The sequence below is a fragment of the Cryptomeria japonica genome, chromosome 2 (genome assembly GCF_030272615.1).
Source record: "Cryptomeria japonica chromosome 2, Sugi_1.0, whole genome shotgun sequence".
Classification (NCBI taxonomy): domain Eukaryota; kingdom Viridiplantae; phylum Streptophyta; class Pinopsida; order Cupressales; family Cupressaceae; genus Cryptomeria; species Cryptomeria japonica.
The window spans coordinates 74119065-74191153 of NC_081406.1; positions in this window are offsets into that span (position 1 = coordinate 74119065).

Below are 72089 nucleotides of genomic sequence, written 5' to 3' on the forward strand. Positions count from 1 at the left end.
TTTATTTTAAATAAAATCCTATTTTCCCTCACCCACCAAATCCACTTGCAAATCTAATCCCCTTCTAGATTCTTCTAACCCCTTCCTAATTAGCTTAATCCATCCCCTAATTATTGTCACATTCCTAAGCAAAATGGAGTCACTTCTCAAATGGCCCAAAGTCTTGGATAACCATTGAAGGTTTTCAACCTTCAACCACCAAAAACCCCAAAGTCTTTGAAAACTATTAAAGGCTTCCAACTTTCAACCACTTAATCCCCAAAGTCTCCAATAACCATTAATGGTTAACTCAAACCCTTCCACATGGTTAAAACATTTGTTTTGACTCAACCTCTACTCAACCCAAGGGTCTCATCAGGTCATTAATGCTTTGACCATGATTATCTCTTAATCATTTGCACAAAGGTTTATCCTTGGATTAACTCCTAATCCAGTGGGTAATCCTAACTTAGACTTGACCCTTAGCCTTTAGATAACCATGAGGTCTTCTCAGGCCTTTAATGCCTCCAACCTCTTCTCTCAACCCAATCCTGTTTTGACACTTGTCACTATTTTATTGTTGCCAATTGTGCACATGGATCCCCAACTTTCAAGCTTGACCCTTGATTAAACCTTTCAATCCTGGCCATCCATTGCTCCATTTTTCCTATAAATAGAGCTCATTCCTTCATAATCCAGATCCTGAAACTTATGTGCATCTAAGCTATAGACATTTTAGAGAGCATTTTAGCATAAACAATCTAATCTTTTGTCTTTTGGTTAAAATATATCATTTTAGCATTAGCATTAGCTTTTTATTTCACATTTAGAGCTATATTACAATCTCAATCCTCCATAAGCATCCATAGTGCAAAAAGCTACTGAGAGCTACACTATTTTGGAACTTCGAGAGGAGAGGAACAAGGGAGAAGGAGCTAATCTCATGCTAAGAGATAGTTGGAGATGTCTCATTGTCTTTACTTCTTTAGTTAGATTCATTAGCATGTTTTTAGTGTCTCTCTTGGAATGCCTTCATATGTTTGGTTTTTGATTGACTAACTCTAACGTCTTATGTGTTTTGTGTTGTTTGATCATAAACTAACATTGTGCCATTTAGGAGGGCATCAGAACTGATAGCCCAAACTGATGAAAGAAATGTTAGTAAGAAGAAATTAGACAGAGGATAGTTAGAGATGAAGAAAAACTTGCTTTCACCAATGCACTTTGTAGGTGAGAACCTTTATTTAATGTAGCAAAGCGGATGCGGAGCATCATGGCATTGAAGGCTAGAGCTGAAATGCAACCCTTTTTGCAAAAGATAGACACATCGCACACAAGGAATGAGTGAAGAATCCTAGGGTGCATACATCAAGGGTCGAGGTATCTGCGGCATTCACAAAGTGAACATACTTATCACAGACACCCAATGATATAGTTGCCCCAGTTTGTGACAAACATTCCACAAACAACAAACACAACAAAAAAAGGAAAGGGACCATGAACCATCCTGATCACTCTAAATCACTCAGTGACATCATCGAGCAACATAGGAACATGATAAATCAGTAAAAGATAAGACTCACAAATTTGACCAAGTCAAACAAACAGTCTGATTGTCATTGTCAAAATTGGAAAATAGGAATGATCATGTTGTCTGGTTTCAGGGAATGCGGTACACCGTCTAAGACAAGACACAGTCTGGTTTTGAGTATACCACACCTTGTATAAGACTCATGATAATGTTGACAAGGACCAATGATATTGATGTTAATTGATTGCTATGACAATTTTAATCAGTTTGAATGTCTGGTTTGATCGAAAAGTGCATCTCTGAATGCATGATTTCAGTAAAGCACAGTGTTGTAACATGTTATCTGTTTATTGTCTACACAAATGTTTGATTGATTTGTCATTGGATGTATGCTCAGTGATCTATGTATGCACAGGGGGGACCATTTATTGACAAAATGCAAAATGCCAAAGGAATTGCTTTTGGATTTTGATGTTTTTGAAATTTTTTTGTTCGTTTTTCACGACTTTTTTTCACTTTTTAGGGATTATTTTCAAGACATTATTTGATTTTTTTTATAGGATATTTTTCAATTTTTTTGGATTATTTCAGGACATTTTTCAATTTTTTTGGATTATTTCAGGACATTTTTCAATTTTTTTGATTTTGCCCCCAATGTCTAGCAAGGCAAGGAATATGACAGGTGAATAAATAGGCTTTCTAAAATGATGGTGGATAGAGGGAAGACAAAGGCCTTTTATCATGGAGACAATACGGATGTAATTTTCAAGGGCTATTGCGTGATGGGACAAGAGATTGGATATGACAATGTAAAGCAGTGACATGGCATGAGGGACATGTCAAGAGGTTTTTTTTTTTTGAAACCATGTTTAAATTTTGCGTCCTTATGTCAGATCAAGATCAAGGAATGAAAAAGAGTGTATGGATAGTGATAAGATATGGATAGGATAAGCAAGACCAAGAATGGATAAGGGATATGGACTGAAGGTCAAGATTGGCTAAGGGATAGTGGCAGAAAGTTGCAATAAGCTAGGGAATATGGATGAAAGGTTATAATAAGAAAATGGATAAAGACCAAAAGCTATGATGGACTAAAAGCTGCAAACAAGATGCATGATGCTCATGAAGATCCTCAGCCTTGTCAAGATAAAAGGTGGAAAAAGGAAATGGACATGAGGGACAATAGGATAATGGAGGAGTAATGACAAGGGTTTGGTAGGATAATGAAGGGCAATAGGATATGAAGAAGGAAACCTACCCCCAAGTGTGGTGTGCAAGAAGTTCATAGATTATGCATGACACTTGTTTGCCAGGTTTTCATCACGGTACTTGCCCAAGGTGCCTATTTGCTAGGTTTTCACCAGTGGACGAATTATTTTTTGCTTTTCTTTTTTTCTTTTTCTTTGTCTTTTTTTTTCTCACTTTTTTTTTTTTTTTGTATTTTGACTTTTTCAATAGAAGATGAACACATGATAGGGGATGGAAGAAGGACTCAAACATCTTTTTGTTTGGATAGTAGCCTTGAAAAAAAAAATGGACCATGACCTTTAAAAGTATGCTTAAAGGCATTGGTAGGATAAGGACATGGAAAATGAGATGAAACTAAGGCAAGGATTTATGCAAAGGATTGGATCAAAGGATGGAAAATATGCATTGGATAATGGATAGGGTATTGGAAGAATTGGGCTTGAGTGGATAGAAATGTTGGCAAGATTGACATTGACACACACCTTGAGGGGTGATGGACTGATGGAGGAAAGATGTATTTTGGATATTGAGATTTTGAGGAAGGAAAGGCTATGGATTTTGGGACATAAGGACCCAAAACGGATGAAGAAGGTGGTGGAGGAACAAATTTGAGAGGTTTGGATGGAGGAATAGAAATTTTGGATGCCAAGTTGGATGTTTCTTTAGGCTTTTGTGCTTCAAGGAGCCACTTAGGGATCCACATGGTTTTTGATTTTTCATGCTTTTGTGGTTCCTTGGAGTGCATTGCTTGCACAAGGGATTTAGGAACCCATATAGATTTTGAATTTTGTTTTTGAGCAATGGGCCTTTGTGACCTTTTGGATTTTTCCTTTTCTTTATAGATCAAATTTTTCTTTGTTTTGACATGTTGATTATATTGGACATGTTGATCCTTGAATACATGTGGATTTCTAGACTTATGACTTTTATACTTGGCATCCAAATTGCTTGGAGGGGGAAAGGAATGCATGGATGGATATGAACGAAATGGAGTTCTTTTGGATGGATGAAATTTACTCAAGGATGTGTACCTTTGCTGACCTTGCATAGAGGATGAAGGGATATAAGGACCTAAGATGGATGGAAAGTATGATGGGGAAGGTGTATGTTTTGATTTTGATGGAGGGATACCAACATCTTGAGAGTGAGTTGTGTAGACATAAGCCTTAAGATCTTCTTTGATATGGAGGGATTCTTGCTTATGGAGATCTACTCCTTTGCCTTTATGAATACCTTGACTTGTAGGATACTCTATTCTTTGGGAAGAAGACACAAGTCCATTATGAGGTGGATATGATATGAGAGGGATAATGAGATCTTGAAGTGGATCAGATTGGACCAAAGAGGAAGAACCCATTGTTAATGCCAAGGGTTCATGAACATCTTGCACTGACATGTAAGAATCATGAGGGGGACTAGGATTGTGTAGTGGACATGGTTCAATGACAGGCTCTTCAAGAGATGGAATGGGAGAAATAATGGGATCATTAAAAGAAATGAGATCTTGGAGTGTATATGGAACCTTAAGACAAGGAGATGGAGGAACAAAAGGATCTTGTGGGGGATCTAAAGGAATGATAGGGTCTTGTGTTGGAAATGAATTTGGAAGGATGCTTTGATCTTGACAAGGAGGAAGATCATTGGATTCCTCTTTAAAGGTGCTTTGCTCTTGACTTTTAATGGGATCATTAGAAAGGATGGAAGGGATATCTGGAATGTCAATGGGATTTGAAAGGACATTGTTTTCATGAAATGGAAGGGTATCATTTGGGATTGGATGGACTGGGGTATCTTGATCTTGCTTGGAGAATGGAGTGTCAATAGGACTTTGGATAGGATGGACAAGAATAGGGGAATCATCGTGAGTGTTTGGGAAGATGGGGTCCTGGTCAACAATTGGATGGGATGATAAGGTTTCAAGATCTTGATCTTGATCTTCTTTAGGACTCATTTATTCATTCTCTAAATTATCCTCTTGACATGGGGTTGGACTTTGGATATGCATGCAGGATTTTGGCAAGGGATCAATGCTTTGGCACAAAGGAAATGCACTTTGAACATTTGTGATGTAATCTGGCAAGGAATCAATGCTTGAACATGAGGAAGAGGGACTTCAAATGGGGTCCTCTAAAATAGGTAATGGCAATAAAGTGCATGGTGGCATTGGGTCTTGTATTTCTAAAACATGACAAGGATGTGCATCATGAATTGGATTATCTTGGCAATCAATTATGGATAGATCTTGGATAATTTCATCCCTGGGTGTATTGTTTGATGAGGACAATATGGAAGGTTCTTGTGAAACTTCTAAAGGTGTAAGGATAGATGCCACTGGAGAGTCAATTTTTTTGTGGGGGGATGAGGCATTGCTAGACATAAGTGTATTATTTTGATCTTCCTCAAAGAAATCACTTGGTAATTTCCTTAAGATCCTTTCAATAAAACCACCTTTCTTTCGAGGTTTTGACATAATTGTATCTAGAATTTGAACTTGTTTTTGGTTTGATGTCATGTTTTGATATTGGACTTCGTTCAATTGTTCTGAAATGTTTGAAACTTGACTTGGTGTGGGCTGCAACCTTTGTTTTTGAATGTTTGGTTGTGGTTGTTGACATTGATATGTTGGTTGAACTTGTTGATATTCCACCATTGGTTGAACCATTTGTTGACATTGTATAGTTGGTTGGACATATTATTGAAATTGGACCATTGGTTGTATTGGTTGTATATGTTGGACCATTGGTTGTGTCTATTGGAAATGTTGAACAATTGGTTGTGATGGTTAAAAATCTGATTGATAGTAAACACCTTCTTGTTCTTGATGTGGAGGCACATAATGTTGTTGTCTCTTTTCTTGAAATTGTTTCATCATCTCTATTTGTGAGAGGAGACCTAGTATGTATGATCATTCAATAAGAGATCTTACATCAATTGGCTCAATCTTTGGATTTCGACTTGGAAATTTTTGAAACATTTTGGACATTTGTGATCTATTCTTCTCAATGTTTTTCACTTTTTGTTCCAAAATCTCTTTTTCTCGAACTAGTTTTTCCTCTAGTTTTTGTATTTGGGCATTTACATCATCATGATAAGTTTGACCGATATTGCCTTGTTGTTGGGTTGGATATAATTGTGATTGCCTTGGATTAAAATTTGATTGCATTGTCGGTTGATATGTCAAACTTTGTTGCATCATTGGTCGTTGGAACCTTGTTTCAATAGACATGTCACTATGCAATGTTTTTGGGATTTTTTAATTTTAAAAGTATGATGTATGATATGCAACCTAAATAGATGGAAATGCAATCTATAGCAAGAATGCAACCTATGTTTTTGTTGTTTTTCAAGATTTTGACAAACTTTTTGGAATGCAAACCTAAAGACTCAACCTTGGGAAGTTGAAATGAAGCGAAGACCTTAAAGGACAAAAGACCAAATGACAATAGGATAAATTGACAATGTCTCACCTATATGCTTGGATACTAAGCTAGGTTTGACAAAAATGATATTAATGAAAGGACAAATTTTAGACAAGGTCAAGACTCCCCAACAACAACTTAGGGTATCATCCAAAGTTTTGATTTTTCAAGTTTGACAAACCAAATGTTTGAGACTAAATACAAGAAGGCAATGATTATGACAATGACTTAGGATATGACAATGAAATGCAAACTTAAGGAAACTATTTTGAACCTAAGTGCAAAATGAGGACACTTGCAATGACAAGGACTAAAATGAAGGGAGATAACAATATGTCCTAGGACCTAAGTTGGACTATGCAAAACCTAGGCTAAAGTGGGACTATGCAAAACCTAGGCTAAAGTGACATGAACTTTGAAACAAAGGTATTCAATATTTTGACAAACCATGTTTTGAACTCTGTTGGATGAATGTTCTCTTTTTAAAACCTTGTTTGGACAATGTTTGGACTTGTTTGACAAATGATGTTTTGTGACAATTGTATAATTCAACTTTTGACAATCACAAAAGACAAGATATTTTAACTTAGACTCAAGACAATCATGCTCATTCACACATTTCTTATGGTAGGTAAGGACAGTAGGTACTTGAGAGGTAGACTCATTATGAGATTCAATGAGAATACATAGATGCTCGACCCCATGGGCTCCCCTCCATGGCACTCACTTCTCAAGGTAGCCAAGCATCAGTCCCCATGGAAATATCCCCATGGTGAACTTAGTATCTCTTCCAAGTATCCGAACTCCTCCTTCTCAAGCAACTAGAAGGATTTTGGCCTCTAAATACAAGGTGTTTAATATGGATTTTTGTTAAGCGCTACTCCTTGGTGTCACACAAGCATGATTGAGACACGGGCCCACCAAGTTACCGAACAAATGTAGTCGCACAAGCATGATTTAGACTGTGAGGCCCTACTTAGATGTTGATATGAGAAAGAGTCAAAGCTTTCATCCATCAGGTATTTATTTATAGTGAGTTAGAATGCCAAGGTACTCTAGTTGTGCTCACCTTGGGTCATTCCCCTCTCATGATTGTCACTTGCTTGCAAAAGAAAGAAAATGGTCAGGAAGGTAGGCCCTCTAAAGGTAACAAACAATCCAAAACATGAGAATGGTATCGAAGGTCTAGATTTCTGATCACCCTAAGAAGGATGAAAGCATACTCTCCTACTCCAATGTCAAACTCGACAAGAAAAGTGAACACATGTTCATTCCATCCTACTTAGCAAACATACTAGGTGCCTAATTAAAAATCACAAACACAAAGTTTGGTTGGAATATATGGCAACCTGCAAAATCAGTAAGTTAGGAGTTTGATTTGTTTGGTCTTTGAGTAGCGAACCTACATAAGATTTGTTAGTAGTTTCATTCTTTTTTGTCTTCGTCACACGTAACGCCAAGGTGTTGCACAGAGAATCAGTACCAAAAAAGAGCAGAATATAAGAACAGAATGAAAACAAAGTAATTTGCAAATAAAAACACTGATTTTCACCTCTGTTTCTAGCCTTACACAAGCACAGGATGCCTTGACACAAGTGCAGAATGCCTTGACATAGGTGCAAAATGCCTTGACACAGGTGCAGGTCTCCTTAACACAGGCACAGATCCCTCCTACATAGGCATAGAAGTGTCCTGAAAGCTCTGGGTCGCCCTGTTTCTTGAGTTTTCCACTTGCAAATTAGCTCAAAAGCACTCAAAAACATAGTTAAGGGGTTAGGTTCACATCGGGTTCACCAATTAATGTAGGTAGGAATTTGGAAACCATCAAAGCAAGTAGCAAATAAGAGTAGCTCAATCACAAAAACTATATTGCAATCACAAATCCTAAAAACATTCAATAGAGACATGAAAACATGACATTCAAATCAAATGCAAACCATCGCAAACATGAATGTCTCCTCTAGAATTCTCCATTGTCCTTATTTCTCCTTCAAATTGCTTTGTTTGTGGATCTCACCTACAAGTGCAAAGGCATAGCATGAAAGCAAGATTGAAATGGCAGCGTAAAGATACTAGAAGTGTGATTGATTTATCAGATTTTTGATTGAAGAAATTCATCCAATTTATAGACAAATTGGAGAGATGACAATATTAGCATGAAGATTTGAAAGGAAATTTCAAATCAAGAATGACAAATATGACAAATTATGACAAAATTGACATTTTCTATGCAAGATTGATTGATTTGACAAATTATGACAAAATTGACAACATTGCTATGCAAAACTGATTGATTGACAAATTATGACAAATTATGACAAAATTGCTATGCCATTCCCATGAAATTAGGAGAAATATTAGAAAAATAGGAGAAAATAGAAAATTAGATGAATTGGAAATTAGGAAATTAGAAATTAGTAAATTAGGTAAATTAATTAATAACTTTTCATGCATTAATTAATTCACAAAAAGAGGAAAGAATTAATTAGCCAATTAAATAAATATTTAATTATGACAAGAAGACTTAGGATAAATAAATAAATTATTTAACCTAAAGAGAAAATGACAAACAAGATTAAATGAATAAATTATAAAACCTTAGAAGATGAATTAGAAATGCAAGGATGACAATTAGGTCTTGACAAAAGATAATTGATGTCGTTTCGATCATGATTCTGATTAAAAAAGGACCAATGCTGATAAATGATTGAGATTGATAAAGAGATCAAATTGATAGGCACCAATTGACATGATTGAAGAGGACAAGGATCGATGACGAATCAATCGCAAAATGACAAGATTGACAAGTTGATAAGGATCGATGATGAATCAATCGCAAGATGACAAGATTGATAAGGACAAGGATCAATGACAAATCGATCACCAAATGACAAGATTGATAAGGACGAAGATCGATGATGAATCGATCGCAAGATGACAAGATTGACAAGAGTACAAAACCCTAATTCCATCATCGATTAGGATTGATGATGTCCAAAATGATAATAAATGAGCATGCCACATGATGTGACAAGATAAGATCGACCAAAATCATGACTGAAGATTGTTATCGACAAGACCAAATTCGAAAGCGAGAAAAATGAGGAATGCAGAAGAAGGACTCGATGTTTGCAAATGATAAAGACCAAGTGTACAACATAGAAGAAATGTTAATGCGACGCAAAAACCCTAAAATAAGGCAATGCGCAAATGTTAAAGTATGACTCCGCAAGCGTTGACCATTTTTAGACGTCTATAGATAAACAAGTACATGACTATTTCTTGTTGATCCATAAAACCAACTTCTTTCCAAGAAAGAAATCTCCACCAAAAGTACTTTTCTAGTCATCAACATCTTCAGCCCAATCCGCATCTGTATATGCACATAAAGTAAATTCATCATCCTTAGGGTACCACAAACCATATTTTGATGTACCTTGCAAGTATCTAAAAATCCTTTTCACCGCACTCTCATGATTTCCTCTAGGATCACTTTGATATCTAGATGCAATACAAACAACATTCATTATGTTAGGCCTAGTCTGAGTCAAATAAAGCAGACCTCCAATCATAGATTTGTATCTTGTAGGATTCACCAATGCAGAAACATCTTTCCTTGTCAATTTCTCACTAGTAACCATAGGAGTAATTACTGATTTAGAATCTCCCATACCAAATTTATTCAGCAATTCCCTAGCATACTTAGTTTTTTAGATGAAAACACCTTTATTAGTTTGATTAATTTGCAAACCTAAGAAGAATTTCATTTCCCCAATCATAGACATTTCAAATTCCTTCTCCATATTTTTAGAAAATTTCATGCATAACTTATCTTCACCTCAAAAAATAATGTCATCATCAAATACTTCAATAATTAGTATATCATCATCAATGATCTTATAATATAAATTACTATCAGCATTACCCTTAGTAAAACCAAGCTTCAAAAGATATTTATCCAACCTTGCATACCAAGCTCTAGGTGCCTATTTCAATCCATATAAAGCTTTCCTTAACCTGCAAACCATGTTTTATCTTCTGAAAGTAAACAACCATTAGGTTGCTCAATATAAACTTCCTCATCAAGATCCCTTAAAAAATGCACACTTGACATCCATCTGATAAACCCTATAATTTTTATAGGCAACATAGGCAAGAAATAATCTTACAGCTTCAATCCTAGCTACAGGTGCAAAAGTTTCTCCATAATCAATTCCTTCCTTCTGAGAATATCCTATACAAACCAATCTAGTCTTATTCCTTACAAATTGACCATCCTCATTCAATTTATTCTTAAAAAACCATTTAGTTCCAATTACATTCTTATTTTTAGGCTAGGGAACTAAAGTCCACGTGTTATTCTTCTCAATCTGATATAATTCTTCTTCCATAGCCTTCAAACAACATGCTTCAATTATTGATACCAGTTCAACTTGATAAATTAAACATACCTAATTAGTTGTTAGTATTCTTCTTGTAATCACTCCATTGTTCTTATCCCTAATGATATGATCTTCTGAATGATTCAATCTTGCATATCTAGGAGTCTTCTAACTCTCTGTTACTCTTCCCGGTTCTTCAGTTATTGTTGAATTTAATGATATTGCTGAAGTAACTGGTTCAACACTTTGTTTCAATAAAGGTGCTACCGGTTCAGATATAATCATTTCCACCATTGTTTCTTGCTTATAAACTCTGATTTGATCTCTATTCAACTCATCCACCTTGACATTAGCACTCTCCACAATTCTCTGCAATCTCTTGTTATAACATCTATATTCCTTTCTTTCATTATAATAACCAAGAAATATGACTTCGTCACATCTAGGATCAAATTTTCTAATGATATCTTCTCTCTTGATATAACATTTAGTACCAAAGATTCTTAAATACTTAACTGTAGGTGTATTGCCATACCATAATTCATAAGGTGTCTTATCGGTTTCTCCTTTGATATGTACTCTCTTGAATGTATAAACCACTATGCTCACTGATTCTTTGTACTAGATATGAGGTAGATTAGCTTCCATCATCCAAGATAGCTATGTTATTCCTTTCTACAACTCCATTATGTTGAGGTGTCCAGGGAGCAAAAAATTATCTCTTTATACCATGCTTCTCACAAAAGTTATTAAACTCATTGAATGTGAATTCTCCACCATGATCTGACCTCAAACATTTAATATTCAATCCCATCTCAGTTTCCACTTTATCCTTAAATATTTTAAAATTTTCAAAAGCCTCAAATTTATCCCTTAGAAAAGTAACCCACATCATTCTAGAATAATCATCAATGATTAGCATAAAATATCTATCACCTTGAAAACTTTTAACTCTAGCAAGGCCACACAAATCAGTATGAATAAGATCAAGAGCATCATTAGATTTATCTTGTATACTCCTAAAATAGGTTCTGACCTGTTTTCCCATTTGACATTCTTTAAATACCAGATTATAGGGATTCACAATCTTAGGTATATCTCTAACTACCTTAGTTGAACTAATATTTACAATGCAATGAAAATTCATGACACGGCCTCTCCTAAAAGAGGTTCTGACCTATTTTACCATTTGACATTCTTTACATACTGGATTATAGGGATTCACAATCTTAGGTATATGTCTAACTGCCTTAGTTGAACTGATCTTTACAATGCAATCAAAATTCACATGACATAGTCTCTTATGCCATAGCCAACTCTCATCAATTTGTGCAATCAAACGTGTCTTATCACTAGAATTCAAATGAAATATATTACCTTTTCTTTGTGTACCGATTGCAATCTCCAAACCAGATCTATTAATGATTTTGCATTTTCCATCTTTGAACTGTAATTGAAATCTCTTATCCACCAATTATCCTACACTCAAAAGATTATGCTTCAAACCTTCAATAAAATAAACATTATTAGTATTGTTCTTACCATACAATGATATAGTTCACTTTCCTTTGATCATGCATGCTTTGTCATCTCCAAATCTAACCAGGCAACCATCAAATTCTTGCAAAGATAGAAACTTCTTTTTATCTCTAGTCATATGATGTGAATATCCACTGTCAATTACCCATTCATCCTTATCTTCAATTTTAGAAGCAAGTGCCTTCTCTTTAGGTATATTCTCTTCCAATGTTGAAACATCCTTGATAGCCAAGAACACCCATTCCTTCCCATTGCTAGAACCACTAGTAGAGTATTTTGTCGGTTCATCATCAAAGTCAGTCACACCTTCCTCATCCGCTATGTAGCATGATTTATCTTTGTTTTTCCTATACTTATACTTGTTTTGATATCTAGGGTTAGGCTTAAATATCTTCTAACTCTTTCTTCAAATCTTGAATTCCTTTCAGGACATCTAGATGCAAAATGACCAATCTTATTACATGCAAAACATTTAAAAGGTTATTTTCCTTCATACTTACTTCCTATCCATCCTTTAGGTACTCTTCTATCAAATAGTGCTTCAAGTTGCTCAAAATCATTATATTCTCTCTTCATATCATCCAATTACTTTGCATATAAAGATTTCCAATCATGCTTATCGGTTGATGATGCAGATGCATGAAAAGAAGCTTCAGAATTCACAACTCCGGAAGGTCCAAATTGTTCAAGCTCAAAAACAGATAATTTCCCAACCAAGATATCTTTGTTGACAAATGTATTAGCCATTGTTCTCAATTCATTAATAGTAGTAGCCTTCATCTTTTTAGCTAGTGGTAGGGCTCTCAGAACTTTAGAAACAATTTCATCTTAACTTAGAGTTCCACCGCAATATTGAATTCCCATAACAATCTCATTTATCCTTTCCATGAATGCAGTAATCCTTCCATTTTCTTCCATCTTCAGATTTTTATATATCACCTTGTAAACATGAAGTTTAGAAATCTTAATAGTAGGTTCACCTTCATTAAGAGTCTCCAACTTATCCCATATAACCTTTGAAGATGATTTGTCAGTTAATCCCATTATTTGCAGATCAGAAAGTGCATACAAGAGGGTTTCTCTTTCTCTACAATCATTCTCAAGCTCCTTATTCAACTTTTCTAGAGGAGGATTGCTAGATGTTGGATTATAAGGTGTAACATGTGAGGTCCTACCTCGAGCCATCATAGCATTTTAGTTATTTTCATATTAGACGTATTATTGATACTATATTTTGATGCATTATTGACATAGATTTTATATGATCCAGTGTTTGGATAACATTGATATGATTATGTCATTTACTTTGATTTGCAGTACTTTATTTTGATGATAGAAATTATGGATGAATGCTCTATAAATGATTTAATTTCATGATGATTATGATGATGCCATTTAGTAGATTATTTTATGTGGATGTTATAAGATTATTTTATGCAATGTCTGAATTGTATTCTTTTCATATGATAATATTATATGTGATTTTTGGAATTACTAATGTGCAAAGTGAGATGTGTAGAAAAATTATTCCATGTGACCATGGAAACTATTTAGAGAATCAAGCCTAAACCTATGTGCATTTGTGAAACCAACGGTTGTCTATTTGGAGAGACAACACCTCATTTGTTAATGTGTTTTAATTTGTAAATGTTTATGCTTGGATGTGTGTTTAATTTGAAAATTGTTTAATTTATTAATTCAAAAAAAGGGACATTGCCATGTGTATTTTAGTGATGTGTAATTTTTGTGGTGTCACTTGACACATGTGTTGTAAAGTGAGTTGGCAATGACATGTCCCTTGGAAGGAATTTGTTTTACCAATGCATGTTTTTCAATTATCCTAGTATGGTCCCAAGAAAGTCTTGGATATGGAGCCATTGGAAAGATCAACTTAGGGTGATCAACTTAGGGTTGACGCATAGGTAAACTTTGGGTGAGTTTCTAGAGAGTTAAACTAACTCTTAAGATCAAGTTAGGGACATTTTTAGTGGGCCATATGATGTACCTATGGATGAAGGCCAAATCTAGGCATGTGTCCACTCCCTAAGGATTGTTTAGTCACCCCAAAAGTTGAGTTTTCCAAGTTGGCCAAATTTCAACTTTTGAGGATCCTACCAAGGTTAGACAACCTTCCTCATGAGTGACATTGTTGTTCCCCATTCCTTTTACCTTTTTGAGGTGCCTTGGCTAGATAGTTTGTAAGGTTTTGGGAAGACCAACCTATAAACATCCCTCACCCTTCCCAAGAGGATTGGAAAGAGTGAGGAGTGTCTTCTTAGGGAATGGTTTGGGAGGGAGAAGTTTGATCACTTACTCTCCATTTTCTGAGACAAATTTTCTTGGGAAACTGGTTTTTTTGGAAGTTTTGGCTAAGTCATGTGAAGGAAAAGATAGTGGTTTTGGGCAACTCTTCTACAACTCTTATTCATCCATTTGCAGGATTTAAGGTTGGTTGTTTACTTATTTTTATGTTTTGCTTTGTGTATGAATGAATGTATGAGTTGTGCTTTTGGTTGTTTTCTTGTTGTTTTGAAAAATATGTGTTCTTCTTGTGATTTTGTTTTGTTGTTTCATGTTTATTTTTTGGGGAGTTTTCAAGGCCAAAATCACCCTTGGGAGGGTAGAGTGGCCTTGGGGTGAAGGGTTGTTTGATAGCCTAAGAGTGTAGAGACTCTCTTTGGAAGAGAGCAATACACAAGGGATTATGGGACCTTTGTTGCATAGTGTTTTATTTATGCAATGGGGGTCATAAGGGGAGTTTTGATGGCTTGTATGCCTTGGGGGATATAAGGATTTGTTGGGACAAGTTTGAAACTTGTGGGTATTCTACTTGGTAGCCTCACAATGGCATCTTGTTATCCTACTTGCAGATTTCTCCTCTAGGTATTTGGTCCACCTTCACCCCTCAAGTTATAGTCACTAAGTGACTTTGATCATCCTTGGGTTGGGAGTGTTTGTGTTGTGTTCCCTCTTGCTTATGTATTTATGCTTGAGTGTCACCCATTTAGCCTTGGTTCTCCTAGCTCGGGGGTGGCTTCCAGTAAGCCTAGGTTGGGAGGTGAGCCTCCACAGTCACAACCTACAAGTTTTTATTATAGGTTTTCTTGGGAGAAAGATTGGAAAGGAAGCTATGGTTGATCCTATTGTTTATTTGTATTTAGTTGCAAAAATAAAATTCATGTATTTGGCAAGCCCTCATTTAGTAGAAATGAGAGGCTAGATTTTGTTATTTACCTATTTGTATAAAAGAAACTATGATGTACTAAATGTAACTATTGGATTTGTTTTGCCATGTAATAAAGATGTATTTATTTTGAAGTATATATTCTTGCAAGGAGAAGATTACATTTTTGGATTATTTCTTTAAGTAATATAGTTACTTGAAAAAAAAAGAGATTTAGAATGATATTATATTCTGTTTCTAAGTGTTATTGAAAAAGAAATGTAGAGTTAAATGTTATTTATATTAAAAGCAGCAAAAAATGAGGGGGCTAACCCATAGGAACAATTAGAAGGTCAGTGGCAGAACCACTATCCATAGATAATCAACATAGTAGCAGCCTTTTGCCTCTATGAAAAACAAAAAACATTCTACAAGAGTTTAATAAAGATAAAGTATTACTAATCAGAGTTTTAGCCATTTGCCATGTAGGGCAATAAATAGAGAAGTATAAACAAAAGCATAAACTAGCCTTATCCACCCAACAGCTACTAGATATAGACAAAAAACTAGAAATTCTCCACATGCAGAAGATTATTTCTTTTTCCCATGGCTCTTCTTAGGGAGTAGCTTTCTAGCCATTCCTTAGTGAGGAATTTGAACAGGTCTTTGTAGTCCTCATCCTCCTTGCCTTTCCCTTTGGTCATGCTTTCCTACATGAGACACAAACCAGTAGTCGAGCATCACATAACATTCAGAGAAAATTTGGAAACATCGTGCATCTTGGACTTCGTCGCCTCCAGTCTGGTGGTGATCACCTGCACATTGTTAGAGAGGGCCTCCATTTTTTTCTCTAGCTCCGCCAGGTTGGTTTCCTCCTCCTCTTTCACGCTGTTGACCTCCTCCACAACCATCATTTTTTCCAGCCCAAAGGTTGAGGAGGGGAAATTAGATGGCTCTGGACTCTTGGATGAAGTGGAGCTTTCTGAAACTCGGGTGGAGCTCACAGAAATGCAGAGTTAAATGTTAATAGAGTAATCACTTTTAAATATAAATGAAATATTTTCTTAAGTCTATAGTTCAGATACAAAGGAAAAATAAATAGAGATTTTAGAGTTAATATTAAACTGCATGACATCTTGCATTTTAGAGTTAATATTAATTTGTATTACATCTTGCTGCTTATTGAAAAAAAAAAGTACATTACATAAAGATGTTGGTATTATGGATATGTTGCATTGGTTTTGTCATTGATGTAAACACTTATCAACACTTATCCTTCTGGAGATCTTTGGCAATGTTCATCGGCAAGTTTAGTGACTTATGCACAGTCATGGGTATTTGGTTCACTGATAGGTTATATTGTTCACCAACACTGAGGATGACTTGTTATCATCTGAAGATCACTTGGTTATGTCAAAGATATGGTTTTGACACTTGGTTTTGGTGATTTTTTTATTGGTCTAATCAGGTTGATATATTTGTTGTTACCGGCAAATTGGTCTAGGTAATGGGCCATAATGCGTTATCTATTCCAGATTATCACAACACGTTATGAAGATGATTTTATCAATTGGTATTATTGATTGAGCCGACATGATGCATTGCATCTTGACTTACTAGTTGTAATTGATTTAATTGTAATATTCTTAGTGAGCCGACCTAGACATTTGGTCTTAGGTTTTGGTATATATGTAAGATCTCATTTGTGAGATTAAAAAATGGTATGTAATATGGTATGGTAAGATTGTGATATTCAGTATATGCAAATATAAGCAAAGCTACTCACACAAAAATCATTTGAAGATTCAAGGAAGGTTTGAAGGAGATAATCAGAGCTTAACAAATACTGAATCCAGCATTGAAGATGCTACTTTGTGTAGTACATTATCATTATATTTAATCATCCAATTGTAGTCAGTGTGACTCCCATTCTTGTGATTGAGTAGTGAACTCTAGGCAGTTGGCCTTTCGGCATGTGCAGACCCCATTTGTACACACATATTATTTGTAGTAGTATCATCTAACTGTGGGTAAGGTTTCCCACCCTATTTTTTCTCCTTACAAGGTTTCAATGTACAAATCTTTGTGTTATGTGTTGTGGATGTTGTTTCTCCTTTTGTTTCATCCATTAAGCTTCATCGGTATTTATTAACTGTTAATCTATTAACCAACATTAAGTTTGGTTTACCAGTATTAAGTATCAAGTTTGATTAAGTTGTATTTGGGTTAAAATTAATAAACAACTGATTCACCCCCCCCTCTCAGTTGCCTCTGGGTCCTAACAATTGGTATTAGAGCCAAGTCCTCTTTTTGTATAAGTTTAACAACTTGAGGAGATTCTATGGCAACTAACTATTTTAGGAAGGACAGTCCAAAACTTGATGAAACTAACTATGGTATATGGAAGATCATAATGGAGACACATTTGAATTACATTGGAAAAGACATATGGGATGTTATACAGAATGACTATGTTGGTCGTACACCAGGTCAACCTAATCCACCTACATTGAGTAAGGATTAAGAGAATGATTCCAAATCAAGAGAAGCACTTTTGAGTACTTTGTTAGATCAGAAAATCATGAGATTATCAGACCGATCTACTGCTAAAGCTATTTGGGATAAATTGGAAAAATTGAATGAAGGAGATTCCACTATCAAAATTGCAAAACTTGAAGGCTTCCGGGTCAGGTATGAAAATTTGAAAATGGAAGAATATGAAAGAATTTTTTCTTTTATGGAAAGGGTTAATGAAATTGTTTTAGGAATACAATGTTGTGGAGGTTCCTTAAGTGAAGATGAAATTATTTATAAAGTTTTAAGAGCATTGCCATCGACATAAAAAATGAAAGTAACTACTATTAATGAGTTCAGAACAATGCCTATTACATCAGTAGCTAAAGATACCTTGCTTGGAAAACTTTCAGCATTTGAGCTCGAGGAATTTGGCCTTGTTGCTAAAATTAAAATAGTTTTAGCCTTCAAAGAATCATCATCTATAGCATCTTCATCATCAATTGATAAATCTGATTGGAAAGCACTTTATGCAAGAGAACTTGAAGACATTAGGAGGGAAAATGAAGAACTGGAAGAACATGAAACACTATTTGCAAGGAAAATGCCTAAAGGTCCTATTTGAAGTAAGTATGAAGGTAAAGTAGCCTTTAAATGTTTTAACTACAATAAAATTGGTCATATGGCATCTAGATGTCCTGATAGGCATGCAAGATTGAGAGAAGAAGCTAAAAGAACATATAAGCCTAACACTGAATATCAGAGATACAGATTTAAGAAGAATAGAGACAAATCTTGTTACTATGCTGATGAAGGAGTTACTGATGATTCTAATGAAGAACTGACAGACAATGGATGAGATTTTGTTGCAATAACAGAAGATCAACTGGCACCTATTGTTCCACTAGTAGAGCAGGCCCTGGCAGCTAAAATTGAAGAAAAGGATGAATGGATTATAGATTCCAGATGTTCACATCATATGACTAGTGATAAAAGTAAATTCTTATCTTTTCAGGAATATAATGGACGTCTAGTAAGATTTGGAGATGACAAAGCTTGTTTGATCAGAGGAAAAGGTACTATATCTTTTGATGGTAAGCACAATATTGGCAATGTTTATTATGGTGAAGGTTTGAAGCATAATCTTTTGAGTGTTGGTCAATTAGTTGAAAAAGGATTTCAATTACAATTCAAGAATGGTAAATGCAAAATCATGAATATATTTGGTTTGGAGATTGCAATTGGTAATCAGACTAGAGGTAATATCTTTCATTTGAATAACAATGAAAAGACATGCTTGATTGCACATATTGATGAAAGTTGGTTATGGAATAAAAGACTTTGTCATGTGAATTTTAATTGCATTGTAAAGTTTAGTTCATCTAAGGCAGTAAGAGATTTACCTAAGATTATAAAACCTTATAATTTGGTATGTAAGGAATGTCAAATGGGAGAGCAAGTTAGAAGAACTTTAAAGAGTATTTCTGAGAAAACCAATGATGTTCTTGATTTAATTCATATTGACTTATGTTGTGTCTGGAAAGAACAAGAAGTCTATAGGGAGATAGATACTTTATTCTAATCATTGATGATTATTTTAGAATGTGTTGGGTTACTTTTCTCAAGGAAAAATCAGAAGCTTTTGGGAAATTCAAATAATTCAAGGCACTTGTAGAGAATGAAACCAGTAAGAAAATCAAATGTTTAAGATTAGATCAAGGAGGTAAAATTTACATCTAAGGAGTTCAATACATTTTGTGAAGTCAATGGAATTAGAAGACAACTATCAGCACCTCGGACACCTTAGCAAAATGGAGTTGTGGAAAGGAAGAACAAAACTATTCTGGATGTAGCTAGAAGCATTATATCAAAAGAAAATCTACCTCATGTGTATTGGAGAGAAGCAGTGAATACATTGGTTTACACTTTCAACAAAGTTCACATCAAAGGTGAAACCAGTAAGACACCCTATGAACTATGGTTTGGCAATATTCCTACTCTTAAGTACTTAAGAATATTTGGAAGCAAATGTTGCATTAGGAGAGATGAGTATATTGGTAAATTTGATCCTAGAAGTGATGAAGGAATATTTATTGGTTATTCATCTAAGAGAAAATCATATAGATGTTTTAATAAAAGATTGCATAAAATCATTAAGAGTGTAAATGCGAAGATAGATGAACACTTTAGAATAAATTCAAGATCTATAGACTCTGAATTGACAGTTGAGATAATCACAAATGAACCTATACAAAATGCACTGGTATAGAATATTGATCTAGTCACACTGACTAATGAATCAATGATGAACAGTTAGTACCAAACTGGTACTGAGAGGGGGGGTGAACTAGTACTGGTAAAAATAGTTTTCCCTGAACCAGTTAGACTGAGAACCCTGCCCTTTGACTGGCAAGCATTAACATTGGTCTAAACCAGATTACTACTGGTTAAGAATAGTGAAAGACATAAACCAATAACTCAGCTTTCCACACAATCTAACATCTTATTTCCAATTCACCCATATGCATACACTAGTAATACTTTAACAGAAATGTAAAGAATTACAGGTTCAACATGCTTTACTACTTAACAAAGAATAACAAAGCATCATATGAAAAGCCTCACACATAACACACATATTTTTCACGTGGAAACCCAACTAGGAAAAACCATGGTGGGGATGAATACCCACAAGCTGTTCTTTGAACCCTTTTGAAGTCATCTTTGTTAGGAGCCTAGTCTAGTTAAAGACTTTACAATAGGTTCTATTAGGAACTGATCCTACTAGGGATCACCCAGATAAGGGATGGCTAACATACCCAGTTAAGGGTTAAACCTAGTTAAAGGTTACCTTGTTAGAGGATTTTTAGAACTCAATGATTTTGAGTCACCCTGTTAAAGGATTTACAACAAGCCGGTTAAAGCTACCCTGTTAAGGGATTTTCCAACTGTGGAAGTGGTTAGAGGTCAACAGGTATTACAATGATTTGGTAATAATACTCAATGCCAATATAGATCTGCTTCAGTTCCTTCCTTCTGCACTCACACTCTGCAGGTATCTATTCTCATATTTGGTCTAGAAAGAATCACATATCTTTGAACTTAGATACACACACAACATTTTCCAACAACCTCAACATGAAAAACAACATCGACCTTATAGGAAATAGATAGGTCGGTAGCATAAACCCTAAACCCTAAACATTTAGGTTAAGCAATTCAATCAGTTCAATCCTAACCATTGAATACTTTGCTTTGAATACAAGGGTCTTGAGCAGATCTAAAGATGTTCTCCATTGTTCATTCTTCACCGCATCTTGGAGGCAATAACCCATCACATGTTCTCCACCATTTGCAAAGACTTCACACATTCCTGAGGTAGATAGGATCAATCTCCTTCATGCAAGATCCTTCATGTGCATAGAGCTGACGTGGAAACACAATCTATTCTTCATTACAATGCTAGCACAACACACATTGTCATCAGTTGAATCACATAGTCATAGAACACTTCAACCGAAAACCCTGAAGCTAAGACTACCAACCGGTTGTCATACCATATGAAACCTTGATACAAAACATTATATATACCAGTTCACATTCCAACATACCGGTTCTCTTGGACAAGCATACCGCTTCACTTGTTAACATATACCGGTTCACTTTTTCACATATACTAGTTCACATTTCAACATATATTGATTCACATTTCAACATACCATTTCACTTGGACAAACATATCGCTTCACTTTTTCACATATACCAATTCTCTTGCAAGTGCTTACTTCAATATATCGGTTCACTCTTCATCATATTGACATCAATGACAACATACAATATCATCATGTCAACATACTCTGTACATATGCTAAAAATCTCCCCCTTTGGAATTGATGGCAATATACAAAGATATCTTTGAGCTTTACATCTTCTCCCCCAATAGTGCAGATATCTTCTCCACTTCACATCTTCTCCCCCTTTGACAACAATGCCAAAGTGAAGGCATAACCATCTATGTTCTACTATGCTACTCCCCCTAAGGAGTAGCATCCTTCAACACACCAATCCTGAGAAAAATATATCAATGTAAGTCTTGACTGATGTGGAGCACACACCTTTAGTTCACCTCTTGAAGGGGTAGCACCCCTAATTCACCTCTCAAATAGGTAAAGGTAGCCTTCAGTAGAGGCTTGGTGAATATGTCTGCTACCTACTCCTTACTGGAAACATGTTCCAGTACAACTTCTTTGTTTTGAACCTTTTCCCTTAAGAAATGATATTTAAGCTCAAAGTGCTTGGTTCTAGAACATAAAACCAGATTCTTGGAGATGTTAATCGCACTTGTGTTGTCACAAAATATACTTATCAGTTCAGATACAGGAATTTTGAAGCCATTTAATACATGCTTCATCCAAATTGTCTGGGTGCAGTTCATAAATGCTGCAACATACTCCGCTTCTACTATAGACTGAGAGATACAACTCTATTTCTTACTCATCCATGACACTAGTCTTCCACCAAGAAAGAATGCACCACCGGTTGTGCTCTTCTGGTTGTCCACATTACCAGCCCAGTCAGCATTTGTAAACACTTTTAGGTTGAAATCGTTAAAGTATGGATACCATAATCCATAGTCAATAGTTCCCTTCAGATATCTTAGAATCCGCTTGACTGCTACCAAGTGGGATTCTCTTGGGCTTTTCTGGAACTGTGCAGCAATGCCCACTGCATGTGCAATGTCCGGTCTACTATGTACTACATAGTGCAATTTACCAATCATTGATTGATATTCCTTCTCATTTACCAACCCTGAGTCATCCTCTTTGGATAATTTACAACCGGTCACCATTGGTGTACCAACTGGTTTGTTGTCTTCCATGCCAAAGGTCTTCAACACCTCTTTGACATATTTGGACTGAGTGATAAAGATTCGATCTTTCATTTGTTGAATCTATAGTCCAATGAAGAACTTAATCTCCCCTATAAGTGACATCTCAAACTCCTTTTTCATCTCATCTGCAAAATCATGACTCATCTTGTCATCTCCTCCAAAGATTATGTCATCAACAAATACCTCACAGATTAGAATCTGGTCTCCTTCTGACTTTAGGTAGATATTACTATCCTCACTTGTTCTCTCAAATCCAATCTTCACAAGATGGGAGTGCAAGAATTCATACCATGCTCTAGGTGTCTGCTTTAGTCCATACAAGGCCTTATGTAGCCTACACACCATGTCACTGTCTTCTGATAGGACAAAACCATTTGGTTGCTCTATATACACCTCCTCTTCTAGTATTCCATTCAGGAATGTAGACTTTACATCCATTTGATATACCTTGAATCCCTTGAATGCTGCATATGCAAGAAGCATACGAACTCCTTCCAATCTGGCTACTAGAGAAAAGGTTTCTCCATAGTCTTCTCCTTATTCTTGGGCATATCCTTTACACACCAATTTGGCTTTGTTTCTAACCACTGAGCCATCTTCATTCAACTTATTTCTGAAAACCCATTTGGTGCCAATGACATTTTTATGCTTTGGTCTGGGTACCAATGACCATGTACCATTATTTTCTATCCGGTCAAGTTCCTCTTCCATTGCCTTGATCCAGTCTTCATCTTTATGTGCCTCTTTGAATGTTTTAGGCTCAAATTCAGAGATCATGTAAGAATTTTCTCTGGTCTTTCTTCTTGTAAGAATTATTGCATCCTTGTCTCCTATGATCTACTTTGGATCATGATTCATCTTTACATACCTAGGAATGATCCTAGTTGTTTCCTCTTGCTTTTCTTCTTCATCCTCATCTTCATCAGCATTAGCATCCACCAGTGTAGGAGCACTATTACTGGTGCTTGGTTGTTTTTCAACTGGTTCCTAGAAGGTTACCACTAGTTCACCTCCTACTTGCCCACTATCGGTTTCCTCATATTTCTCAGAGAATTCATCAATTCTAGCATTGATGCTTTCAATAATTCTTTGAGTCCTATTGTTGAAACATTTGAGAGCTTTTCTCTTTGTGGAATACCCTAGGAATATTCCCTCATCACATTTAGCATCAAACTTGCTCTAATGTTCACTCCTCTTGATATAACATTTACTACCAAACACTCGGAAGTAGCTTACCACTGGTTTCTTACCGGTCCAATACTCATAAGGTGTTTTGTCCTCACCCTTTTTGATGAGTACCCGGTTCATTGTGTAGACTCTAGTGCTCACCGCTTCTCTCCAAAAAGTGTGACCAACCTTTCCTTGGATCAACATAGTTCTAGCTGCTTTAACCATAGTCCAGTTGTTTCTTTCTGCTAGGCCATTTTGTTGTGGAGTCTGAGGGGTAGACAGTTGCCTCTTGATGCCATTCTCTTCACAGTATTTGTTGAATTCACCAGAAGTGAATTCTCCTTCTTGATCAATTCTTAAGCACTTAATCCTCTTACAGCTTTCTTTTTCTACAAGTGCTCAAAAGGCTTTGAACTTTCTAGAAGCTTCAGATTTGTCCTTCAAGAATGTGACCCACATCATGCTTGAGCAATCATCAGTAAGAATCATTAAATACCTATCTCCCTGCATACTCCTAGTTTTCATAAGACCACACAAATCAGCATGCACAAGATCAAGTAAATTATCTGCAATGAAAGATTTACCTTTGAAGGTTGAGGAAGACATTTTCCTTAGTTGATACTCTCTACACAAAGGATTATCTGTCAAAGTTTACATGGTAGAGTCTCCTATGCCATATCCAGCTATCCTTAAACTTAGCCATAATGGTGTAGGAGTACCCTTGCAAACCTACAAGACTAAGAAGACTAGGAAGATGCAAGGGTGGAATCATGAAGCAAATCAAGTCAATTGGAATGTATTGAAGCCTATAATGGCCTATTGTAATGATGAATTTAATAAATTGTATAAAGGTCCTTAAGGTCCTCATAAAAGCCTAAGGACCAAAATGCTATGTAATTGGGCAAGTGATGCCTAGGAGTCTAGATAGGTTGAATAAGGGTCTGATATGCTTTAAATGATCATATCATGATTAAAACCCATTGATTTGATAGGTTTTAGTTGATTGAAGCATTAGAAATGAAGTTTAAATTTAAAAACTTGATTTCCAACTATTAGTTCCAGTTTTGGAGGGAAAGTAGATTATGACTTGTTTAGGCACTTTAATCATTCTAATCAGTTGGGGATTGGTTGGAGTTGGTTGGGGAAGGACTTATAAAGTCTCCTATGTCATTTTTGTGTGGTTGGATGATGTAGGTATGAATTTGTACAGACTGTTCCAGAAAATCAATAAAAAACCTCTTTATTTGCTATCAAAATCTTGTGTTTTCATGTTTTTCTTCCATTTCTAAGTGAAGGGGGCTGATATTATTATGTTTTAGGGACTCCATAGACTATTATTTACATGACTAACAAATTTAGAATTTCTGAAAAGATATCATTTTTGTTTTATTGTTGACTATCCCAGGAAAACTAGTGATTTCTCACTAATTTTGTGAGTTTCCAAGCATGTATGGATCCATTCTATTGAATGTAAAGGTATGATTCTCATAGGGTGGATGCCTAATAACATGTACAATAGTTTCCTAACCTTTTATTGATAGGAAGGAATGAAGAGTGTAGGTTTACACCATGGAAAGTGACTAAAAATACAAGAAAGGGATTGAAAATGAGTGAAAATGAAGGCTAGGGTGTAGCACCAAAGAATCTACTTTAACAAGGGGGGTATTTTATGCATTGAAGTGTCTAGACACACCATTTTTAAGGTGTTTGAACTTTAGTTGAGCCTTAGAAGTGATTGGAGGTGCGATTTTGAGAAAGCCCTAGTTGTAAGGTGGATTTAGTGAGGTTTTTGGAGTTTGGGTATCTAGGAGTGCAACAAAGACTTAAAACCTAGAAAATCCATGGATTGAGACCATAAAAAGAGACTGTACAAAAGGGTTAAGCCTGAAAGTGAGTTTGGAGGGTACTTCCTTCACAAAAGTGACCTAATTAGCCCTCACAGTGACTAGGGACAACGGTTTTTTGAATGATTTGCTCCAAAGAAACCATAGGAAATATTTTGGGTGTTGATAGAGGTTGATATTTGGTATCTAAATCAGTCATAATATTGTTTGGTGTTTTGGGAAATGTCTGTGAAAAGAGCCAAAAACAGTCCAGCCAGCTACTAGGAGACTAGGCCTAGTGAAGGGCTAGATTTGGGTTTTTGTATCAGTTGATGAGTTGAGTGTTTGAAAACCTTAGAGACATGTTATTTGAAGTTATTTGATTTATGTGGAGGTGGAGGAAACACCTGATTAAGGTGAAGACAAGTTTTGAGCCTGTTGAGGCACTTTGAGCATTTGAAACACCATAGGAGTGTTGGGGTTTGGGTCCATATTCCATTCTAGTTTGCAAGATTACAACTAAATCCTCCATCCTCTGGATCAAGTGGTATTAAAGCATCATTAAAATATTTGGGGCAGGTTTGTTAAAGTTAGTTATGGTACCTAAGAATCAGTTGGCAAGAGAACTAGAAGAATTGAAGGAAATCCTAGAAAGGGAAAGAAGGGAAAGAAGGGAACAAGATGCAGCGAGAGAGCAGGCTAAGGCAAGAGAAGAAAGACAATGGAGAAGGGAGAGAGAAGCTATGCAATCAAGGATAGATAACCTTGAGAGGAATAGAAGAAGAGAAGAGCAAGACAACATAGAAGGCAATGATAAAGAAGAAGTGAATGAGATAGCAGACCAAGAGCAATGAACAAATGACAAAGAGGACCTTGAAGAAAAGAGATTTGTTAAATTGTTGAAGGTAGTACAAGGTAGTGGAGGTAAGAGTCATATTGATTTTCCTATCTATCAGGGGAAGATGGATAGTGAAGAGGTGTTAAGATGGCTTGATGCCTTGGATAACTATTTTGACTTTGAAGAAATGGAAGAGGAGAAGAAAGTGAAATTTGCAAAGACTAAGTTGAAAGGTACAACATTGACATGGTGGACTAGTTTTTAGAATGATAGGATGGCAAGAGGATTAAAAAAAGTGTCTACATGGTCAAGAATGAAAAGTTTGATGAAAGAGCAGTTCCTACCATCTGATTATACCATTCATGTGAAGAGGATGAGACAGAATCTGAAGCAAAAAGAGATGGATGTAATGGCTTATACTGAGCAATTTCACAAGCTTAGTATCAGAGGAGGATATGAGGAAGAAGATGAGAAAGTAGCCAAGTATATAAATTGCTTAAGATTTAATTTGCAAGATGAGACTGGTCTACAAATACCAAAAACAATAGGTGAATGTTATCAGTTGGCAATTAGAGCATAAGAGAAGGTGAAAAGAAAACAAGAAAGATTAGGTAATGGTGGAAGAGGAGGCATTTCTAATAGAGGAAGAGGTAATAGAGATCAAGGGCAAGGCAGCAATGAGAAAGGCAAAGAAAGTTTTTCAGAACCAAGAGGAGGATACAACCATAGAGGTGGCAGATTTAGAGGAGGAAGAGGAAGTGGAATCTTTATAGGTAAGTGTTTTCATTGCAATGAGATTGGGCACCAATCATTCAGATGTCCTAAGTGGATTGAATCAGATCAAGGCAGAGATAGAAGAGTGAATATGGTACAAGAAGATGAGAAGCAAGAAGAATCAAAGAGAGCAGACCCTATCCTTGAAGGTGACTTCTTGATGGTAAGGCAAGGTGAGAAACTTCAGCAAGAACCAAAGGTAACAATCTTCAGAACTACTTGTTTATGCAAAGGAAAGATATGTAAGGTAATCATTGATTCAAGATCACATAGTAATCTTGTGTCTCTTGATATGATAACCAAGTTAGGAATTGTACCATTTGACCATCCTAATCCCTACAAGGCCACTTGGGTTACCCAACAACAGCATGTAGAGGCTAGTTTGAAGGCTTATGTGAATTTTTCTATTGGTCCATATCAAGAAAAGGTATTATGTGATGTGGTTCCTATGACTTGTGCACAATTGATATTAGGAAGACCTTGGCAACATAGTAGAAGAACAATACATGATGGTTTTGATAGCACATATTTAGTTCATAAAGATGGTTAGAAATATAAGTTGAATCCTTTACCTTTGGGGGTCTTGAAAGAGAATCCTATAATATGTTTTGGGGAGCATTTACCAATGATAAGGTACGTTGAAAGATAAGAAGATACTGGTTGGAAGGAAGATATTAATTTGCAGCAGACTATGAGGAAGAATAGTCCTCTTCATGATGATTTATGGGATATATCTTTTGTGCAAGTTGGTTCAGTAAAATGTCCTATTGTTGAGCAGGGATATGTGGATGTGAAAGAGAAGTTGCAGATACAACAAGTGGATCAAAGAAGAGAAAATGTACAGACTGGTTATGAGTAGCAATGTCCTAAACAAGAGCAACAAAATACAAGTTTTGTTTCTAATCTAATGTGTGATGTGACTTCATGTTTGAGAAGCAGAAAGAAGGTGACTTTCGAGGATTATTTCATCCCTCAATCAGGATTTGTAAGGAGCCAAAAACAATCTGATGTTTGGAAGTAGCAACATCACTCTTGGGATAGGAGTATTTTAATTGGTGGGGAGTATGGTGCAGGAGCACCCTAGCAAACCTACAAGACTAAGAAGACCAAGAAGATGCAAGGGTGGAATCATGAAGCAAATCAAGTCAATTGGAATGTATTGAAGCCTATAATTGCCTATTGTAATGATGAATTTAATAAATTGTATAGAAGTCCTAAAGGTCCTAATAAAAGCCTAAGGACGAAAATGCTATGTAATTGGGCAAATGATGCCTAGGAGTCTAGATAGGTTGAATAAGGGTCTGATATGCTTTAAATGATCATATCATGACTAAAACCCATTGATTTGATAGGTTTTAGTTGATTGAAGCATTACAAATGAAGTTTAAATTTAAAAACTTGATTTCCAACAGTTAGTTCCAGTTTTGGAGGGAAAGTAGATTATGACTTGTTTAAGCACTTTAATCATTCTAATCAGTTGGGGATCAGTTGGAGTTGGTTGGGGAAGGACTTATAAAGTCTCTTATGTCATTTTTGTGTGGTTGGATGATGCTGGTATGGATTTGTATGGACTGTTCCAGAAAATCAATAAAAAACCTCTTTATTTGCTATCAAAATCTTGTGTTTTCATGTTTTTCTTGCATTGCTAAGTGAAGGGGCTGATATTATTATGTTTTAGGGACTCCATAGACTATTATTTACATGACTAAAACATTTAGAATTTCTGAAAAGATATCATTTTTGTTTTATTGTTGACTATCCCAGGAAAACTAGTGATTTCTCACTAATTTTGTGAGTTTCCAAGCATGTATGGATCCATTCTATTGAATGTAAAGGTATGATTCTCATAGGGTGGATGCCTAATAACATGTAAAATAGTTTCCTAACCTTTGATTGATAGGAAGGAATGAAGAGTGTAGGTTTACACCATGGAAAGTGACTAAAAATACAAGAAAGGGATTGAAAATGAGTGAAAATGAAGGCTAGGGTGTAGCACCAAAGAATATACTTTAACAAGGGGGGTATTTTATGCATTGAAGTGTCTAGACACACCATTGTTAAGGTGTTTGAACTTTAGTTGAGCCTCAGAAGTGATTGGAGGTGCGATTTTGAGAAAGCCCTAGTTGTAAGGTGGATTTAGTGAGGTTTTTGGAGTTTGGGTATCTAGGAGTGCAACCAAGACTTAAAACCTAGAAAATCCATGGATTGAGACCATAAAAAGAGATTTTATGAAAGGGTTAAGCCTGAAAGTGAGTTTGGAGGGTACTTCCTTCACAAAAGTGACCTAATTAGCCCTCACGGTGACTAGGGACAGCGGTTTTTTGAATGATTTGCTCCAAAGAAACCATAGGAAATATTTTGGGTGTTGATAGAGGTTGATATTGGGTATCTAAATCAGTCATAACACTAGTTTGTGTTTTTGGAAATGTGTGTTAAAAGAGCCAAAAATAGTCCAGCTGGCTACTAGGAGACTAGGCCTAGTGAAGGGCTAGATTTGGGTTTTTGTATCAGTTGATGAGTTGAGCGTTTGAAAACCTTAGAGACATGTTAGTTGAAGTTATTTGATGTATGTGGAGGTGGAGGAAACACCTGATTAAGGTGAAGACAATTTTTGAGCCTATTGATGCACTTTGAGCATTTGAAACACCATAGGAGTGTTGGGGTTTGGGTCTATATTCCATTCTAGTTTACAAGATTGCAACTAAATCCTCCATCCTTTGCATCACATAAGAAATGTACTGACATTATTATTTAGCTGAAATAGGTTACCTTTGGTCTGCATACTAGTAGCCATCAATTCACCACTCTTTCCTTTGATTTTGCACACTCTGTTGGGGCTCATTAAAATTGAGTTAAGTTTAGAGGCCCATTTCAAAATTTTTGCTCTACATTCCCAAATGAGTCAGTTTGAATGGCTTAGTTAGAGAGAGGGTAAAATGGAGCCAGTTGATTTTCAAAGGGTAAGGCTTTGGAAACTTGTTGTACACCTTTTATTTGACCTATGTAGTGTGTTGCAACTTTCAGATTTCAGTTTGGATCAGTTTATTAAGTACCCATTTCAAGGGGTGAGCTGAAAGTGCATGTTAGGTGTAAATGCAAATTTTATTTTTGAGATCCTATATCTTTTTCCCTATTTATCATCATGAATAATTTCAAAATGGATTCAATTCTATGCATAAATTTGAGTTAGCATGCAAAATTTCAAGTCCTTATGAATCCATTTGCTCAGTTTGCCAACCTCAATCTGTTTGCAGTTTGTATGGTTTGACAAGCCCATGTTTCAGCTGCTAGTCGGAGCCCTTTTTGCATAAGTGTAAAATTTGCCTCAGTAAGTGTCATGATAGAATGTTTTTTCTGGGCTATTGTTGGTATAAATGACAAGATATGTTTCAAGTTTCAAGCCTCTACCAATCCATTTGATCGGTTTTCAAAAAGGTTTCTTGGGCCATCTATTTTAGTGATCCATACTTTCATTGCCATATCAGTTAAAGTTGCTATTTTCATGAGCGTACCATTCGCACCTAGTCAGTCTTTTGGTCAAACTGAGTGTTCTAAGATTTGATATATACTTCAAGGTACCTATGTCTCAGATTTGAGGGTCTACGAAGGTCATTTGATATTTTTAAGAAAAGCATCATGAGTTGCCTGAGCATTGACTTCATCAGGTCTGTAGTGCTGACAAAGCCAGTTGGTCATTTTCGACAATTAATATCTCTTCGCTCGAGATTCATCTTGAGAAATCATTTGGTAGAGTTCATGCTTGTATATCAAAGTACACGCCTATTAGATGGCATGGTCTAGAAAGGTATTTTGACCAGTTTGAAAATTATGTCTTCGCGATTAAATGCAAAAATGTGGTGCAAGTGCCTGAAAGTTGCAAAATTCAGTTGGATGATCTAAAAATGGTGTTGATTGACTCCAGAGGTGTTTTTAAGGTTCCTGAAGCATTACGAAGGTCAGTTGCATGAAAACAATTTTTTTTTTAGTCGGACCCACTTTGGGGCCCGACCTGGCTCATGCTCGTGCATTGATTTTATTGGTGACTTGGTTCACTAAAAGAATATATTTAAATGTGGATTGTAATCACAAAACATGTCATAAGAGTTGAAAAGATTGTAGACCACCAGGCAATTTCAGATTGGTGATTTTAATGCCAAATCCTCCTTCAGCGATAGAGAAGAGATTTAAAAAAAAAAAAAATGCAAATGTATTTGGGAGATGGTGTGGAATGGAGAGGGGATTGATCATTTAGCAAATATAATTAGCATGTGAAATACCAGCCAACATCTTCATGTGAATTAATCATGGTTTTGAGAGGTTTTAATAATGTTCAAGTAATTGAAATGGGTAGGCTCCTAGCCAAACTCCCTCCCACGTGAGAATAGCCCAATGGAAATATTTGAAACTCCAGGAAAATGAAGATTAGCAGGTGTATATGCCAAATTCTCTTGCTGGAGTGTGGCATAGAAGTTTGGGGAGTACAATTTAAAGCTCAAGCAAATGCCAATTTTTCTTAAAACCAAATCTCATGTGGTAGATTAAGCATATAAGTTGCAGCAAATGCTATTAGTAGTGAGAAGGGCAAAGAAATCTTTAGGTAGATGCAATCAGCAGGAGTAAAGCCCCTCCCACATGTGAGTCAAAGGGCATCCTATAAAATTTCAAACAATTGCAATTTGCAGGTGTAAACCAAACTCCTGCAACCTATATCAGCTCCTCCCCTGTGTGGTAGATTAAAGTCTTTTGAAGTTTCAATGCAAATACAATATGAGTAGGTGTATCTCTATACTCCATTAGCTTAATGCTAAACTACTCCTTGTTGTGCGTAAAATGGATAAAGGCTCAGGAAACTTTCAAGCCAATGCAATTAGCAACTCCTCCCTGTCTTTGGCATGTGATGGCTAGAGAAGGGCATCTAAAACATAGTAATGCAATGCAAAATGAAAACAATAGTCCTCCTTATCCCCTATGTAGAGTTTGGAGGGCAGCATTTAAACAAATCAAATACAACAACAACATCCTCCCTGCGTGAAAGTTGGAAGGTGGAGTATGGTGTGGATAAGGATTTTTTCTAAAAAAACTTTCAAATCAATGCAATTCGTAGGTGTGTTGCCAATGCCATGACCTTTTCTAGCATCCTCTTCAGCGCAATTGTGAAGGGATTTTCAAAATTTCAATCAAATGTATTGGCCTCCATTAAGACTCAGAAAAAATTGCAGTTCCAGGCATGAGGCTTTATCCCACATTGGCTGGGAGGTGTAATTTTTTGGTATTTATAACCAAGACTCCACACTACCATAATGTGAAAGCCTCAAAGGCTTTTGACAAATGGTGTCAGTTGGGTGCCCAAGTGGACCCCACCTGCATAGGCGTGCTTCCTGAGGTGACTAAGGAGGCTAACAAGTGGCGACCAAGTGGACCCCACAAATGCACGAATCTTGAGGCAGGTGAGTTTTGTAAAGAAAGAGCAGATTAACAAGTGAGCAAGCTGAGGAGATAGGACAGTGCACATGATTTTGCGAAAGGAAGATGCTCGAAGAATAACCATCATGAAATGGTGAAAAGCATGTGCTCAAATGACAAAGGTTAGGCGAAGGTTAAAGAGTGAGTAGGTTCAAGATGATCCAATGGCTCGCATGACTTCATGACCTGAAGATGCAAGCTCGTTAGCCATTGCAAAATGGCGAAAGATAGGTGGCAGGTCCAGGTGGAGGTCCAGCTTGTGGGTCCCGCTGACATGGCAACAAGGTGGCGTATAGATGACAGTCTAGTGGCACATAGGCAGTAGTGATGAGGTAGTCCAAGTGGCTAATTAGTAAGGTGTCATCCCAGTGGATCCCATCATCCAATCAAAGACTGCCATGTGGAAGGGCGTCAAGGCAAAAAATGAATGAAAAATCGAAGTTAAATAGATAGTGCAAATTATATAAAAAAATTGAAAAATTTAAATGATGGAGGCATAAAAGGATTAATTCGCCCTCCAGAATACCAAGTATCATATATCACCGGAAAAGCTCTCGGGATAAGGAATCCAATCATGTAGTTATTTTTAACAAATTTTGGATATTTTGAGAGTAGTTTTCATGGGAAAGAAGAAGAAATTGAATTCATTTGGAAAAAGAGACACTTGGCAATTTTGGTTGCAGACCTAATGTTTTTCCCTCTCCTTATTCCAATTTCTTCTCAATAGTAGGGGTTCCAGAATTCTCTGAAAAGTGCTCCAATTTTCATGGTTTCCCATTCTGAGATTCTTAAAGATTGTATAGGGCAAGGCTTTTCTTTGAGTAATGGAGTTTAATTCTTGTTGTAGGTTCTTGTATATGTAAGGCATACATAAATTCACACAAGATTGTCTCTAGATTTGTATTTCCATTTTATTCAAATCAGATCCTCAAGGAGGATGAAATTTGTTATCTCGAGGAGATAGTTGTGATTGTTTGCAGGGATTCTTCAAGGAAGGATTTAAATTCTGCAATAAATCATGAATAATGGAATATAGTTTCAAGATTTGATGATTTTGTGAATGATCTTAGTAATGCATTCATGCAAGGCATTAATGCAGGAATACTTAATAATGAAGATGGATTTGCAATAGAAGTTTTCATCTATAGTTTGATATGTGACTCTGTTTCCCTTGGATAAGGCATTGATCTTGCATTTGAAGGGATTCTCAAACAATTTAAAATCCAACATCTGAATATCTTTCTTTGTTTTATGTTCTGTGGGAATGTTTCATCCATCTCATGACTCAACTTAGTTGAGATGTCAATGTGGATTTAGCCCATCTATAGTGATCTCCTAGTTGTTAAGCCCTTGTGAGATCTATCTGCTTTTGTTGATGTTGTCATATGTGGGTAAATGAATTTGATTCAATGCATCAAAGGGTGTCCCCTCCTAGGTCTAGAAGAACCTAAAGTGTAGGAGGATCATTAGGATCCTATGTTATGTTGTCCAAGCCCTGAAGTGTTTCATTGATTGAGATTGGATTTCTCATAGATTAATTTGCAAGTGATCTTGGGTTAATCACTTTTGGTGATCAACAAACTCCATTTTTGAATTCCAAAGTGAGTCCATTATCATTTAGTTGAGAAACACTCAAAAGGTTGTGCCTTAGAACTTCTACCCAATACACATTGTCAGCATTGCTTCTTCCATTCAGAGAGATGGACCCTCTGCCTTTTACCATACATGGTGCATCATTACCAGAACAAACCACACCACCATCATACTCTTCTAGAGATAGAAACTTACTCTAGTCACCAGTCATATGGTGAGAACAACCACTGTCAATAATCCACTCATTGGAATTATCAATGCAGGAGACAAGATCCTTCTTGTCTGACACATCTTCCTTGATTGCTACAAACATAATATCTTCATTTTCTTCATCTTCTGAATCCTCATCAGTGACACCTTCGTCAATTGCTACAAAATAGTTTCTCCGGTTTCTCCTTTAAACTTCTTGAACCTCTCTAGTTTATCCTTGTTGTCACCATTAAGGCAGTTTACAGCAATATGTCCTATCTGGTTACAAGAAAAGCATTTCAAAGGAAGATTACCTCTATATTTACCGGTTCCCTTGGGAAGTCTCTTGGCAAGAAGAGCTTCAAATTCCATTAGGATCTCCTCGTCATCCATTTCTCTACTTTGTCTTGGTTCACCACTGGTACTAGCTTCTTTGCCTTTTCTGGATGGTGTAGTAGATGCTTTGAAGGTTGATTCAGTCTTTTGAATACTGCCATCATAATTATTTAGCTCATAAGCTATTAACTTTTCAATGATGGAGTTGAGGGATACGTTTGTCTTATCTACATACCTCAACTCCTGAATAGCAGAAACCCTTATTGCATAGACCAATAATAAGGATCTCAAAACTTTGCTAACAATAGTGGAATCTTCCATTTTACCACCTGCACTCTTGATATCTCCAACAATAGTTTTCATTCTTATTCCATATTGTTGAATGGTCTCTCCTTCAACCATCTGCATGTCTTCAAACTTTCCCCTAAGGCTTTCTTCCTTAGCTTGTTTCACATGCTCATCACTGCCATAGATATTCTCAAGGGCATCCCATACTTCTTTGGGATTCTCTTTGTCCTGAACATCAATAAACTCAATGTCAGATAAACTGCTAATTAGGGCTTCCATGACTTGCCCATTTTCCTGAATCTCTCTCTTTTGATCACCGGTGAGAGTACCGGTAGGGATAACATAAGCATTCTCAACATAGCTCCAATGTTGACCACCCATGCTTCTGATGTATATCTTCATTCTGTCCTTCCATATTTTAAAGTTGTCTCTATTGAGCTTTGGACCTTCCCTCTTCATCATTAGAGTAGGATCTTTACCTCAAGCAGATAAGCTTACAACACAGAGTACCTAGAGGATGATGTTGCCATATCTTGAGAAGTATGATTTGATGAGCATAAAGATGTCGGTAAAAGACATAGAAAGAATATGATGAATAAGGGGAGAAATAAGTTATTCAATGGGCAACTATTACCGAGTTAGAGAATGATGAGATCATGATGTTTAGATTGTTTTGATATCATACATATGTTATTGATTGTAAGGTTAATACTATACTATGTTACCGAGCAAAGAACCTAGTCGGTAAACCCTAAGGAACCTAGTCGGTAAACCCTAAGGAACCTAGTCGGTAAACCCTAAGGAACCTAGTCGGTAAACCCTAAGGTTATCGCTATCGGTTAATGAAGGAAAAATGTCTACCGAGTGAAGTTTAGTATTTACCGAGTTGCAACCAAGTAATAAAAGAATGCATTAAATGATTACATGCATTATTTAATGAAGGAAGCTGATGAGCTGGCTATGATTAAATGATTGGTATACCATGAATGAAGTTTGTTAAAGAATCTATGGAAAAAGAAGATCGGCAGGAAGATCTACAGCTTAGATTGAACCACAATACCCTAGCACAAGTTCCAAGAAATGTATGCAAGTTCCAAGGTGGGGTAACACATTTTCAGATCAGCGAATACATTGAACTTGGACAAAGTTTGAAGATCTGATGGCTATGATTGATCATGGGAAATGTGATCAAGGAGATTAAGCAATTAGCTATTGTTTATAAATAAGGAACTGTTGATAAACAATATATGTGGGCAAGTGTATGCTCAGGGATGCTACATAGTGATTACTGAGCACTGAAGCTTGAAGACCTATTTTGAATAACAGAGTATAGAGCAGATGGACAAGATTAGTTCTGTGTCTATATTGTATTGAGCAAATAAGAATCTTCTTTAGCATTTTAGATGTGAAGTTGCAGATAGATTTTTATTACTATTATTTTGTGAAGTGATAGAAAATATGTTAACCGAGTGGACTTAACAGTCTTATTTGTAAAACCCTCTAGCAAGGTGACATTCTGATTGAGTGTTTGAAATCCTTTAACAAGGTCACTTCTAACAAGGTGAAGATCCTAACAGATCTGAGGGAAATCCCTTAACCGGGTCACATCTAGCAATGTGTTTATAGTATTTAACAAGATTTTCTTTTAACTAAGCATACTCTAGAAGAGTATATTTCTTAGTGGGTCCGAAATCCCATAGTGGTTTTTCCCTATTTGGATTTCCATGTTAAATCTGGTGTTATGAGTGTTATGATGTTTATATGCTTTTGAGTTTACATGTTTAGCAATTTTGGTTATATTATTGAAATATATGTTACCAAGGTTGAATCTGATGTTTTTATGGAAGATTAAGTTTGTATGATTCACCCCCCCTCTCATCTTATTATCTTGGCATCTGTACTTACATTAAGTATCAGAACTATCAAAATCTTGTTATTATGCTGATAAAGAAGTTATTGATGATTCTGATGAGGATCTGACAGATAATGGATGGGCTTTTGTTGCTATAACAGAAGATCAATTGGCACCTATTGTTCAACTAGTAGAGCAGGCCCTGGTAGCTAAAATTGAAGATAAGGATCAATGGATTATTGATTCAGGATGTTCACATCACATGATTGGTGATAAGAGTAAATTCTTAACCTTTCAGGAATACAATGAAGGTCTAGTAAGATTTGGAGATGATAAAACTTGTTTGATCAAAGGAAAAGGAACTATATCTTTTGATGGTAAGCACAATACCGATAATGTTTACTATGTTGAAGGTATGAAGCATAATCTCTTGAGTGTTGGTCAATTAGTTGAGAAAGGATTTCAGCTACAATTCAAGAATGGTAAATGCAAAATCTTAAATAGAACTGGTTTGGAAATCACAACCGGTAATTAGACTAGAGGTAATATCTTTCATTTGAACAACAATGAGAAAGCATGTTTGATTGCACATATTGATGAAAGTTGGTTATGGCATAAGAGACTTTGTCATGTAAATTTTGATTGCATTGAAAAAATTAGTACAACTAAGGTAGTAAGAGATTTACCTAAGATTGTGAAACCTCACAATCTGGTATGTAAGGAATGTCAATTTGGAAAGCAAGTTAGAGAAACTTTCAAGAGTATTCCAGAGAATTCTAACAATGTTCTTGATTTAATTCATACTGATTTATGTGGTCCAAAAAGAACTAGAAGTATATAAGGAGATAGGTATTTTATGCTAATCATTGATGACTATTCTAGAATGTGTTGGGTTACTTTTCTCAGGGAAAAATTTGAAGCATTTGGGAAATTCAAACTATTCAAGGTGATGGTAGAAAATGAAACCGACAAGAAAATCAAATGTTTGAGATCAGATCAAGGAGGTGAATTCACATCTAAGGAATTTAATACATTCTATGAAGTGAATGGGATCAGAAGATAGTTATCAGCACCCTTGACACCCTAGTAGAATGGAGTTGTGGAAAGGAAAAACATAACTATCTTGGATGCAACTAGAAGTATGATATCAAAAGAAAATATACCTCATATATACTAGAGAGAAGCGGTCAATACAATAGTTTATACATTCAACAAAGTTCACATCAGAGGTGAAACTGGTAAGACTACAATTACATCACACAAGCTGGATTGTCAAACCGGAAACCCTAGAGCTGAAGCTACCAACCAGTAGTCACATTTAGTGAAACCACAACACTAGTTGACTTACAAATCTTCATACCATTTCATCATCTTTTTCCAATCGGCATACTGGTTCACTTTCACTTAATGACATCAATGACAACATACATGATCATCATATCATCATGTCAGTTCATCATATGCTAATAATATCCAACAATCTCCCACTTTGGCATTGATGGCAATACTTAGTGTAGCATTGCAACTGTAAACATCATAGACCATTGTATCTGCATTATCAGATATCTTCTCCCCCTTTGACAACAATGCCAAAGTGGAGGCACAAGCTTCCATTCTCTATTATGCTTCTCCCCCTATGAAGTATCATTTTTCAACACATCAATCCTAAAATATTTGACACTATAGTTCTCGAGTGATTTGGAGCACACAATTTTAGTTGACTTCATGAAGGGGCAAAGCCCCTAATTCACCTCTCAAATGGGTAAATATAGTCTTTGGTAATGGCTTTTTGAATATGTCTGCTAGCTGCTCCTTACTAGAAACATGTTGTAGTACAACCTCCTTATTCTGAACTTTCTCTCTTAAGAAGTGATATTTAAGCTCAATGTGCTTAGTTCTAGCATGCAATACCAGATTCTTGGAAATGTTTATTGCACTTGTGTTGTCACAAAATATATTCACCAGTTCAGATACAGGTACTTTCAAACCTTCCAATACATGTTTCATCCAGATAGCTTGAGTGTAGTTCATAAATGTTGTCACATATTCTACTTTAGCTGTAGATTGGAAAAACAACTCTGCATCTTACTCATCCATGATAATAGTCTTCCACTAAGAAAGAACGCTCCACTGGTTGTGCTCTTCTGGTCATCCACATTACCTACCCAATTGGCATTGGTATACACTTTGAGATTGAAGTCACCATTATATGGATACCACAATCCATATTCAATTATTCCATTCAGATATCTAAGAATCCTCTTTATTGCTACCAAGTAGGATTCTCTAGGACATTTCTAAAAATGTGATACTATGCCTACTGCATGAGCAATATCTGGTCTCCTATGTACCACATAGTACAGCTTACCAATCATTGACCAGTACTCCTTTTCATTTACTAGCATTGAATCATCTTCCTTAGTTAGTTTACAACCTGTCACTATTGGTGTACCATTTTCTCTCCTCCATGCCAAAATTCTTCAATACCTCTTTGACATACTTGGATTGGGTAATAAAGATACCCTCTTTCATTTGTTGAACCTGTAGACCAATGAAGAATTGTATCTCCCCAATCAGAGACATCTCAAAAATTTTCTTCATTATATCTACAAATGCATGGCTCATTTCATCATCTCCTCCAAAGATTATGTCATCTACAAATACTTCATAGATCATAATCTGATCACCTTCTGATTTCAGGTAGATGTTGCTATCTTCACTTGTTCTTTGAAATCCAATCTTCACAAGATGAGAATGCAACATTTCATACCATTCCCTAGGTGCTTGTTTCAATCCATATAGGGCTTTTTGTAATCTACACTCCATGTTACTATCTTTTGATAGGAAAAACCCTTCCAGTTGCTCTATATATACTTCCTCTTCAAGGATTTCATTCAAGAATGCAGACTTCACATCCATCTGATATACCTTAAATCGCTTAAATTCTGCAAATGCAAGTAAAATTTGAACACCTTCTAGTCTAGCCATAGGAGAAAAGGTTTCTCCATAGTCTTCTCCCTCCTCTTGAGGGTATCCCTTGCATACAAGCCTAGCCTTGATCCTTATAATAGTACCTTCTTCATTTAGCTTATTCTTGAAGATCCATTTGGTACCTATGACATTTTTGTGTTCTGGTCTGGGTACCAAAGACCATGTTACATTCTTTTCTATCTAGTCTAGCTCCTCTTCCATTGCTTTAATCCAGTCTTCATCTATAAGTGCTTGTCTGGAAGTCTTGGGTTCTAATTCAGAAATCATGCAAGAGTTTTCTTTCACTTTTATTCTTGTGAGTATCCCTGCATCTTTATCTCCTATGATCTTCTTCAGATCATGATGCAATTTCACATATCTAGAAATGACTCTAGCTGGTTCTTCTTGCTTTTCCTCTTCTCCTTCTTTTTCTCCTACCATAGCTTCTACCAGTATAGGAACACTGAGATCTTTTCTTGTTTCTTTTTGTAACCGGTTCCCAAAAAGCTATTTCGGGTTCACCTTCCACTTGCTCGCTACTGGTTCCCTCAAATTTCTCAGGAGATTCATCAACCTTGACATTGATTCTCTCAACAATCTTCTGAGTTCTGTTATTGTAGCACTTGAGGCCTTTTCTCTTAGTGGAATATCTTAGAAATATTTCTTCATCACAATTAGCATCGAATTTGCTCAAATTCTCACCTCTCTTGATATAGCACTTACTCCCAAATACCTTAAACTAACTCACAGTGGGAGTCTTCCCAGTCCAGTACTCATAAGGGGTTTTATCTTTGCCTTTCTTGATAAGTACTCGGTTCATTGTATAGACTGTAGTGCTCACTGCTTCTCTCCAAAAAGTGTGATCAACCTTTCCTTGGATCAACATTGCTCTTGCCACTTCAACTACAGTCCTATTATTCCTTTCTACTATGCCATTCTGATGTGGTGTCCTAGGGGTAGACAGTTGCCTCTTGATGATGATCTCTTCATAGTACTTGTTGAATTCATCAGAAGTGAATTCTCCTCCTTGATCAATTCTTAGGCACTTTATCCTTTGGCCACTTTCCTTTTCTACTAATGCTCTGAAGGATTTGAATTTTGCAAATGCTTTAGACTTGTCTTTCAAGAATATGACCCACATCATTCTTGAGAAGTCATTAGTAAAAATCATAAAATACCTATCTCCCTGAATACTTCTAGTTTTCATAGGACCACACAAATTGGTATGCACAAGATCAAGTAAATTCTCTGCTAAAAAAGACTTACCTTTAAAAGTTGAGGAAGACCTCTTCCCAAGTTGACATTCTTTGCACAAATAATTATCAGGTTTATTCAACAAAGGCAATACTCTTACTGCCTTGATCTTACTGGCTTTAACAATGTTGTCAAAGTTCATATGACAGAGTCTCCTATGCCATATCCAATTGTCATCAAACTTGGTCTTCTAACACTGACTAATCTTGACATTCAACTGAAATTGGTTACCTCTAGTTTGCTTACCAATGGCAATAAGTTCACCACTCTTTCTCATTATACTATAAATTCCACCTTTGAACTTCAGAGTGAGTCCTTTGTCATTCAGCTGAGCAACACTTAAAAGGTTATGCTTCAGACCTTCTACCCAGTAGACATCATCTGCACTGCTCTTTCCATTCAATGAGATGGATCCTTTACCTTTTACCAACCATGGTGCATCATTTCCAAATATGACAACACCTCCATCATATTATTCTAGAGACAGAAACTTTCTCTAGACACCAGTCATGTGGTGAGAACAACCACTATCAATAATCCACTCATTGGAGTTGTCAATGCGAGTGACAAGTGCTTTCTTGTCAAACAAATCTTCCTTTACGGCTACAAACACTATATCTTCACTCTCTTCATCCTATGATTCTTCATCAATAACACCTTCATCTACAACAAAAAGATAATTTCTCCTATTTCCTCCTTTATACTTTCTAAACCTCTTCGATTTATCCTTATTATCACTATTATGATAATTAACAACTATATGTCCTATCTTGTTGCAGGAGAAACATTTTAAAGGAAGTTTACCTCTATATTTACCAGTTCCTTTCGGAAGTCTTTTAGAAAGAAGAGCTTCAAACTCCATCAGAATCTCTTCATCATCCATTGATGAATACTAAGAGGGGAGATGAATTAGTATACCAAAAAACACTGCACTTAAACACTTAAATAGTCTAAAGATAAACCAGTAAGATAGCTTAACAGACAGATTGGTTATCACATAACCAAACTGAAATGCAAATAAAGCATTCACCCATAAAAGAAATACAACCATAACACAAGATATTTGACATGGAAACCCAAATGGGAAAAACCACAGTGAGATGGGACTCACAAGTCACTATCTATAGAATAGAAACCAGATCGGTTAAGGTCTTACAATGTTCTTCACTAGAACAGATCCTATTTGGAATCTCAATCTCTGTTAGGAGATAAGTCTAATCAAGGACTACCTTGCTAGAGGATTTTAGATTCATAGAGGTAAACCTCCTTGTTAGAGGATTTTACAAAGGCTACTTTGAGCCTACCCGGTTAAGGGCTATAGACTTGTCAAAGAGGTGAGTAATCAACAAGTGTGTGATCTATTAGATAGCATAGATTTCTTGGTTAGATCTAGTATAGCTCACAGCTAATGCATTCTAGCATTACTTCAGTCTTCTCTATCTCTCACTCAGTTACAACTTGATCTTCTTAGATAAGATCGCTCTTACAACATCTCATCATCCACCTTAAATCCTAGCACAAACAAAAACTTTCAACAACAACCTAGAACCTTAGACATGATGTCCTTATGAAGGAATCTGATTTCATGTCGGTCCAATAGGATTACATTTCAATTTCCTAGGTTCAATGAATCTAGACATACTCAGTAACACGACACAAAAAGCACCATTAGTGTGTCGGCACCATCAGACAATTGGTGGATTAGTAACTCATCACAAAATGTCGGTTGGTAACTCAACACAGAGTATTACTGGTTCATACAAAATACCGGTTGCTGGTTTGACAAAAATAAAGACTCGTAAGAATGTGTTATGCTGCTTTGCTCCCTCATACTGCTTGAGATCTATGAACCGCTTGGGGTCGACATGTCGTTTCAGACTGAGAAACACATTCTGCAAAATCACCAATAGTCTAAAGACTAGAATACAACATACCGGTTGGAATAGATACTGGTTGAGCTCTAGCTCATACATATAAAGGGGATCTCAATGCAAGTGTGTGTCCATCAATGACAATCACAACATAAACATAAAAAATGCCAACAATCTCCCCCTTTGACATTGATGGCAACACTTAGGAAAATAAAATTTTGAAATCTAAGTGTTTTACAACAAAAACATGCCATTAACAAAATTGCTCCCCCTAAGCATATACACTATCCCTTAATCAATACAATGTATAGCAATTCTACATATAGAGCATAAACATTGAGATATCAAAGCATATAGCAAAATTTTAAAGCTAGATACTTCTCCCCTATACTTCTCCAAAATAGATAGAGTACTTCTCCCCCTTTGCCAACAATGGCAAAGTATCACTGAACAACCCTGTTTCCATTTGATATTAAAATAATAAAATTTTATGACAACAAGGAATAATACTTGTCAAAAACTGATTTATAGTCCTGCAAAAATTGTTTCATTGATAGAGACTAGGACTCAAGTAGGGAGGTGGCCACTTCTTTCTCTATTTGCATCTAGGAGACCTATTATTCCATGGCATCAACTGTTCTCATCTCCTATATAACTATCAAGGCATCCAGGTTCAGATAACACTTCTGAAGAATTTGTAGATGTGGAAGTAAAACCAGTTGAAGCTCTTGCAAATCTCTAGGCCGTGTGTTGATCTCTTGCTCCATTTTGGCTGATTGGAAGTGAAACCGGTGAACGGTTTTCCCATAAGTTGCAAAGCAATCATAAGGTGGCTTAAATGTGCTCAAGTAAGACTGTAAGTCCATTTGAAGCTTTTTCTTCTGAGCTAGCACATCATCGTAGAATAGATGGGGTTGACAGATTTTGCTTAGTAGTAGATTTCCCTCATCCAAAGTGTCCCTTATATCCTTTTGGTCTTTCAGTAGTTTAGACTGGAGTTCATTCAACTTCTTCACCAGAGCAATGTTAAGAGCCTTTTGATGCTCTTTCTTGACATTTGCCTTAGCTGCTTCTTCTAGGCTCTGCACCTGATCATCCACTACTGTACATAGTAGCTTAAGCTTTGCTAGTGATGATTCAGTGTTGGGAAGATTGGTACCGGGGATCAAACCAGTAAGGGTGTCTATAGCTGCTTGAATTATATCTTGCTCCTTTTTCCTTTGAATGATTTCAAGGCACTCTTGAGCAACCTTGATGCTCTGCATTAGCTCTGATTCACTTGCAGACTGGAGATTCATAGGACTGGAGATATCAGTCAGTTTGGCTTGACTCCCGGTTGCCTTCAGAGTCTCCATTTGTGTGCTCTTCACCGCTTCCGCTGCTTTGTCCTCTTCCGCTTTCTTCTTTTTCTCTACTTCCTTCTTCTTTTCTTGTTCCTTGTCTTCCTCTTCTTTCTTTTTCCTCTTAGCTTCCTTCCTCTTCTCCTCTTCTTTCTCTTCCTCTTCCTTCTTCTTCTTTTCTTCTTCCTTCCGCTTTTCCTTTTCTTTATCTTCCTCTTCCTTCTTCTTCTTTTCCTCTTCCTTCTTCTTCTTTTCTTCCTTATCCTCTTCTTCTTTCTTTTTCCTCTCATCTTCTTGCTCCTTTTTATCTTCATCTTTTCTTTTCTCCTCTTCCTCTTTTCTCTTCTCTTCCTCTTTCTACTTTTTCTCATCTTCATCCCTCTTCTTCTTCTCTACTTGTTCCTTAGCTGCTTCCTGTCTATCCTCGTCTTGCTCATTGCCCTATTCGGCCTGTTACACCCGTCCTATTCCCTTAGAAGGTATGTCCTGAGTGACATCTTCTATGTACAGGGCATCAACATCAATAGTGTCGATTGGTTCTTCAACCGGGGTTCCTTCTTCATCAAAAACTTCTTTCAATTTTTATATAACCGGTTCTTTTTCTGCTTGTAGGTTGGCCATATGTGCTTTGTGAGCATGGATAGCATGATCCATATACTGATGAGTGTCTTTTTCAACATCATCAACTCTTCCCTCTAATAGCCAAAGTCTTCTTCTCCTTGTGAAGAAGAGTCATTTATTTTGGTCCAAAACATCAAATAATTATGAGTTTGAGAGGTTGGGAAAGTACTGTGCAAAGACTTTCTCCCTAATCTCTTGTTCTTTTTCTATGGCAATGTGCCATTTATTATCTAATGCCTTATATAAGGAATCCAGTGTCTGAGATTTAATCTCTAATGGCGACCAGTCATTCTTACACAAATAAATAATAATCTCCTATAGTACTTCTTCTTTCTCCTCATCACTAAAATCATCATAATAATCTACTAAGTCATGAAGTAATTTTCTCCTAGTATTCTTTATTGGTCTTTGACAATGTGTCAAAGGTTTATATGAAGAGATATCAATATTTACCAATGCAGATGTTGTCAGTTCATTCTTCTTCATCTTCTTCATCTGTCAAGCCTTCTTTGCCATCTCCTCAGATTCAGTCTCTTCAGAGTCTGGTTCATTTGACTTAGTCTTCCTTTTTCTTTCAAAGACTTTTGCTGGTGCCACTTCCACTTTCTTCTTTGTAGGTGACTGCTTGGTCACTCTTGGAGTTGCAGTAGTAGCTGGTGCCAATGCTGCAGGCACTGCCTTTGCCTTCTTTGCTGTCGGTTCTTTTCCTTTCTTAACAAAGGGTTCCTTGATTGGTGCAATCCTTTCTAGATAGGTTCCGATCCTCTTTGCCTTATGATTAAGAGGTGAGGCAATATGGGTTGAGGCATACCCTTCCAGCATATCGTACATCACCTCATAGCCCATTAGCTCCACTTCTTCCATTCTAGGCTCAACAACCTCCATTAAGCATTTGTCCACCTGGATGGTGAAATAGATGTCTTCATATTTATTGATGATGTCACTTGAGATCCTCATCCTTTGACTCATTTTTTGTCTAAACTCATCAAAATACTTGTTCAGCACATTAGGGTAACTGGTTCTGATTGCTTGAATGCTTTCCTTGATCTGCTAGGTTACTAGTTGGTAAGGAGACCACTGGACATCTCCTACTCTAGGAAAGTAGCCTTGGGAATAGGAGAACAACCCAACCAATAGTTGTCTGAACTTGAATCTCAGTTCATTATCCTATTTGATCAACTTCAGATTAGATAGGAGTTGCCTCTACATACCGGTGCACAGGTCAAATGATGCATCCTCTTTAATCATCCGGTAAGTGGCATTTACTGCTACATTAGATATAGAGTTAATTCTACTAGTAGAGAATGTTTGGTAGCCTATCACCATGCAAGCATACTTAACTAGATCATCCTTGATGGAGTTGACTATCATGCCTCATGAATCACTCACTGAATCGATGAGCCTTGACATTTCCATTTTGCTTATTGTCCTTAGGGCTGGCACTTTCCCTATGTTGCAGAAACCAGTGCTTGCATGAATTGTCTGTGGCATGATATCATGTGTCCTCTCCAAGTACATCTTGTCACCATGGACTCTGCTCAAAATGATCCTAATATGATCCTCTGTAATGTCTTCTAGAAAGTATACAACATTATGGAGTTTCTTCTTCTCTAAGATACTATATTCCGGTTTGATTTTCTTATCCTTTCCACAAAATAGACCTAGTTGGGAGTGGATGGCTAGAGACCCTAGGTCTTCAATCTTGCAATCAATATAGTCAAAAATTCCCTCTTCTACTATCACTCCAGTCAGAACTTGTGATAGGGCATTATACCTTGACTTCCTTTGAATGAAACTTTCAGATTCAATGGATGCACTAGAACTGGTATGAGATGCGGAAGCCATTGTAGAATATTTTAAGAACTCGAGAAATACCTTTAAAACGAGGATTTAGGGCTTTCTGATTCTCCTTCACTCCACACTCCATCGGTTGCTGAATCACCACTTGACTATTTGCAATTTGAATTTGAATCTCCTTCGTGATTTGTCAATTTCTTGAAATCTCAGCTCAAATCGCCTTTTCTTTGCTCTGCTCTTTGAAAAACTTTTCTTCGCTTAAAAATAGATAGTGAGAAATGATTTAAAAAATGCTTTTATACATGTCTCTCACCTACTGCCATTAATGCTCCTCTATTAGGGCGTAAACCCTAATTTACCTTTTTACCTTTTTCGGTCTTTTGCCAAGCGATAGGTATCACATACCGGTTAAGGTCTATTATCGGTGTAAACCGGGGGTTCGAAAACATTTTGCCATTTTCTCCCCCTAAGCCTTTTGAAGCTTAGTTTACCAGTTCCGATATTTCCACACTAGGTGCAGAAATCAGTTCCTCTTCCAACATTATTGGTTTCTTCCTCCAGGTTTTGTTCATGTCCACTTGAACTATTTCAACATCAATTTCTCCTTCCAGAGTAATCGGTATATCATCAAATACACTCTTTTTGCTTTTGTAGAATCTTGTCGCATGACTTGGTTTGTTGCAATGATAGCAAACCATTCCAGGTGCTCTCCAAGGTCCATTGTTCATGTTTCCATTCTTCCTTCTGCATGTAGCAATAGTGTGACCATGACCATGACAAATCCAACAGTTTTCTTTCCATCCGGTTGCCGGTTGATAACCATTGTTACCTGACTGATAATTGTAAGCATTAAACCGGTTGGGGTTCCGGTTCACAAAAGATTTCGGACCAGCTCCTTGGGTCCTTTGAGGATATCTTCCAGTGTTGTTCATGATAGACCTACATTCAGATGCTCTATGCCCAAACTTGTTGCATACATAACAATGACCATTGAACTTATTGGATCTAGGTGTATTGTTAATAAAGTAAGGAAAATTATTGTAGGCTTTGCTCCTACATACATTGGCAGTGTGTCCTTCTTTAAGACAGTTAAAGAAAATAGGTTTGAATTTTTGCTTACATTTTCCTTTGAATGTCGATTGCTTCTTTGATTCTTCAACATTTGTTCCTAAGGATTCTCCTTCCTCATGTCCAGAGAAACCAAGTCCATTGGTATTCTTTACTGGTCTAGCCGACTCAAGCTTTTGCTCTAGCTTGACAGTACTATTGTTGAACTTAGCAAGTATTTCCTTTGACTCAAAGAGTTCTTTGGAGATAGCAACATTTGTTTCCAATAGGTTTTCATTCCCAGAGATGGTAGTGTTCAGTTCTCCTTGCATGTCTTCCTTTTCCACCTTGCTTGCATGGAGTTGAGCATTTAGGGCACTCATCTCTTGTTTCAACTTGGAGATCTCACAATCTCTTTCTTTCACTAGGTCTTCAGTTTTTCTTCGGTTCTCAAGCTCTTGACACATCCAAATAGTTAGTCCTTCCAACTCCTTTCTCAAGTTGGAGTTTGATTCATTCAACTTATTTACTTCTACAATTAGGGCTTCCATGTCTGCTTCAACTGTAGAACTATTTTCAGATAGCTCCATCAGCTTTTTTGCATGTTCTCTCCTTTTTGCTTGAGATGCCTTGTATTTGACCATAAGATCATCATAGGCTTGGTTAGACTGAGTGAACCATTGAGTAAGTTCCCTCAAGGTGTATTCCCCCATATCTCTTTCCAAGTGGTTAAACTTATAGAAAGGTATGCTCTGATACCAATTGATGAATACTAAGAGGGGGGGGGATGAATTAGTATACCAAAAAACACTGCGCTTAAACACTTAAATAGTCTAAAGATAAATTGGCAAGACAACTTAACAGATAGACCGGTTATCACACAAGCAAACCAAAATGCAAATAAAGCATTTACCCACAAAGCCAATACAACCATAACACAAGATATTTGACATGGAAACCCAAATGGGAAAAACCACGATGAGATGGGACTTACAAGTCACTATCTACAGAATAGAAACTAGACCGGTTAAGGTCAGACCAGTTAAGGTCTTAAAATGTTGTTCACTAGAACAGATCCTGCTAGGAATCTCAATCTCTGTTAGGAGATAAGTTTGATCAAGGACTACCTTGCTAGAGGATTTTAGATTCATAGAGGTGAACCACCTTGTTAGAGGATTTTACAAAGGCTACTCTAAGCCTACCCAGTTAAGGGCTACAGACTTGTCAAAGAGGTGAGTAATCAACAAGTGTGTGATCTATTAGATAGCATAGATTGCTTGTTTAGATCCAGTATAGCTCACAACTAATGCATTATAGCATTACTTCAGTCTTCTTTGTCTCTCACTTAGTTACAACTTGATCTTCTCAGATAAGATCACTCTTACAACAACTCATTATCCACCTTAAACCCTAGCACAAACAAAAACTTTCAACAACAACCTAGAACCCTAGACATGATGTCCTTATGAAGGAATCTAATTTCATGTTGGTCCAATAGGATTATATTTCAATTTCCTAGGTTCAATGAATCTAGACAAACTCAGCAACACGACACAAAAAGTACCGTCAGTGTGTCGGCACCATCAAACAATCGGTGGATTGGTAACTCATCACAAAATGTTGGTTGGTAACTCAACATAGAGTATTACCTGTTCATACAAAATACCGGTTGCTGGTTTGACAAAAATAAAGACTGGTAAGATTGTGTTATGCCACTTTTCTCCCTCATACCGCTTGAGATCTATGAACCGCTTGGGGTCAACATGCTGCTTCAGACCGAGAAACACATTCTGCAAAATCACCAATAGTCTAAAGACTAGAATACAACATACTGGTTGGAACAGATACCAGTTGAGCTCTAGCTCATACATATAAAGGGGATCTCAATGCAAGTGTGTGTCCATCAATGACAATCACAACATAAACATAAAAAATGCCAACATCCATATCTTTGCATTGTTTGGATTCATAACTAGTACTAGTTTCTTTTCCTTTTTTGGATGGTGCAATAGATGCTCTAAAGGCTGACTCAGTCTTCTGAAAACTGACATCATAGCTATTCAACTCATATTCAGTCAACTTTGCAATGATAGAGTCTAAGGATACCTTGGTTTTATCAATAGACCTTAGTTCCTAAATAGCAACAACTCTAATTGCATAGATCACTAACGATGATCTCAAGACAACTTTGTGCACATTGTTATTGTGATTTGAACTCTAATTGCATAGATCACTAACAATGATCTCAAGACAACTTTGTGCACATTGTTATTGTGATTTGAAAATAATGGGAGCAAGTGCATAGTGAAAAGGAGCAGGAACCCCAAATTTCAAATCAAGGAATGCCGAACTTGCTGGGGAAGGAGGTTTTCCTGGGATCAGAACTAGCAAACAGACAGGAGGACAGGCATCTCAAGGGTTAGAAGAGGACAAGGAAATAGTCAAATCAGGGGAGGATAAAGATTCAAAATCTAGGGACCCACACGACAGAGGTAAAGGTAAAAAATGGTCTTCACTTTTTGGAGTAAAGCCGCTAGCTAAATCTGGGCTCCCAAAAGTTACAAATATCTCATATCCAGTTTCTGGGCTAGTTGCTATCTCTGTTCTGGATAAAGTGGTAGATCTAACTGTAGCAAGTTTATCCATGACTCTAGTGGGATGATTTTTTGGCTTTAGGCCTAACATTGATGATGTGAGGAATTTCATAAGGAGAAAATGGTTTGTAAAAGGTCAAGTGGATGTGGCAGTGCTGTTTAGGGGGTTATTTTCCTTTGCTTTTAACTCTGAAGAAGATATGAACAAGGCTCTCTATGAAGGCCCATGGATGTTTGGCAAGTCAACCTTGGCTCTCTAGAAATGGGTCCCTAACCTCACCCTTGACAAGTCCTTTGTTTCTGTGCCAGTATGGACATGCCTCGTGGATCTCCCACAAGAATTCTGGAATGAGGAAGTTTTCAAGGGTATTACGAAATCCTTTAGAGATCTTTTGTCAATCGATTCGATGACAGCGGCTAAATCAAGGTTAGTCTTTGCTCGCATCTATATAAATGTTAATCAAATGACGGATATGCCCCAATCCATAGAAATCATATCTAAACTTGGAAAATGGACCCAAGCTATTGAATATGAATCGCTTCCATTTGCTTGTTTCCATTGTAAGAAATCAAGGCATTGGGAAAAATCATGTCCGCTCAAGAAGAGAAAGGAAAGCAAGACTAATAGCAATACTAAGAACAAAAAGATTTAGCAAATGATTGATAAAAAAGGAGACCCATCAGCTGAATGTGACCAAAATAAGGATGTAACAGAATTAGTAAATGAAGTCAAGAAGACTGGGAATAGCATTAATGAAAAACAAGATTCTGTCTGCTCTAATAACCAAACAAAGAGTTCTAAAGAAGTAGAGCAAGGAACAAAGTTGAATAACAAAAATAACCCAGAGGACTAGGAATTTGGATCTATCAATTAGGAGAAGGAAGAAGTGGCATCAATCTCTTCATTCTCAAAATCAGTTGAGGAAAACTTTAATGAACCTCAAGAGTTTAACCCTTCAGATATCAAGCCCTTATTGCTTCTAACCAATGGAAGCCCAAAGCCTCATCTTTTTAAAACCCCTTCTCAAAGTGTGGTAATCAATATTCTGGAAGGGAACCTCTAGATTCTTGGTTCGAGAGAAGGAAAAATGAACAAGGAAGAACTCAATGGAGGGATCTCAACTAGAAGCAAGAATAAGAAAAAGGTAGATGTTGGAAGTCAGAACAAAAAGAAAGGAAAGCCATCCCTAAAACATCAAAGGGAATAGGAAAGCTGGAAGAATCATGCTGATGGAACATAATGTTCCATTGAGTTAGCCCTATCTCTGATTAAAGTATGAAGATAATATCTTGGAATATGAGAGGGTTGAACACCCCTCATAGGTAGGATGTGTTATGAAACATCATAAGAGATCATAAACTAGATGTGGTGCTCATCCAAGAAACCAAGATGTCTAAGGAAAAAGTTGAAAAGATTAGAATTTTCAAGGAAAATGGTGTCATATGTTCTAGCTCGGAGGGAGCCTCTGGAGGAACTGCAATTTTTTGGAACCAAAAAACCATAAAAGGTAAGGAAATCATCTCTACTTTTAATAGGAACTCAGTTCAACTTGAGCATATTAAGGACAACTTTGTTTGGGTGTTATCTAATGTCTATGCACCTAATACCAAAAATGGGAGAGCTAAATATTGGAGAAGCCTTGTAGGCGATAGACTCAAGTTTGCTGATCAAAGATAGATTATTATGGGAGATTTCAATACTCTGCTATAGATAAGATGAATGAGGATACTATAAAGGAAAGAGCAGATAAAGAGAAAGGTGAATTCTTTGAGAAACCCATCAAAGACTGTACTAAGCACATGGATTCACTATTACCAACACTTAATAATTTTGGAATATAAGGAGCTGAATAGAGAAGCTTGCAAGCCTCACCACCTGACTAAAGATATTGATGAGGATATTAAGAAGACACAAAAAGAAATAGATGATATTGTAGATAATATGATAGGTTCTTCAGGACTTATCTCAATTTTTGAGCAAGAAATGGCAGTTTTTGAGGAGAAGTTGGAGAAAATTGAGAAAGAGAAAGAAAGAATAAGGTTAAAGGCCCAGGAACTGAAAAGAAAACTTGGTCCAAGATTGGACAGTCTTATCACTCAGTGGGTTGAGCTATCAAAGGCATCAATTCAAGGAGAACGATCACCGGAGCAGAAGATGCACTATCTGACTGGCTTGATTTACCAAATAAAGACCATTCTTTCTGACAATAAAAAATTCATGCAAAGCCTAAATCTAATTTTAGTAGACATTTTTCAACTTGTACAGAATCGGTTACAAATTATGAGGTAGCATTTTTGTATTCTTTGATTCTTTTTGACATCCTTCACCATTGATGTCAAAGGGGGAGTAGTATGGAGAAAAATAATAATGCACAGAGGAGATCACTTGCTCAGAGGGAGCACACTCTTTTTGGGATCAGATTTTGGACTTCATTTTTGGATAATAGTTTTGGATTTTCCTCATGAGTGTTGCCATCAATGCCAAAGGGGGAGATTGTTGGCATTCTACACTCTATGAGAATATGGTTGATGTTGTCATTGATGGCAACCAACCGATAACAAGTTTCTATATAGGCACTGACATCGCAGACATCATACACCAGTAGGCACCGGTACCGGCATGCACATTCACTGGCATCCAAATTACACTGGCAATGAAGTATAATGACACTTAGGCCGACATGAGACAAATTTTTGTTTATATGAAATGTATTATAAATGTAATTAATTATTTGTAAGCCAACATGATGTATTGTAAAGACTCATATATGTATGAGATCTTATAGATCATTTTGTATGATGAAGGATAGGATAGGTTGTTGGTATATGTAAAGATAGCGAAAGGTTTTTGGTTAAGGTATCCGATTGAGCTTAAACCGATACTGAACCAGGCATTTGAGATGATATTTTGTGCAGTACATTATATTGGATTTAATTATCGATTTTGTAGTCAGTGAGACTCTTCTATTGAGACGTGAGCTCTATTGGCATATGGACACTCCAATGAGACATTGTGTGTGATTGAAGGTTTTGTCATTGATGGCAACCTTGCAATCCTATGGCATCGGCAAGACATTATACTGACAAAGCATTACACAGGCAACCTTGCAATCCTATGGCACCGGCAAGACATTATACCGGCAAAGCATTACATAGGAAACCTTGCAATCCTATGGCACCGGCAAGACATTCTACCGGCAAAACATTATTCAAGCAAGATAGTGCACCGGCATCAGCGAGACCACTCTACACTAGCACATAAGAAAAGATGTACACCGGTATAGAAGAAAAGACATATACCGGCATAGAGGCCGATAGGATTTTTGATATGTAATATTTTGTTTATTATTGTAAGCTGACTTGGCAAATTGTAAAATGAATCTTGTATATAAAAGAGATCATTGTAGACATTTGTAAGATATGGATAGGAAGCATAAAGAAAATTATTAGGCAGACCTAATGTGCGAATTATAGGTCAAGGGTATATGTAAAGAATAGAGCAAGAACCGGTACTGAATTTGTCATTGTAGATGCTATTGTAAAGTAGTACAAAATATTGGATTAACTTAATCCTCATTGTAAGTCAATGTGACTTCTTATTGAGTAGTGTGCTCTAGGCAGTTGGCCTTCCTACATGTGCAAGCCCCTATTGTAAGTAATATTCTTTTATTGGCCAGTAAGTGAATATTGTGTTTCACAAATCTCACCGAGGTTTTTCCCACACTGGGTTTCCTTGTTAAACATCTTGTGTTATGGTGTTCTTTTCATGTGGATGCTTTTGATTCTGTTAATTACATTAATTCTTGCATACCGGTATACTGTTACTTTATGTTCTGCATGTTTTGTCTTAAGAAAATTTTATTACCGGTCAGATACTGATTCAGCCCCCCCTCTTAGTATCTATGGGAACCCTAACAATTGGTATTAGAGTCTGGTCCTCTATTTTTAGAAGCCTAACAACTTGAGGAAGATCTTAAAACCGGTAAAGATGGAAAATATGATGAAGCAACTTGAAGGAGCCCTTATTGACTATGATGTAGAAAAGTTGAAAAATATCAAATTAGAAGATGATTTAAAAGCAGCTCAGGATATTATTCAGGCACTTCAAGAAAATATTACTATTACAAGAAATAAGAGAAGAGAACTTTGTGAAAAATTGCAAAATGAGAATGATGAAAAGGAATCACCTAATGATATGATAAGCAAATTGAAACAAGAGATCATGACAAAAAAAAATGAAATGCAGGATATGACTATGAGATTTTGCAAAGAGATTGAGGACAGAAAGAAGAATGAAGAAGAACTGATCATAAGACTAAGTGATGTAGCAAATGAGAACACAAGACTTAGCTATGAAAATGACATGTTGAAGATAGATCTGATGCATACTCACAATGACTTGAATGAACTAATGAGACAAAAAGAAATCTTGGAAAGGGAATTGGAAACTGCAAATCAACATAAAGAAAAATTCAAGAAAAGCTCAGAAGAACTTGGTACCTTATTAAAGAATCAAAAACCCAAAGGTGACACTTCTGGAATTGGATTTGAAGTTGGAGAAAGCTCCAGTACTGCAAATACTTAGGATCATAGCAAACCGGTAAGACCTCCAAATAATTACAAATTCAATGGAAAATGCTTTAACTGTAATAAATATGGTCATAGGGTAAATGAATGTAGATCTAGGAATTATCAAAATATCAATCCTCCCACAGGTCAATGCTCCAAATGCAACAAAATTGGTCATAACTCTAAAAACAACAGAATGAATGTAAGATGTTATGTTTGTGGAAGATTTGGACATTTATCAAATCAATGCAGAACACAAACCGACATAGGTTATGGGAAAGCTATTCAGAAAAATAATGTAACTTGTTATGCATGTAACAAAATTGGTCATATTGCTAAATTTTGTAGAAGTAGAGGTACACTGATAGACAACAAAAGTACTAGCTTGAAAGGTAAAGAAAAGGTTGAAGAGGTTAAGCAATAATTCTCAAAGCAATGGATTAGAAAAGATGATCTATATATTGGGAATACTCCTCCACCGGTAGAACCAAGAAATGCTCCATTGGCAAGACAATGTGATGCTCCACCGGTAGGACAATGTGATGCTCCACCAGCAGGACAGAGCAATTCTCCACCGGTAGGAAGTTCTTCATCTAATTGAAGAAAATTATCTTGAGGGTTTGGCAATCTAATGACACATGTGCTATTATTCCCTCGGTTAGAGAAAAGAAGTTGAAAATCACTCATTACCGGCAAATAAAGTTAAGCTAATACATTACCGGCAAGCAATTAATGTGGTAGGTAGTGGAAAAGACTTTATAAATAAGGTTTTGGCTCCATTTCATTTCACCATGATTTCAAACTTTCAGAGAGCACAAAGATTTCCAAAGCTAAGGCATTTCGAGCAAAGAGGCAAAGCATTTCAGCAATCAATCCATCCAAAGGTAGAAAAAGGTATTTATCATCATGGCATCCTCCTCTACAATTGAATACATAGTGAACCCTACTATTGTGGAAGTAATTAAAAGACCTAGGCCCATATTTCAGCTAGTTCCTGAGGTAGCTAAGAAATATGACAATATAGGTGCTTTTTCCCAAATTCCAAAAGGAGTTGTTTATGCAGAAGATCCTAGAATATATATCCATTGCAACATAGAGGAATTAGGAAATGAAGAAATTAAAAACATGTATAAGACTGTTATATGTTACAATTCCGAAAATGTAAAACCTGAATATAAAGTTGTTGAAACCCTAGGATTCACTAAAATCCTCTGCATTCCTAAATTTCCCAAGGAAGTGATTAGGATAGTTTTAAGCAGGGTACATGGTTCATTCTTTTGGCTTGATTCAGTTCACAAAATTACAAAGGAAGCTGTGAAAGCAGTAACAGGGTTACCTTCCACCAATAATAGACCTGACAAGACTAAGACGGTCTCCAATGACCTAGTAATGAACTTAATTGATGCAGCACCAGACAGAAGGTCTCTAAGGGTTAATGATGTGACTAATATAAATGTTAGATTTGTTAGCATGATTTTAGGGTACAAAGCAACTCATGCAAACAAACTTAACTCAGTTTCTATTTTATGCATTAAGAGTGCTCATGATATGGTAAAAGAAAATGTGAAAATTGATGTATGAGAATGGTTAAAAGATGAGTTGATTGATAACTTAGGCAAAATCAAGAAGGATAAGAAAGGAACTTTTAGATTTGGAAATTTACTTGTATGCTTAATGCTACATATAACCAAACAGGTTCCTGGTATAGGCAACAAAGATTTTGGATTTCACATATTGGTATGAAAACAATTATCAGACTTATTCAACAACATGGGTGAAAACAAGGAAAAGAATATCAATGAGTATTTTCAAGCACTAAGGGTCAGAATGAACAAAAGAATCAGACTATCACAGGAAATTGTCAAAAAATACAAGGATGAAATATGGATGGAAGCAGGCATCCCAAGAATAATTTGGATAACAGAAATGGGCTATGAAACAAATGACCACATAGTGGAAACTTATGCCAAAGTACTTCTAGAAGCCCCAAATGAACCAAAGGAAGAAGTATTTGGTAGTGCTGAAACCATAGAAAGTCAAATTCAATCTAAGAAGAGAGTGAAAAAGGTTGAAGCATTTGTGAGAAAAGGATCTAGACAAGCAAAAGTCATAAAGGAAGATATATTAAAGAAAACTGGCATAACTGAAGATGAGTTGGTAGACCCACAACCTGAAGCTCATCTATCACCGGTAGGTACTTCCTTAGAAGGAGATATACCAGCAAATTTTAAAAGAGTTGTTAGGAAAAGAGATCCCTCACTGGCAACCACTCCTTCACCTAGAAGGATAAGGCAGAAGCAACAAGCTATGAGATCTCCGGTCAGAAAGGTCACACCTAAAAAGAAGCTGACCCCTAAGAAAAAGAAAAAGACCACAACTGACTTGGCACCTCTAGAAATTTTGTTAAATGAGATCACAGAGGAAGGTAAACTGAAGAACATAGAGAAAATATATGACACTTTAACAGCTGATGAGAAAGAACAAGTAGAAAATAGTGTTATATTACACATGGATATGTACAAGAAGTTTTTTGATAGAAGTAGTCAATGAAATTCCAAATGAATTATTTCAAAGACTAGAAGCAAGAAGATAGGCAATGATAGAATTGGATAAGAAAATAAAAATTGAGAAATTACTTCTTGTATATCCGGTAAACTCACCTAAAGAAATTGATGATCTAATTGCTCAAGCAAACCGATCAGTATTCTCTACTGCACACCGGCAGATTTCACTAATGGCAGGAAGAGTTAATGAAGTGAAAGAGGAAACAAAAGATGGATGGGATATATTCTTGGTTGAGAAAGAAAAACAAGAAGAGTTCAGAAACCCCAAACCTATTAAGGTTTATTAGAAAGATAGAGACAAGGGGAAAGGTAAAGTTGGTGGATCACCAAGTATCAAGGTTAGAGACAACTTACCCCCACCTCCTTTAAATACTCCATTGGTAAAATCAACAACTACTAAAGATCAACCGGCAACTGAGAGCATGGATATAGAGGATGGCAATACTAATCTTGAAGTCCTATATACTGTGAATGTTGATACTCAGAAGATCAACATAGTGGTAGATAAAGATACAACAGATAAGATAGATATGGCTAGAGAGCCTCTGGTAACAAGAAATACAGAGCAACCGGTAGTGGATACAGGAAAAAAAAAGGAATTTGGAACACAAACAGAGAAAGCGACAGAGCTAAAGGCTCCAGAACAGATGCCACCGGTAAGAAATGAAGCAAGAAAACTAGTGCTTAAAGAAATGCAGACACAAACAGACCTACTAGAGGTCAATACAAGCATGGTCACTTCCACCAGTACTCAGTTTGTTGAGTGACCATCAAATGTGACTGAAGTATTACTTGAATCTATCAAGAAAATAACTGACTATAGCTCACAAGCTTACAAAGCAATAGATGATTCAATCCCATTTTTGAAATCAATAGCTCCTAATTGTAATATAGATAATAAAGATTCTTTAGGATAGTTGGATACACTTTGTAAATACATTTCTAGAAATTTTGAGCAAATAAAGGTAGAATTTGTAAAGGAAATTGTAGAATAGGAGAAACAGAAATTCTTTGAGGAAGGAATAAAGAATTGTAATAGAGATTTGAAAACACTTCTACCGGAACTGTGTAGTTTGTTAAAGAATACAAGAATCTATATAAAGATACATGCAAAACAAACTTTTTGACTGTAGATATTGACAAGAAAATAAGCAAGGCACAAGATGAGATAAATAAACTTGCAGACAATTTTGTCAACTCACCTAATTCATTATCACTTTTTGAAGAGAAGATAGCAAATTTTGAGGAAGAATTGCTCAAATTGGAAAGAGAGAAAGAGAGAATAATAAATAAGGCAAAACATTTGAGATCTAAACTAAGTCCAAGATTGGACTATTTAGCATCTCTGTGGAAGGAAATTTCTAAGGCATTAACACAGGGAAGCAAAACATCGGCAGAGCACTTGCAGTATCTCACCGGTATAGTAAAAAGAACTGAGACAGCAATAAAAGACAATAAGAAGTTTATGGATGATATAAATTTAATTTTGGGAGATCTTTTTTAGATAATAACTACCCAACTACAAGGTTGAGGTTATGGACTGGTATAACTACAAACTCTACTAACCTTTGCCATTGATTCCAAAGGGGGAGTAGTAGGATGAGAAAATTCAAAACACAGGGGTCATATGCTTAGGGGGAGTCACTCACCTTTTTTGGTAAATTTTTTGGTCTACACATTTTTGGATATCTTTTTTAAATTTCTCATTAGTGTGTCCATCAATGCCAAAGGGGGAGATTGTTGGCATATAGACACTCCAATGAGACATTGTGTGTGATTGAAGGTTTTGTCATTGATGGCAACCTTGCAATCCTATGGCACCGGCAAGACATTATACTGGCAAAGCATTACACAAGCAACCTTGCAATCCTATGGCACTGACAAGACATTACACCGGCAAAGCATTACACGGGAAACCTTGCAATCCTATGGCACTGACAAGACATTCTATCGGTAAAGCATTATTCAAGCAAGACAGTGCATCGGCATTAGCAAGACCACTCTAAACTGGCATAGAAGAAAAGATGTACATCAGCATAGAAGAAAAGATGTATACCGACATAGAGGCCAATAGGATTTTTGATATGCAATATTTTGTTTATTATTGTAAGCCAACTTGGCAAATTGTAAAATGACTCTTGTATATAAAAGAGATCATTGTAGACATTTGTAAGATATGGATAGGAAACATAAAGAAAATTATTAGGCAGACCTAATGTGCGAATTATAGGTCAAGGGTATATGTAAAGAACAGAGCAAGAACCAGTATTGAATCTGGCATTGAAGATGCTATTGTAAAGAAGTACAGAATATTGGATTAACTTAATCCTCATTGTAATTCAGTGTGACTTCTTATTGAGCAGTGTGCTCTAGGCAGTTGGCCTTCCTGCATGTGCAGGCCCCTATTGTAAGTAATATTCTCTTATTGGCCAGTAAGTGAATATTGTGGGTCACAAATCCCACCAAAGTTTTTCCCACACCGGGTTTCCTCGTTAAACATCTTGTGTTATGGTGATCTTTTCATGTGGATGCTTTTGATTCTGTTAATTACATTAATTCTTGCATACCGGTATACTGTTACTTTATGTTCTGCATGTTCTGTCTTAAGAAAATTTCATTACCGGTCAGATACTGATTCACCCCCCCCTCTTAGTATCTGTGGGAACCCTAACAAGCTCTAGGTTGTTGGCCTTCCTACATGTGCAAGCCCATGTTGTAAGTAATATTTATTCATATTGGCCAGTGAGTAAATATTGTGGGTCACAAACCCCACCGAGGTTTTTCCCACATCGGGTTTTCTCACCAAAATCTTTTGTGTTATGGTGTGCATTTATGTTGTCTCTGTTATTTCTCTTTATTGCATTATTTCTTGTTTACTAATACTTTGATTTGGGTTGCAAAGTTATAAATAAGCTTAAATATTTCATAAATCGGTTAGACACTGATTCACCCCCCCCCCTCTGAGTGTCTTTGGGACTGTCATTGAATCTAACATGTCTTAAATTCAATCAATTTCTTCCCATTCCAAGAAGAGGGGTCTCCTTATCATTCTCATATCATTTCATTCAGAATTCAATCTTCTTCTTTGGAGGTTGAATCTAGTGAATTTTCCCGCCTCTTCCAATGTAATGCGTGAATAGTGTTTGAAGGTAAATCCGTAGCAAAAGTCTCATCTCTCCTTGGAGAGAAAGGGTAGCTTTCCTCTAGATCTCTCATTCACACATCTTTCACCAACATTACATTTTGGTGAACCTAACATCTTGCATGCTTTCCTTTGAACAAAATTGTATATTTTTCATTTGCAAGTTTAAATTTTTTTGCAAACTTAGTGGTTAATTCATTCAAAACCCTAGTTTTTAAAATTCAAATTGACCTTGTGTTTTGCAAAAATTGCTTGTTATTGTCTTAGATCTAAAAATTACTTTGTTTGTCAAATTCGATTTCTTCATTGCCTTCTTCAATTTGCAAATCAAATTCACAAAATTAAGAGGTTAATTATCAAAACCCCAATTTTTAGAAATCATCTTGAACTTGTGCAAAAATTGGATTTTCATTTAATTTTCACATTTGTGATTGTTCTCAGACTTGTCTTCATTCGTACAATTCAAATTTTTAATTTTCCTCCTTTTTCCCAAAAATCAAATTTCAAAATTAAGTGATTAGGTCACTAAACCCTAATTTTTAAATTTAATTGGATTTTGTGCAAATTTCAATCAATTTCATTCAAATTCAGATTTCTAAACATTTTCCAAGGTGTCCCTATCCATTAAGTTTGGCCTTTTTCAAATTTGTAATTCAATTCTTGTTTTTCTTCAAAACCCTAATAGGGTCATATTTTCACATTTGAGCCTTAATTTCGCCTACCTCGAAATTGTAAAATTTGCCAATTTTTTGGGGTTAGCTTTAAAATCATCGTAATATTCATCCTTGAAAAATTAGAAAAAATTTGGCTGGACCATGTGCATTCTTGTCATGGTCCTCTTCTTTTTTCCTGAAATTTTGGGAGACTGTTATGATTATATTTAATAACCTAAATCCAAAAGATTGGTTGATTTTGTCAATTTTTGGTCCATCTAGAATAAAAAACTACCTCCAAAACTCAACATTTCAATTTTCAAGACAAATTTTAAAATTAAGAGGTTAGTTTTAATCTACCCTAATCTTAAACATTCTATTAATTTTTAAATTCAATGGTGTAACCTTAGCCCTAATTTTAAAATTCCAATTTCCTTTGATTATTTTTGGAAATTGTGTCATTTTTCTTCTTCCAACAAAGTTCAAATTGTGTAATCATTGTTTTCTTACATTTTGCATTCCTCAATTTTGCAAGCTTTGTTCCTATAATTCAAAATTCAAAATTCAAATTTTCCCTCTAGTGCGTGAGTTTTACTACCATTAGTCCTACCTACACTATCCCCATTAGACAAATAATTAGAATTAAGACCTCCCAAGGTTTAATTACGAAGGAGATGGAGCCTAATTTGGGTGACTTATTTAATGAGGATAATGCTAATTCTTTTCACCCTAATCATGTCCCTATTCATCACATTGATGAAACCCATGATGAAGAAGAAGCTTTAACTCAAATCTCTATACATCAACTTTCCAAATTGGATAATCAATTTGATATTTTTCAATAATAGATGTCTCAAGAGTACCCTAATAGTGAAGCTCTTCATTTAATTTGAGGTCTTAAATGCATGATTCAAAGTGATAAGAATAGAATTCATATATTGCATGGTATGACTCATATAGTTGATTCCAATGTCATGCCTATCAAGAGTTGTGTTGAAATCCTAGGTTATTCACAACCTTCAACACAAATCAATTCTTCTATTCCTTTGACTACTCCTATGACTAGTGTTCCTACTTTTATATCAAACATCATGGCTACTTCAACTCAAAATGTCATTCCTACAACTATTAGTCATGGGGGAAAACACCTCTTCTTCATTCAATCCTCCATATTTACCTATGTCTTCAATAAGTGTTCCTATTATCCCTCAACCAATCAATGTGACACAAGGGGGAAATTCATTCAACAACTTTATTCCTCCTCTAAGTGTCTCATTGCCTATGCAATCATCTCCTATGCCTACTTATCATAATGTCCAACCACCTTATTCTTAGTTCATGCCTTCCTTCAATAATACCACACCACCTTCTCAATCAACTATGTCTAACACTAACTCTTCTACCAAAGCAACCATTAATAATCTTGCTCAAATCGTGTCTTCCTTACAACAACAAATAGCTTCTATGAGTCAATCCAAGTTTAGTGTTTCCACCTTTGATGTTGGGAGCCCACTTTCTCTTGATATTGTTAAAGCCATGCCACCTAAGAATGTAGAGGTACCTCAATTAGAACTCTATAATGGAAAAGGTGATCCTCTTATGCATATCAAAATATTCCAAACCTTGTGTATTGACTTTACTTATGATCAAAGATTGCTTGCAAAATTGTTTACAATGACACTAAGAGATAAGGATTTACAATGGTATTTCTCTTTACCTTCTTATTCTATCACTTCTTTTCAACAACTAGAAAATGCTTTCATCCAACAATTTTAAAATGGTATTGGTCCTAAAATCACTTTGACTAATTTAATGCATTGTAAACAAGGTGTTAAAGAAAAAGTGATTGATTTCATTGGTAGATATAAGCATTTGTGTGCTTAAATTTCTTTTCTTGTACTTGATAATGATATTCAAAGAATTTTCATTTCTAATATACAAAAAAGATAGTAGAGAAAAGCTTCTTTTTCTGAGTTTAATTCTGTTAGGTCCCGAAAATAACTGAGAGGGGGGGGTGAATCAATTGTAAAATAAATTCAAACCAAAAACAACTTATCCAAAATTATTATTGGTAGATAGTTTATCAGTTAATTGTAGTACCGGTAAAGATTAATGCATGAAACAGAAAGACGATAACATCCATAACACATAACACCAATATTTGTATGTGGAAACCCTGTAAGGGGAAAAACCACAACGGGAAACCTTACCCACAATTAGATGATACTACTATAGATAGTATGTGTATACAATAGGAGTCACACTAACTACAATTGGATGGTTAAATACAATAATGATGTGCTACTCAAAATAGCATCTTCATATGATGGATTCAATACCGGTGTAGTTTTGATATGCCTTCACAAAATCCTCCTTCAACCTTCAAATGATGTTTGCATGTATAGCTCTACTTATTTTCACATATACCTTATTACAAATCTTTTTCCCAATTGCATATCGATCTTACATATATACCAAAGCCTAGGACCAAAATCTATAGGTCAGCTTTACAAAAGATATTACAATAAAAACAATTTACAAGTAAAACATTAACTGATACAATATCTAATTCAACATGTTGTCTTAATGCATTTACAACACTAATAAATCATCTCCATAGCATGTCATGCTAATTTGGAATAGATAAGCATGCCAGTGCTTATCCTGGACCTATTTGCCGGTAACAACAAATATGTAAACACGAATATACTAATGAATAAATCTTCAAGACAATATGTCCAAATGATGTCTTTGACATAACCAAGTATTTTCCATGTCATTCCAAGTGCCGGTGAATAATATATCCTATCGGTGAACCAGATACCGGTGACTATGCATAAGTCACTTGCTTGCCGGTGAACATTGTCAATTTTCCAAGTGCCAGAGTTGATAAGTGTTAATAGGTGTTGACATCAATGACAAAGCCATATCAACATATCCAAAATACCAACAACTTTATTTCTGCAGTTGTGTGCAACACTCCACAATTATCAATTGGTTGTGAGTCAAATTATGAAATCCACTCCTATGGCTCCGAGTAATAGCTCCCAAAATAACAATATCTCCCCCTAGGAGTAACATGTGTTTTTCCATATCAATCTCTACCCCTTTGACATCAAATGCCAAAGCAATACAAAACCAGGTTCAAATACAAAATACCAACTTATTCATTATACCAACTACTCCCCCTAAGAAGGAGCTCTACTCATCAAAGTTGGAGTAAAAGATTTCTCTGTTAGTTCTGTCAGTTGATGAAAAACATCAACTGTCTAAGTTTCTACCGGTGAGGGTATGACCCCAAGCTGATCTCTGAGATATTCAAAAGTCTCCCTAGGAAAAGGCTTAGTGAAAATATCTACAATCTGCTCTTTAGTATTCACATAAACCAGTTTTACTTCTTTTGCTTCAACATTCTCTTTCAGAAAATTTTGTTTGATAGAGACATGTTTAGTTTCAGAATGTAGTACGAGATTCTTAGATATATCAATTGTTGTTGTATTATCACAATAGATAGTTATAGGTTCCTTGCATTTTACCTTTATGTCCTTCAACATTTTCTTAAGCCATAATACCTATGTAAAGTTAGTTGTTGCTACAACATATTCTGATTCTGTTGTTGATAAAGATGTGCAACTTTGTTTCTTACTCAACCAAGAAATTAATCTGCTTCCAAGAAAAAATGCTCCGTTGGTGGTTCTTTTTCTGTCATCCACATCTCCTGCCCAATTTGCATCTGTGTATGCACATAATTCAAAGTTTTCATCTCTAGGATACCATAAGCCAAGATTTGTAGTGCCTTGTAAGTACCAAAAAATCCATTTTACTGCTAATTCATGATTTTCTTTATGATTACTCTGAAATCTTGAAACAATAAATACTACATTCATAATATCAGGTATTGTTTGTGTCAAATACAGTAGACCTCCTATCATACATTTGTACCTAGTTGAATTAACTGGTGTAGATTCATCCCTTAGTGATAATTTGTCATTTGTAGTCATAGGTGTGCTTACTGGTTTAGAGTTTTCAATGCCAAATTTCTTTAGTAACTCCTTCAATTACTTAGATTGACTCAAGAATATACCTATATCAGTCTATGAAATCTACAATCCTAAAAAAGAATTTTATCTCTCCAATCCTATACATCTCAAATTCTTGTTGCATTTCAATAAAAATGTCTTTACATAATCCATCTTCTCCTCCAAAGATTATATCATCAACAAAAACTTCTATAACCAAGATGTCATCATTAGTCACTTTATAGTATAAATTGTTGTCAGCATTACCTTTAGAAAAACCAATCTTCAAAAGATATTTATCCAATCTAGCATACCAAGCTCTTGGATCTTGCTTCAACCCATACAAAGCTTTCTTTAACTTGCAAACCATATCTTTGTTATCTGTTAAAGAAAATCCATCAGGTTGCTCAATGTAAAATTCTTCTTCAATATCTCCAATGAAAAATGCACATTTAATATCCATTTGATATACTTGGTAGTTCTTGTGTGCTGCAAAAGCCAAGAATAATCTGACTGTCTCAATTCTAGCTACCGGTGCAAAGGTTTCATTGTAATCAATTCCTTCTTTCTGTGAATATCCCTTACACACTAGTCTTGCCTTATTTGTGATTACCTTACCATCTTCATTAAGTTTATTTCTGAATACCCATTTTGTTCCAATTACATTTTTGTCTTTAGGCTAGGGGACTAATGTCCATGTGTTATTCTTTTCAATTTGTTCTAATTATTCTTCCATAACTTTAATCCAGTGTTTATTTTCACATGCCTCATTAATTGATGCTAGTTCAATTTGAGAAATAAGACACACCTCTTCATTTTTCAGTCTTCCTCTTGTCATAACTCCTTGATATTTGTTCCCAATTATATCATTTTCAGAGTGGTTCAATCTTACATACCAAGGTATCTTTGTTTGTTGTTGTTCTTCAGTTACAGTGGGATTTTTAGATGATACCGGTGTAACTGGATCTTCATTCAGTACCAGTGTGTGTTCATTTGTCAGTATCTTTGTTACCGGCTTAGAGTCTATATACCTTGAAGTTCCTCTAAACTGTTCTTCAATTTTCACATTTATACTCTCAACAATTTTCTGTAATCTCTTGTTAAAACATCTATATTCCTTTCTCTTAGATGAATAACCAAGAAATATTCCTTCATCACTTCTAGGATCAAATTTGCCAATATACTCATCTCTCCTAATATAGCATTTACTTCCAAATATTCAGAAATATTTAAGAGTAGGAGTAATACCAAACCATAGTTCATGAGGGGTCTTACCAGTTTCACCTTTGATGTGAACTTTGTTGAATGTGTAGATTGTTGTGCTTACTGTCTCTCTCGAATATACATGTGGTAGATTTTATTTTGATAACATACTTCTAGCTGCATCCAAGATAGTTATATTTTTCCTTTCTACAATTCCATTCTGTTGTGGTGTCCAGGGTGCTGATAACTGTCTTCTGATCCCATTTACTTCATAGAATATATTAAATTCCTTAGATGTAAATTCACCTACTTGATCTGATCTCAAACATTTGATTTTCTTGCTGGTTTCATTTTCTACCATCACCTTGAATAGCTTGAGTTTCCCAAGTGCTTCTGATTTTTCTTTAAGAAAAGTAACCCAACACATTCTAGAGTAGTCATCAATGATTAGCATGAAATATCTATCACCTTGTAAGATTTTAGTTCTAGCTAGACCACATAAATCAGTATGAATTAAGTCAAGAGCATTATTGGATTTTTTTGGAATACTTTTAAAAGATGCTCTAACTTGTTTTCCAAATTGACATTCCTTACATACCAGATTGTGAGGTTTAACAATCTTAGGTAAATATCTAACTGCCTTAGTTGTACTGATTTTCACAATGCAATCAAAATTTACATGACAGAGTCTCTTATGCCATAGCCAACTTTCATCAATATGTGCAATCAAGCATGTCTTTTCATTTTTATTCAAATGAAAGATATTACCTCTAGTTTGATTATCGGTTGCAATTTCCAAACCAGTTCTATTCATAATTTTGCATTTCCCATTCTTGAATTGTAATTGAAATCATTTTTCAACTAATTTACCAACACTCAAAAGATTATGCTTTAAACCTTCAACATAGTAAACATTGTCAGTATTATGCTTACCTTCAAGAGATATAGTACCTTTTCCTTTGATCAAACAAGCTTTATCATCTCCAAATCTTACTAGACCTCCATTATATTCTTGAAAAGTCAAGAATTTACCTTTATCACCACTCATATGATGTGAACATCCTGAATCAATGATCCATTCATCCTTAACTTCAATTTTAGCTACCAAGGCCTTCTCTACCGGTTGAACAGTAGGTGCCGATTGATTTTTTTTTTAGCAACAAAGACCCATCCATTGTCTATCGGATCCTCATTAGAATCATCAATGACTCCTTAATGCAAGATAACAAGACTTGTCTTTATTCTTCTTAAATCTGTAACTCTGATATTCAGGGTTAGGCTTGTATGTTCTTCTACCTTCTTCTTTCAATCTTGCATGTCTATCAGGGCATCTTGAAGCCATATGACCAATCTTATTATAGTTAAAACATTTAAAGGGTGCTTTACCTTCATAATTACTTCCAACTAGACCTTTAGGCATTTTCCTTGCAAATAGTGCTTCAAGTTCTTTAAGTTCTTCATTTTCTCTCCTGCTTTCTTCAAGTTCTCTTGCATAAAAGGCTTTCCAATCAGATTTGTCAAATGATGATGTAGATGATGTTGATGCCTTAAAATCTAAATCTGTCTTTATAGTAGCAATAGGATTAAATTCCTCAATTTCAAAAGCTGAAAATTTTCCAATCAATGTATCTCTAGTTATTGATGTATTAGGCATTGTTCTTAACTCATTTATAGCAGTAACTTTCATTTTGTATGCCGGTGGAAATCCTCTTAAAACTTTTGAAACAAATTCATCTTCACTTAAGGTTCCTCCACAACATTTAATACCCAAAACAATTTCATTTACTCTTTCCATAAAAGTAGAAATTCTTTCATCTTCTTCCATTTTCAGATTTTCATACCTGACCCAGAAGCTTTCAAGTTTTGCAATTTTGACTATGGAATCTCCTTCATTCAATGTTTCCAAATGGCCCCAAATAGCTTGAGTACTAGATCTATCTGATAATCCCATGATTTGCTGATATGATAATGCACTCAAAAGTGCTTCTCTTGCTTTGCAATCATTTTCCTCATCCTTAGCCAAGTTAAGTGAATTAGGTTGACCTTGAGTAGGATCAGTATAGCCATTTTTTGTAACTTTCCAGATGTCCTTTCTAATTCAATTTAGATGTCATAGTTTGTTCCATCAAGTTTAGGAGTGTCCTTCCTAAAATAGTTAGAAGATATTGGATCTCCTAAGGCTGATAAACTTATGCAAAAAGAGGACTATCCCTGATACCAATTGTTAGGTCCCAGAGATAACTAAGAGGGGGGGGTGATCAGTTGTCAAATAAATTCAAACCAAAAACAACTTATCCAAACTTAATGCTGGTAGATAGTTTTTCAATTAACTAGTGTACCGGTAAAGATTAATGCATGAAACAGAAAGATGATAACATCCACAACACACAACACCAATATTTGTACATGGAAACCCTATAAGGGGAAAAACCATGGTGGGAAACCTTACCCACAATTAGATGATACTACTGCAGATAGTATGTGTATACAATAGGGAGTCTGCACATGCAGAAAGGCCAAGCACCTAGAGCTCACTACTCAAACACAAATAGGAGTCACACTAACTACAATTGGATGGTTAAATCCAATAATGATGTACTGCTCAAAATAGCATCTTCATATGTTGGATTCAATACCGGCATAGTTCTAATAAGCCTTCACAAAATCCTCCTTCAACCTTCAAATGATGTCTGTGTGTATAGCTCTTCTTATTTTTGCATATACCTTATTACAAATCTTTTTCCCAATCGCATATTGATCTTACAAATAAGATCTTACATATATACCAAAGCCTAGGACCAAAATGTATAGGTGGGCTTTACAACAGATATTACAATAAAAACAATTTACAAGTAAAATAATAATTGATGCAATATCCAATTCAACATGTTGGCTTAATGCATTTACAACATTAATAAATCATCTCGATAGCATGTCATGCTAATCTGGAATAGATAAGCCCATCGGTGCTTATCCTAGACCTGTTTGCCAATAACAACAAATATGCAAACATGAATATACCAATGAACAAATCTTCAAGACAAAGTGTCCAAACAATTTCTTCAACATAACCAAGTATTTTCCATGTCATTCCAAGTGTCGATGAACAATATATCCCATCGGTGAACTAGATACCAGTGACTATGCATAAGTCACTTGCTTGCTAGTGAACATTGCCAATTTTCCAAGTGCCAAAGTTGATAAGTGTTAATAGGTTTTGACATCAATGACAAAAGCATATCAACATATCAAAAATGCCAACAACTTCATTTCCATAGTTGTGCGCAACACTCCACAGTTATCAATTGGTTGTGAGTCAAATTGCGAAATCCACTCCTATGGCTCTGAGTAATAAGGGGGAATGTGTTCAACAACCATTTGTGAAGTTCAAACCAACAAAAGGCTTCATCAAGTTCAATGATACAATCAACAACAACAATGTGAATTCTACAACAGGTGTACCTTTTATTTCTAAATTTTTCAAAAGAGAAAGACAGTTTACTCCTTTGAATGAATATTTACATAGTATTGTGTCTTATTTGTTGTAAATAAATGTTATCAAACTTCCTCCTATAAAAAAAGTTGATCCTTCTAAACTTTCATCCCATTATTTCCAAGAGAAGGATGAATCCTATCCAGCCTCTTCACTCTCTAAATCGGCTGAGGTTAACTTTAATGAAGCCCAAGACCCTTCTAATACTGAGTCCTTACTGCTTTTAACTAATGGTAGCCCAAAGCCTCTCCTCTATAAAACCCCTACCCAAAATGTACATATGTTGGATGAGATTCTCTGGATACCCAGGTCGAGAGAAGGAAAATCGAACAAGGAGGAACTCAATGGAGGAATCTCAACTAGAAGCAAGATTAAGAAAAAGGCAGATGTTGGAAGTCAAAATAAAAAGTAGGGAAGGCCATCCCTAAAACATCAAAGGAAATAGGAAATCTGGAAGAACCATGTTGATGGAACACAGTGTTCCATTGAGTCAGCCCTATCCCCAGTTAAAGCATGAAGATTATATCCTAGAATATCAGAGGGCTAAACGCCCCCCATAAGAAGGATGTGTTATGAAATGTCATTAGAGATCATAAACCAGATGTGGTCCTTGTTCAGGAAACCAAGATGTCTAAAGAAAAAGTTCAAAGGATCAGAATTTTCAAAGAAAATAGAGTCATAGGAACTAACTCGAAGGGTGCTTCTGGAGGAACTGCGATTTTTTGGAACAAAAATACTATAATAGGAAAGGAAATCATCTCCTCTTTTAATAGGAACTTAGTTTTGCTTGATCATATTAAGGACAACTTTGTTTGGGTATTATCTAATGTCTACGCTCCTAGTACCAAATCCGGGAGAGCTAAATACTAGAAAAGCCTCGTAGCTGATAGACTCCAGTTTGCTGATCAAAGCTAGATTGTTATGGGAGACTTCAATACCCCGCTCAAAGATGATGAAAAGATGGGAGGAATCCCTTTACATATTGATGGAAAACAAGACCTTATGGATTTCATTAATGACCAAGCTCTCATTGATGTTGATCTCCAGGGCATCAATTACACCTAGACCAATAGAAGACCCAGAGTTGATTTGATTCAAGTGAGGCTTGATAGATCTTTAATTTGTCCTGAATGGCTTTCTAAGTATAGCTTCTCCCTTGGTTCTATTATCAAAATCGGTTCAGACCATTTCCCCATCTCCTTTTCTACCAACTCTTTCTTGGCAAAGAGAAACTTCCCTTTCTGATTTGAGAAAGCTTAGCTCTCCCATCCTTCTTTGGAAGTCTACATTGCTGAATGGTGGAACTCTGAAGTGGACGGTAAGGCTCTTTTTAGAATTGCTAAAAAGATCAGCATCATAAAAGCCAAAATTAAAACCTGGAACAAAGATATTTTTGGGGACATATTCAAGAACAAAACTCAAGTCAAAGCTGAATTAAAGTATGTTTAGGATAGAATCCAAGAGGTGGGGTTGACCGAAGATCTTAGGATGGCTGAAAATGATCTTTTATCTAATTACCACTCCATCATTTCTAATGAAGAGACTTTCTGGAGACAAAGATCTAGAGCCTTGTTCCTGAAGGAAGGAGATAAAAACACCAGCTTCTTTCACTTAACTGCTCTTAAGCATGGGGCAGCCAACAGAATATCCAAACTAAATTGCAATAAAGGCATCCTAACAGAGGATTGCAACATCGGGAAGGAAGCTCTTGAGCATTTCAGTACCTTATTGGCTGAAGTGGATAACCTGGATTACAGTAAGCAAAATACCCTTTTACAAGCTATCCCTTCTATCCTATCAGAAGTTGACAATCACCTCTTATCCTATATTCCTTCTAATCCTAAAATCAAAAAGGTGGTGTTCTCCTTTTAGGGTGATAAATCCCCTAGCCCGGATGACTTCCCCATGTTTTTCTTCCAAAAATTCTGGCACATTGTGAAGATTGACATTTGCAATGGTG